The 70,396-nt window shown below is 38.1% G+C and overlaps 5 protein-coding genes across 7 annotated transcripts; 4 read left to right on the top strand and 1 right to left on the bottom strand.

Moving 5' to 3' along the window:
- Positions 1-192: 192 nt before the first annotated feature.
- LOC144633607 (SPRY domain-containing SOCS box protein 3-like) lies at positions 193-6,167 on the top strand. 3 transcript variants are annotated; one of them, XM_078492450.1, is made up of 4 exons: positions 407-547; positions 2,577-2,694; positions 3,479-3,669; positions 4,830-6,167. In XM_078492450.1, the coding sequence occupies exons 2-4, from the start codon at positions 2,643-2,645 to the stop codon at positions 5,316-5,318; spliced, it is 732 nt and encodes a 243-aa protein (XP_078348576.1). In that variant the 5' UTR covers positions 407-547; positions 2,577-2,642; the 3' UTR covers positions 5,319-6,167. The 3 variants fall into 3 exon arrangements, with proteins under 3 accessions (XP_078348575.1, XP_078348576.1, XP_078348577.1); XM_078492449.1 differs by lacking the exon at positions 2,577-2,694 and having other exon boundaries at positions 193-547; XM_078492451.1 differs by lacking the exon at positions 407-547 and having other exon boundaries at positions 562-2,694.
- A 985-nt stretch (positions 6,168-7,152) lies between these two features.
- On the top strand, positions 7,153-21,880 carry LOC144632523 (cytohesin-1-like). Its single transcript, XM_078491189.1, has 15 exons — positions 7,153-7,348; positions 9,153-9,226; positions 9,934-9,998; positions 10,686-10,755; positions 11,993-12,111; positions 12,210-12,290; positions 15,409-15,521; positions 17,083-17,156; positions 17,295-17,369; positions 18,107-18,218; positions 18,711-18,787; positions 19,521-19,592; positions 19,776-19,860; positions 20,380-20,449; positions 21,441-21,880. The coding sequence occupies exons 1-15, from the start codon at positions 7,297-7,299 to the stop codon at positions 21,517-21,519; spliced, it is 1,218 nt and encodes a 405-aa protein (XP_078347315.1). The 5' UTR covers positions 7,153-7,296; the 3' UTR covers positions 21,520-21,880.
- Positions 21,881-24,922: 3,042 nt separating this feature from the next.
- Positions 24,923-27,703, bottom strand: LOC144633635 (actin-3). The gene is made up of 3 exons (XM_078492475.1): positions 27,363-27,703; positions 27,144-27,254; positions 24,923-25,979 (listed from the first exon to the last, which is right to left on the bottom strand). The coding sequence occupies exons 1-3, from the start codon at positions 27,615-27,617 to the stop codon at positions 25,215-25,217; spliced, it is 1,131 nt and encodes a 376-aa protein (XP_078348601.1). The 5' UTR covers positions 27,618-27,703; the 3' UTR covers positions 24,923-25,214.
- Positions 27,704-30,763: 3,060 nt separating this feature from the next.
- LOC144634026 (actin, cytoplasmic-like) lies at positions 30,764-32,799 on the top strand. Its single transcript, XM_078492964.1, has 3 exons — positions 30,764-31,100; positions 31,181-31,291; positions 31,814-32,799. The coding sequence occupies exons 1-3, from the start codon at positions 30,846-30,848 to the stop codon at positions 32,576-32,578; spliced, it is 1,131 nt and encodes a 376-aa protein (XP_078349090.1). The 5' UTR covers positions 30,764-30,845; the 3' UTR covers positions 32,579-32,799.
- A 1,049-nt stretch (positions 32,800-33,848) lies between these two features.
- Positions 33,849-57,372, top strand: LOC144632522 (26S proteasome non-ATPase regulatory subunit 12-like). Its single transcript, XM_078491188.1, has 12 exons — positions 33,849-33,970; positions 34,132-34,191; positions 34,780-34,908; positions 37,565-37,672; positions 42,825-42,900; positions 43,143-43,171; positions 43,706-43,855; positions 48,279-48,413; positions 48,990-49,102; positions 50,038-50,206; positions 51,337-51,414; positions 56,647-57,372. The coding sequence occupies exons 1-12, from the start codon at positions 33,869-33,871 to the stop codon at positions 56,860-56,862; spliced, it is 1,365 nt and encodes a 454-aa protein (XP_078347314.1). The 5' UTR covers positions 33,849-33,868; the 3' UTR covers positions 56,863-57,372.
- The last annotated feature ends 13,024 nt before the right edge of the window (positions 57,373-70,396 follow it).

Here is a 70,396-nt window from a genome sequence, read left to right as displayed (position 1 = left end):
CCCGCTCCCTCAATTTGCCCCACACCCCTGGAATTCTCACTTCGAAATATACATTTTTCTGCCTATAGTTTGAAATTTTTCTTCAAAAACAAACTCAAACGGCTGCTACGATCTTGGCGTTTTAAAACTTTAAAATTTTTATAACTTTTTTTGGCAGGTCGAAGGCGAATCGTGCTTACGCGAGCCCGCGTGTTTAGCGGGGCGGGCAGCAGGCGACGCCTTAAGAGTATCATTTTTCGACGAAAACAAACAAAATCGATAACCGCCTCACGGGAAAGTCAGTTGAGTGAAGTACACCGCGAGAAAATTGTTCGAAAGGAGAAGATTTTAACCCAAAGCTAATTGGGAGTTTCGTTGTAAATCATGGCATTAGTCCACACAAGTTTTCATGCAAACCCTCTGGAGAGCTCGAGACTATCACAGCGCGAACTTCTCGAGCGCATCTTCGGCCACCATGAAGCTGAAGACGAGCATGTTCATCATATGGACTACGAAGAAAGCTCGAGCGACTCTGGCTCGGACTATGAAATGGAAGAATATCATGAAGGTACGATTTTCTGTGTTTTTTGCTTTCAAAAATTCACATTGAAGGGGAAATTGAAGGGTGTTTTAGTTGGTAAATCTAGCGAAAAGGTTTTGTATTGGAAAGTGTAAACAGCGCGCAAAGCGCGGCTAGGCTGACGTGGGCCTTTTTTTCATCAAAACTTTTTTGTTTTTAGGGTTTATTTTCAAGGGTATCTTTCTTTTCTTTTTTCAATTTTTTTTTTTGGCACTTCAGTTTGATATTGCGACTCTGAAAACTCAAGGAAATGCTGAAAGACGAACTTTGTACCAAAGCGAAAAAACTCGTTAGCGAAATTTGCATATCTTAGGTGCCAAAAACAGCTGCTGTTTTCTTCGTAGTTTGAATAAAAAGCAATTTATGTTTTGAGTGCAGAATGCGCCGACAGCTTTTTCAATTACTATGTGCAATTCTGCTCGGAACAGGTCGATGCAATTAAAAATTTAAGTTGGATAACAGAATCTGTTATCCAGACCCTAAAAATTAATTTGTGACTTTCTCAGTTTTTTTTGCAGCGTTGACCTTCTGAATGGATTGTTATCAAGAACAAAATATTTGACATTTTAGGTGCAATACTTCATCACCTGAACAACTTTTATTTTAGTTGAATCTTTTAAACAGAAAAAAATTCAGTTTGATTTCGACGTTGTGTCGGTCACGAAACGTTGCATGCTTTAGTTCACGAAATATTGAATTCCTTTACGTCAGACTTATATCTGTTTCCGGCACTTATTATAATATGCTGACAGATCTACCACAAAATTTTACCCGAATATAACTTCTTTTCGTCCTTTCAAATTTTAGTCGCATAAATAAAATTTATTATACAGGTGAATGCTAATGTATAATTACATGTAACAATAATAATAATAACCAGAAAAATCCCTATTTTAAATTTTTACTGCATGATTTGTGTACAGTAGAGTTTTCGTAAAAATATTATAAAAGTAAACATTAACTGAGAAAGAAGTTACCCGTATAAGCTATGTGATACGGTTGCTTAAAAAAACGATTCAGAGAGATGAAAGAGTTCTTTCTCTCTTCCCACTGGTAATTATTTATTCACATAACAAAATTACTTGGGTATAAATTTTTAAATGGATTATTGTCAACACAGGTAGCATGTTTTTATTTGCACAGCCTAAAAGAGAATAAATTTTTAAAATTATCCTTACTGCTAATTGATTATTTTAGTTTGGTAATCCAACCCTCCAAGTTAATTTTTTTCCTTAGTGGCAATTTGGCCACCGACTGCTCAAGTTTGGTCGCCAGTGAAAAATTTTAGTCGCTAAATTAAGCTCACGCTTTCAATCCTTCTTCTCAATTTTAGTCGCCATGCTGGCGACTTCGGTTCCAATGTAGTCACCAGTTCCAAAATTGTAGTCGCCATGGCGACTAAAATGGTCTTAACTTGGAGGGTTGTAATCAATGTCATTGTCTTCTTTCTTGTAACCAGGACACTTTTTTGGGCTTCCATTCTCAGGCAGAAAAAAAATTGGGGATTACCAGAAATAATTTTATGTCTATTCTTTTCAGTTTTCAGTCTTTTATGATGGAAGAAGGCTTACGTTGACTTACAATTTCTTGTTAATAATTGATGATGTTGTCGCAAAATTACCGGTATATATTAGCAATTGGCTATTGCACAATACAAAACCAGCTCATAGCAAGTTTTAATAAAACTGCTTTAGGCAGAAGAGAGGGACCTTCCTTTAAGTGTGATATTATACCTGCAATTATGAATCTTAAATATTAATTGCAGGGGTTTCAAATAGAGTTCATGTTGCTGGAATTTACCCACCAGGTTTAAGTCTGTGATAATCCTGGTAATCCGAGATATTTAAATTGGAGGGAAAAAAAGAAAAATCCTTTTCCAGCTGAAGACTATAGAAAAAAACACCTGGTGACACATTTGCCAGCAGATTAATTTGAAACCCCTGAATTGTAAGAATACATGTATGCTGAATAGTAAAGAGAAGGCGTAGTAGTCAAGTCCATATTTATTGCTTTTTAGCTGCAGGTTGAGGGATGGTACAGTTAAAAGCGCTTGTTGGTCTACTAATGGTTGCCTTCCTTCTCCATGTCAAGGCTTTATGTCTTGATGAAAAAGGAAGTGTTTTTGAGGTTTAAAGGTAAAGTGATATCCCTATACTGACTTGGTTGTAATGTCAGTGTTGTGATTGTGCTTGTCGTTGGTGTATGTGGTTGTTGTTGTTGATGTTGTTATTGTGTTGTTGTCGTGTTTCACAAATTTGATTTCTGTTCCCATAAATACCATGTTCATTGCCTTAGCATATGGGCTGCATTGTTTGCCAAATGAAGTTTGAAATGGCATTTTGGGATGTTCACTTGAAGTACATCTATTTACGTGTTGCGTATGTGTTACGTACATGTTATTTGCGCAATGACAGTCCTTTTGTAGTGACATAATTTGCAGCCTGTATAGAGGCATACATATATGAGTTAGGAAATGATTTGCAATAATCATGTATCTCATTAGAGTGGTTGCCTTCCTTCCCCAGTTGAGACTTAGGAGTCTCAAAAAAAAGGAAGAATAGGACTTTAGAGCTGTGTTGTGACTGTGATATCTGTTTTATTGTATGTGACATGTTATTTATCATACTTGTGCTTGTGTTTTAATGTGAATTATTCATGCATGGTAGGTAGATAGTTTTAATTACTTCTGGCAATAACGACATCAGTGTTGAGGATATTATGTGCATATTAAATTGAAGTATTAAAATTTGCATCACGTAGTGTGAATTATATTACCTAACAATGTGACTCGGAATTGATGCTAAGGTAAACGACCATCATTTCAGAGTGAAACAGCCAATGTTCTGAAGACTACCACCAACCCATCAGATAAAGTGTGATAATTTTTACTTAACCTTTGTCTTGACTTGCATTCAACAGACTATGACTGGAAGTGGGATCCCATGACACTTTCGTCATCAGTATGCCTCACACGGGGCAATAAAGAAGTGTTGTTCCACCCTGATTACAGCTGTGGAACTGCAGCAGCTAAAGGCTCAAAGCCCCTTTGTCAGGGGGGAGAGTACTACTGGGAGATCAAGATGACCAGTGCTGTCTATGGTACAGACATGGTAGGTCATGTTCTCTGCCACTATTCTGGAACAATTTGACAGATTGAGACAGATAAACAATGGACATAAAACATGACAAAGTTGGAAGTGCCAGCTGATGACTTGATTACATTGTACAGACATTGAATACTCTGCACCTGTACTGTACCAACACTGAATACATTGTACTAATACTGAATACAGAACTTATATTACACAGAAGACATTGTTATTGGTGACAACTACATATTGTGTCAGGAAACAATGCATTTACTGGCTGCGTTGCAGTTAGGACAACAGACTCACTATAACCCATGACAGACTTAATTATAAACTTGACATATGCAACAACTTACATCTTCAGTTGCTTTGGAAAATCCAATGGATATGCACTCATCAAACAAAGGCTTACTTTGTACAGAGCTGACTCACAATTGTGACAGACATCATTCAACTTGACAAACATGGTTATAAATCATATAGCACCTGCTAAATGGACTATCAAACAATTACAGCTTTCAAACGGTGGCATAACTAACAGAACAGACCTCTACAACAGACAAGAACTGTTGACATACTGTATCCTTTATTAAATATAGTTTTAAATAAATTCTGTAGTACTTTTTAAATTCTGCTCATGAATAAGCTTATACACAATGAAGCATGCAGTGAAGCCAGATTAGTAATTAAAATGTTTTTGTTGTCTTGGCTATGTAGATCCACAGCTAAATTTAAATTTAAAATAGTGTAAAAGTGTTGAAGCACAGTTCATCATAAGAGAACAGACATACAGGGATGTTGCTAAGGGTCAGCTGCTGGCTAATTTAAGCGGCTGAAATAGAAGTTAAGTCCAGCTGAAATTTCACATGAAAACAAAGTCCTGGGAAACTTTTAGAGCTGCCAAGGCCAGAAAAGCCAGCTGGACTTGTCAATGAGCCAGCTTAGTGTTTTCTTAGCTACATTCCTGGACACATAACAAAGTTGGACACCTTTTAGTACATTGATTATTAACTGGGAGTTGATATAGGAAATAAGTAAATTTTGAAAAGTTGACATTTTGAGTGTTAGCCCTTTGTCAAAGCAAAGTAGAAATAAGAAAATCGACCTTGTTTTGTTTAGCTGATTGCCAATTAGTTGCACATAGTGATGTAAGACTCAATTTGTGTTTCTTTTTAAACCAGATGCTGGGTGTATGCACCAATGACTTGGACACAAGTCAATACAAAACCTCCTTCTGCAGCCTCATTGGCAAGGATAGTAACAGCTGGGGGCTATCTTACATTGGAAATTTTCATCATAAAGGAAAAACCCAGAAATACACTTCAAGGTTCGACCATGGTTCAGTAATTGGAGTGCATTTGGATGCGTGGCACGGAAAACTTTCATTCTTCAAAGACAATGAGCCACTAGGCGTGGCTGCTAAAGGACTAACTGGGAAATCACTTTATCCCATTGTTTCTTCGACTGCAGCGAGAACAAAGATGAAGTTACAACGCAGTTCGTCTACATCGTTTTCGCTTCAGTATCTTTGTTGTGCAGCAATTGGTAAAAGTTTACCAAATATCGAAGCACTACGGTCACTACCCATCCCACCAGGAGTCAAACGACATCTTTGTAATGAACTTGATTGGATCTTCAAGGTCCACTTACCCTCACAAGGGAAAAACTGATATGTAATGTCAGCTGATTTGAATTTTTTTAATTTATATCAAGAATGTTTAAGTGTACATAGCAATGGATTCAGTAACTTTTCTTCTGTCTGCAAGACTGGCTTAAAAAATACATGTAGGATGATGAAGATCATTCTATTCGTGGCTAGCTAAATAATTTGCTCAATTTATTTTCAATAAGAATAGAATTATTGCGCTTCTCTGTATCAGCGCACACAAGGAGCTAATAAAGTACTCAAAGCTAATTTGTTCATTTCAGTGTTGCTCTTACTTCAGTCTAGGTTTGAGGAACATTGTAAGCTTTCTGTCTTATCGGAACATTTTATCCAACCCCTGACCAAGTTAAAGAAATGACAAGTTCAAGGGAAATGGATAACTAATGAATCACCCAAGTGCTTGGCAAAGCTTAAAATTCGCTTTAAGTTAATGTAAACAGCATGCTTAGGATTCTGTGCATTTGTATGGTTTTATTACTTGGGAAGATAATGTTAAGATTTTTATTTGAAATTTATTTACAAAAGATTATGAAAAGAGAATATTTGTGACTGGAGATAAGACAGATAAATAATAGGATAATATTTATTATTATAACTATTTTGAATTCTGCTTGTAAATATGTTCATTTGATATTTTAAAGTATTGTTATTTGGAAACAGGAGGGATGAGATCGTTTATGCCAGGACAAATTTAATTACAACATTGTATATTAGTATTTGCTGAAAATAGGAAGAAAAAATACTGATCTGATTAATATTCCTTGAAGAAGCATATTTTTGTTGACCAGTCAAGGAGGTCTTGATCACTCTAGATGAAAAGAAATAAAATATTGTTGAGTTCTTAAAAGTTTAAGTGCCTTTTGTGACTTGAGTACTTTGTTTATTCAAGGGCTAATTTTCAAGAGAAAGAAAACCACTGTTTTGACCCCCATTGCCAACCAGATGAGTACCTTCTTTCAATGTAAACTATCTCACTGCAGGTCTGCAATATGCACAGAGGACTGCAGCAATGCACATACATTGTGTCCTTTGCACGCATTGCAGACCTTAATTCTATCTATTAATTTTTACTCAGGCATGCAACAAATTTATTATTTTTTAGTTATCTTTTTTTTGAGCGTTGAAGCTATTGCCTTTTGAAGTCATTCAGTTCTGGCTCCAGTTGTTCAAAGGATGGATAACACTATCCACCAGATAAATCGCCATCCAGCATATAGGTGTTAGCACAACATACTAGGCTATCCACTGGATAGTGATTTATCTGATGGATAGCATTATCCACCCTTTGAACAACAGGACCCTGAAGATTGATTTCCAGCTGTTTTGTTTACCTGCATTCCATCCTGAGTCCAAATTAAAACTAGTTGGAAATTTTCTTCACTGGTTACGTATACCATAGTACAATGTAGGATTGAGAATTTCCAGAAATTTGAATGGTTCATCAAGAGAACATTGCTAGATTGGCAATTTTCTGAATGTAGGTAGCAAAGTGTACTTGAGAATGTTTTAGTATCGTAATGCACCTATCAAATTTAAAGCCGGGCGGGGGGAGGAGACGGCATAGCCCGATAGGATGGGCTCCTGTCTGCCCATAGTGGGGACTTAAGACCGTTTTAATGGACTTTCTTACAACATTTTCTTGAAGTCTAGAGAGACTTTTGAACATCCCCAAATAGAGGATAGAGTAGGGGTTAATTTAGTCCCCATTGGAAGTTGCAGCATTTAAAATTTTTAGAGTGAAAAAAAAAATGAGGGAAAAAACAGCCCGCTGCATAATATAACGCCCAAAATAGGCGTTGACTCTCCAGGGGTCTGGGTACTAGTCGGCGGGCGGTGATGTCAAACGAGATAAACAAGATGGCGCATGTTGTAAGTCGGTGAAACTCGGAAGTGCTTCGAATTTATTGCAAATTCGTTCATCCACAGCGTCTAGAGAGAACATTTAAACTTTGCAAAGCGTGGTATCCGAGGAGAAGTATAACATGTCGACTCCAATAGTTCAAGATAGGAACGATTCAACCAAGGGAATGAATGGTAAGATAGCAAGCTTTTGACTGAATTTTGCAAGAAGTAGCAGTGTGGAAATTTAGTCTTGCAGTTAGCTTTAGATTCCATTAGAATTAAGACTGTGTACTTTTAGCTCAGCTTGAACATTATATCACAGTGTTAAGTGGATAAACGGCAGTATGTAGAAGCTGTGAATAGGGAAATATTTGATTTAAAAACTCCCGGTAAAAATATGTTTCGCGCGAAATCGACCATTTCTGTCAAATATGCGTTACTGTACTAACCGTAAGCTGAGCATGTTTGCCACATTTTATACGTATGGAACGTTCAATTTATAGACGAATTATTTTAATGGAAAAGCGCAGTACTTATTTTCGAAATCCTATAGTCAAAGTATTCTCTTTCTGACAGACATCGAGAATGCCTGTCTGTGGGCTCTACATCCTTCCGTCAACTGCGGGTCGTTTTATGATTGTTTTTTGTTTGCTTAGTCGCATACTTAGACGTTTAAACATTCCTCGACTCAAACGTATTTTTTTCTGGTCTAAGGTTTCACTCCACGTGTTTGGTGCTCATAAGTTACATGTACAAGTTAAAAATGAACTGCATGTGAAATGAAAAACATTATAAATTTCTTGGAAACAAAGGTTTTTGAACATATGAACACCTAGAAGTGTCCCTTAAGCGTGCGGAAAAATAACTGACCGCTGAGCGTAAAGGGAAAAAAAATAAATGACCCCATTTTTCACACGGTCATTTAGTTTTTCACTTCATGCACGACTATCGACAGTCATTAAAAAAATAGGGACTGCTCGTAGTCTACTATAAACCATTATTAATTTATAAAACGGCTTATGTCAGCAGCCTTTTTTGATAGTAAAACAACAAAAATTGTTAAATTATGCAGCATTTGAACCATGCCATTTAAGGAATATCTGAAAGAAAATGAAAGGCTTTATTTATAGTTTGCATATGCAAGAGCATTACATCAGAGAAGATTTAGTTGCGTAGTAGCTCATAAAAAGAGGTCAATGTCATCTTGTAAGTGAATTTACATACAGTTCTGCATGGTGTAACAGGAACCAATTTGAATGAAGTTACTGGTGATTGTACTGCAGAAGTTTTAGTCTCATAAGTGGGGTACTCAAGGAACTGTCAGAAAGTGTGAAGGATACTTTTTTGTATAAAAAAAATTGCCAATAATTTTTGGGGTAGGTCTTATTATTTTTTCCCAATTTCTTTGATCTTGAATATGAATATTAGGATTACAAAAATTGATGTTTGTTGTTTTTTTTAATTTTTTTGTCATATGGATATCTAGACAAGCATGATCTAGGTGGGATGTGATTAGATAGGCAACTTATCACAGCTTCAGATGATATTTAAAAATGTGATTATATTTTCTGCAATACCAAGAGACAGCTAAACTTGAGAGTAAACAGTAATCATCTGAATGATGTTTGATAGTCAATTATTTCTAATAATAATTTTTAATTAACAATTGGGATCATTTGGAAGGAAATATCAAGTAAAGGGATCTATGGAAAAAAAGTACTAATAAAAGTGATTTTTAATATGTATAATGTTCTTGGTTATCTTATTTCCATACAATGTTACTTTTAATGCCTGTTAATGCAAAGAAGTTTATAAATGTACAGTTGAACCTCGTTAACGTAGTTGTATCACATCAAGGGGCAGAGCTGAGTGTCCATATTATAGAGGTGGTGAATTCTGGTTTCTCCTGGACCATGGAGTTGTCTGTACGGAGAGGTTCAACTGTATTTATATATAATTATTAAATATGCTATTTAAATTAAAAAATTGAATTTAGGTTTAACTCCAAAAGAGCAGTCTCTTCTTATGGGGATCAGGAAAAGAAAATCAGAGTTGCTGATTGAAATTCAGGTACAGAACTGTTGCATTTCCTTTTTGATTCCAAGCTTATAATAAAAATTAAAATAGAAAATTATAGTTATTACTGATTTTTCTAGTAATTTCTTGTAATATACCCTTAATATACCCTCTCTCTGAAACCTGAGCCCACAAAACAACAGTAGTGTTGAATGTCACAATATTAAAATATTAATTTAAGTTCTCTTTTTATAACAAAAATGTTTATTTAATGTCAAGCAAAAAGGTGGTTTTTGACTGCTTTTAACAACAGTGAAAACATGGTTTGTGATCATATATCAGCCATAACATGAATTGCACAATTTAGAAAATTTTTACCAGTGATATCAACAGAGGATCAGTACACTTTTAAAGAGTTATTTTCAGAAAGCTTATAGCTGCTGTAGAGAAATTCTTTCCCCCAAAAAAATTATTCCTTAACTGTCAATGAGCTGGTTAAAGAGATTTCCATTGAAGTACCAGTCCACAAGTTGGTTTAATTGATATTTTGCAATGTTTATGTTGTTTGGTTGGTTTTCTTCTTTACATTCTTTAATATATTTTACATTATATATATAAAGTTAGAGTCAATCAGGACAAATCTGGTAATTTTGTTCTATTAATTAATTATTTTTGATAGAAACTACATTGACCCTTTTTTACGTTTTGAAATTTAAACCATCTCTTGTTATTTTTTTCTTTTTTGCTACTAATTATTATAGCGACTCAAGGCCGAGATAGCAGACGTAACAGCAGAAATGGACGCTGTTGAACAACGTGACAATGGGTAATTGAAAATTTATAAAGTTTTCAAGGTTTTCAAGTGTAAAAATAGCGTGTAACTTAATACGTACAATCATGAGAACATTTACAAATCATATAGCAAATCTCCCAGGCCATAAGTGACCACCTAAAATATCAAGCCAATTTGTTTTCACTTACTAGAAGCAGTTCCACAGGAGAGGTGCTAAAAGTATCTTGTCCAAGAACACACCCTGACCAGCACTTGAACTCAAGCCACTTTATTCAAAGTCCAGTGCTCTTACCATTAGCCTACCATTCCGACCAGTGACCCACAGGTGTATAAGTGGGTCTAGACAAGTAGTACTATGAGGACAACCTCAGTGGCATATGCAGACCTACAGTACAAATAAGTGAGGCCCCCTATCATCCAGGCCCAGTAATAATGGGGGGGGAGGGGAGGGGGCACTCTCAAAAATAGATTTCTTGGCCCTATGGACTTCTATTTAGCCTAAAAATAAGGTGGTGGCCCGCCATATGCCCTAGATCTGCCACTAAAACTGACAGAAAACTTGGAGAACCTACAGTTGTATTAAGGACTAATTAATAGAAACCAGAGATAAATGCCAGTACTGATAGGCTGCCAAGTCTCTCCAAACTGCTGTGGATTAAACAAGTTGGAATCTTTGTTTATCAAGAGCTGATAATCTTTTATTAATTGTTCTTTAAACAGTTCTAAAGATGATCCCAGGGCTAAGCAATTATCTACTGGAAAAAAGAAGTTTAACATGGATCCTGACAAGGTGTGGACAGTTTCGTTTTTCGTTGTGTTAATTATATGTACCTGTGCTTAGCATTGGCTGTATTTGCTTCACTTTTTGATTGGTCGATTGCCGGTGTCTTTCATGAGTGGTTTTGGTTTTGGTTCAAATAAAAACCAACATCATCTTGAATGTCACATTAAAATGTGTACTTGAGGAACAATTAGTTCTCCTGACCATGTCTAATACTTATTGAGCACAGTTCTAATAAGCCTTTTATATAAGACATAAAAGTATTTCATAATACCTGTAGTTTATATCACAGTGTAAATGGTTTGTTTTAACAATGCTTTTGCAAACGTGTAAACTTTAAAACTTTACAGTTTACCATTTGCAAAAGCATTCTAAACACTCAGATAAAAATTTACATATAGTGAGACAATATTTTCTTGTGTGAGGTCAAAATTACCAGAGAAATCAGATTGAGACTACTCTGAGGTATTTTAATTTCTTCCACAAATTAAAAATTCATTAAAAGCTGCTACAGCTGGTGGCAGGATTGTTTATTATCTTGGTAATATTGTGTCAAAAATGTGCTGATAAGTTATTTTGCATGGGAAAATTTCAATATTAATATCAATATTATATAGAGTTTGGGTGAAAAGGAAGAACAACTTTATCTTAGGTAACATTTCTATTACACCAAAATTGATTTCTAGAGGTAGGGTTTTTTTTTTTTTTTGTTTTTACCCATTCTGCTATTTGTGATAATTAAGTAATATGACATTTTAATTTTTTGTTCGAACTAGAATGACACAGTCTTCCAAAACTAATCACTCTTTCATGGGTTTTGTAACATTTTTTTAGAATTGAATTTGATTTTGAGATCATGAGTTTAAGTGCGATTTTGGCTAGTTGTGATAATACTATTCTACATTATTGAATGGTTTCACATAGCAACAAAGCATTTGAGCGAGGGTCTTCGTTTTGTAGTTTCACCCGGCCTATTCTACAAAACGAAGACCCCGTCGGTTTCGCGTCTTTTGGCATCTGAAAAAGTCCTCACTGACTACCTCATTGACTGTTTCTTGCTGTTGGTTTGTTTGCCCACGCATTGATGTTATTACTTTCAAAGGAATTGGAGAATTCTCATCCCTGTTATCTTGTTGACTTTCAGTCTTGTTTAATTTGACATAAAAAGATCTAAAATCGAATTTGTGAGCCAAATACTTAAAAAAGTGCAATGATTTTTAATGTCTTTTTGTCATCATGTTAACAGGGAATGGATTACTTGATAGCTAACAACTTGCTGAATAACACTCCAGAGGACATTGCAGACTTTCTCTTCAAAGAAGAAGGGCTAAATAAAACAATGATTGGAAATTATCTTGGAGAACAGTGAGTTGTGCATTGGACATCTTTGGGCCATTTTGGGGTAAAATGCTGATAATTGTTATTGTAAGGGAATTAAAACTTTTGGTGATATTATTCCACAGTAAAGAATTCAATCTGGAAGTGTTCCGAATCTTTGTCGAGCATCATGATTTCAAGGGAAGATTATTAGTAGATGGCCTCAGGTAAGTTCGGCTAACTATGTACTAAAAGTTAATAATTATATATGTTTGTAAGCTAGTAGCTTAATTTAAGGTCATTGCCCTGTATTGTATTGTGCATCGTTACTGTGCAAAATTTTACGATAGTTAGCACGCGCACATACATGTAAACAAAATAGCAGCTTTTTTCTATGTGGGTAGGTGGGTAGCTTATGCGAGGGGAGGCGCCCAGATCGAGCGGTCTGGGTACGAGACCTGGCCTGGCACTGTGTTCTTAGGCAAGACACTTTACTCTCATAGTGCCTCTCTCCACCCAGGTGTATAAAATGGGTACCGTCAAATTTACTGCTGGGGGTAACCCTGCAATGGACTAGCATCCCATCTGGGGGGGGGGGGGGCAGGGTAGAAATACTCCTAGCTGCTTAATGCTACAGAAACCGGGATAAGCTCCGACCTGATTAACCACTTGGCTTAACAGCAGGCTTTATCTTAGGCCACGAAAGAAATAAATCCTCGCTTTCTTGTAAATGAGTATGCTGACCTATCAAATTTTTCTCATAATTTGAAAAAAAAATTATCACAGGAAAAGTAAACTTTGCCGGTATTTCTGCTCCTAAACGAATATTGTGACTGCACTTTTTTATTTTAAAGTTGAAGTCCCCTTAAAGTAATCAACCAGTTGGCAAAGTTTGGTTGAAAATCTACATTCAGTTCTATTTTGGGCAACTTAGTGGTATTGCCTACTCTCCCTAAATGAGATACTAGTCCGTGACTGATTTGCTGACATTTAAATGTTTATTTGAGAGAAGCAATGTGCTAGAAAAGTGTCTTACACAGTCATGTACATCCACCACAGTGGGGACTGATGAAAGGGGTGGGGTGTCTACAAAGCGAAGACCGAAGACCGAAGACCCAAAAACGAAGACTTGATTAATTTAAGGCCTTTCAAAGTTCAGACAGTTAAAACTTGGATAAAGTGCTTTTTCCGACGCTATCACACGCAAAAACAGCGGGGTCTTCGTTTTGTAGAATAGGCTGGGTGAAACTACAAAACGAAGACCCCCGCTCAAAACGCTTTTTCAGATGCCAAAAGACGCGAAACCGACGGGGTCTTCGTTTTGTAGAATAGGCCGGGTGAAACTACAAAACGAAGACCCTCGCTCAAATGCTTTTTCAGACGCCAAAAGACGCAAAACCGATGGGGTCTTCGTTTTGTAGAATAGGCCGGGTGAAACTACAAAACGAAGACCCTCGCTCAAAAGCTTTTTCCAGACGCCAAAAGAAGCGAAAACCAGTATTTACCCAGAGTTGTGTGACGGAAGTGACATGAAGTGAAGGTGAAACAACAGACGTGTCAATAACAACGAAGACCCTCGCTCAAAAGCTTTTTCCAGACGCCAAAAGAAGCGAAAACCAGTATTTACCCAGAGTTGTGTGACGGAAGTGACATGAAGTGAAGGTGAAACAACAGACGTGTCAATAACATCGAGGCTCAGAAAACATTAGCGTGTTCTGAGAGAAATATACGGAATATTGGCACCGGCTGTTTTAGAAAGTGTTTAAGGAAAATCGTCCGACATTCTGTTTGTTTATTCGCTATTATGGCCGCAATAATATAATTCCGCTAGTTTGTCGTTTCTATTTCTCTTGTTTAGGAACGGTTTGTTCCAATTGCCGAGATATCCAAAAGTTGATAACGAAACTGAGGTGTATTAATCTGGCCGAAATAGTCGATCAGTCAAAATAGAAAGGCATCCCAAGGTGATTGCATTACTAATTATAGAATCGATGACCAGATGTCACGCAACGAGAGCCAGGAACAAAGCAAACTTCCTGCCAGCCCTTGGCCCTTTTGTTGTATCGAGCATGCTTTCTTGCAATCTTTAGATATGTCGAAGGCCATAAAATAAATGCAAATGCTGGGCTTGCACGGTTTGATATCGGCGCGAAGAGCGAGGGTCTTCGTTTTGTAGTTTCACCCGGCCTATTCTACAAAACGAAGACCCCGTCAGTTTCGCGTATTTTGGCGTCTGAAAAAGCTTTTGAGCAGGGGTCTTCGTTTTGTAGTTTCACCCGGCCTATTCTACAAAACGAAGACCCCGTTGGTTTCGCGTCTTTTGGCGTCTGAAAAAGCGTTTTGAGCGGGGGTCTTCGTTTTGTAGTTTCACCCGGCCTATTCTACAAAACGAAGACCCCGTCGGTTTCGCGTCTTTTGGCATCTGAAAAAGCGTTTTGAGCGGGGGTCTTCGTTTTGTAGTTTCACCCAGCCTATTCTACAAAACGAAGACCCCGCTGTTTTTGCGTGTGATAGCGTCGGTAAAAGCACTTTATCCAAGTTTTAACTGTCTGAACTTTGAAAGGCCTTAAATTAATTAAGTCTTCGTTTTTGGGTCTTCGGTCTTCGGTCTTCGGTCTTCATTTTGTAGACACCCGAAAGGGGTGAGGATGCTTGTCGGGAATTTTGAAAAAAAGCCCTAAAAGAGACCAATCTAGGTGTGGCTCGAGCTTATTTGGACCCCTAAAAGATACCAAAATTCTGAAAAATAAGATTAATTAATATTTGTATATTTTTTCGTGTGCAACCCTAAACAAGACGCTGATGGATTAAAATATTGACATTGGCCCAGAACACCCTAAGCCATACCCAAAATCCGAAATTTATTCCCCAAAGCAAGACAACAACCAATATCACGCCCCCCATCCACATACCGGTAATTATGCTACGTGTTATCAAGTAATCCAGCCCTCTTTACTCTTTATGCTTGATACAAGTAAATGATTCCAAACTTCTTTTAAATGTTTTGTAACAAGCTCTGGGAGTGAGGTAATGATAACCCCAGGTAGTTCACCCAAGTTGTAAATTCTACAGAAAAGTTAAAACTTGCAGGAAAAGTGCAAAGCTGACCTTGAAGTTCTAAGTTATTAGTTTTGTAAAATAATAATTGCAGAGACTGTTTAACAGGGACGGCGGAGCAATATTTCAAGTGGGGGGGCTGACTAGAGACTTGAAGTGGGGGGGCTTAAAAGACTTTTCTCTTAGTAAGTCTTTATTTTTTCGGAAATTCTGGGGGGACTAAAGCCCCCCCCCAGCCCCCCCGGCTCCGCCGTGCCTGTTTAACCATGCTTTTTCACATTCTTGTAGAGAATTCTTGTGGAGTTTTCGTCTTCCTGGTGAGGCTCAAAAGATTGACAGAATGATGGAAGCATTTGCCAAGAGATATTGTGAACAGAACCCTGGAGTGTTTACATCAACTGGTGAGTTAAGCCGCGACTCACTTGGTGATTTTATTTGCCAATCGCGGCGATTGGGGAAAGCCAAGTGTGCCTGGTGCAGCGATTGCAATTTTTGCGGATCACCACATCTGGCAAATAAAATCGCCAATATCTGACACGGTGATCAGCGAAAATTGCAATCGCTGCACCGGGCACACTTGGCGATTTTTGACGATCGCTGCAATCGCTGGCAATCAAATTCACTGCAATCAGCAAATAAAATTGCCCAGTGTGTTGCTGGTTTTTGCTGCAAGGAGAGATACAAGAAAGGTCTTTTATCTCCTCTAAAAATTGGTTTTGTCAAGTTGGTACTTGAAAAATGCCCTTTTCCATTTCTTTGCATGTAGACATATAAAGGTAGTAGCCCTGCCCTTTGTCTTCCAAGACAGACAGTTTTTCCTTCTGGAAAGATAAGTACAGTCAAACCTCTCCACACAGACCCCAGGGGGGCTACTCTGGCTTGTAAATGACGGGGATGATCGAATGGAGGCAAAACTCAGGACCCAAGAAAATCCCTAAGTCTTCCGACATAACCCAAAAAAATCCCTGGACCAAAAATAACCCCCAAAAAAATCCCTTGTCAAATTTCCCCCTAAATTTCCAGGAGGGGCAATAATATAACACAAAGAAAATCATTAAAAGTTGAACACTCATGCTTGTTTATTCATCATACCATAAATACGCCAAGGCAGTGCCAAGGCACTTTAGTTTGTTTTTAATACCCCAAAAATCCCCTATTTAAATCAAGTCACCCAAAAAAATACTTTCCTAATTTTCCAACCCAAAAAATCCCGGAATAAAAAATTTCAAACCCAAAAAATCCCGGAATAAAAAATTTCAAACCCAAAAAAAACCTTCGATCATCCCCGTCATTTCCAAGCCGGAGTACCCCCCTGGGACACAGACACCTTTATAAAATGAACAGTGCACTTGGACCCTACCTCCATGACAAAGTCACCTAGTAAGTTATTATACAGATACCTATCTCTGCCTCTTTGGTGGCCATATTAGATAGGTTTGACTGTGAATTTCACGTACAGTACTTACCCCCTTATAAGAATCTGCAATTTAAGAACCTGTTAGCCTAAAAATATCAATTTAGACCCCATTTACATAAGAACCTATTTAGCCTAAAATTTGAAACAGGTTCTTATAGAAAGGTTCTTATAGAAATTAACCTAAAAAAATCTTCATATATATGTATATATTCCATTAGATATATATCATTAAATCAACTTTTAGCCTGATACTGAGAATTATATTATCTACTAAAATGGGTCATGGCCACATACTGTACTGTCTAAAGGCCAGGCCTGTTTTGGCATTAAATTAATATACATGCCACCTTTCTACCATTCACAGGTGTATAATATATTCCTCATTAAATAAGAATCTATTTAAGAACCTGCGTAGCCTAAAATTGCACTAAGCACCATTTACATAAGAACCCGTTTAGGCTAAATTTGAAAAAATGGGTTCTTATAAGCGGGTAAGTACTGTACTTGATTCATTAATTAAGTTTTGTTTGGTTCTCACTCCACAGATACCTGCTATGTTTTAAGTTTCTCACTCATCTTGTTAAACACTAGTCTTCACAACCCAAGTGTCAAAGACAAAGTAAGTACTAGTTAAAACAGTTTTTTTTTTGAAAGTCAAGATTTTTTTTTCCATTATTATATTGACAGATTGGAAGTGTCTTATAATCTTGTCCTTATTGATGTATTATTGTTTCTTTTTTCCCTTCTCTTTTTGTAGCCTACATTAGAGAGATTTATTCAAATGAACAGAGGGATAAACTGTGGAGAAGATCTACCAACTGACATTCTTGTGGTTGGTTTCTTTAATAAATAATATTATTTGTACTTGATATAATATTAATAATGAACTTCTAAACAACACCCTTCTTTTGTCAGTGATTCTCATCTTGTAGTTTATTTTGGACAGTCATCAAAATTCTGTCCACGCTTCATTCTGTAGTACTGTTGTACTGTTGAGCTTCAAACCCAATGGGAAGTCAAACAGTAGGGCAAAAGAAGTTAACCACTCTTAAAAAAAGTGACAAGGCATAAGAGGATTTGTTTCCTTTGAACATAAGAGTGTAGTTGTTAATTAGTTTCTTTTAAAGAGTTTGATATTTTTACTCGTATTTTCCGAGGACCATAAGAGAGTGGAATGCACTCCCTGCGGCGATTGTTGAGTCCAACTCTCTTGCGTGTTTCCAGTCTGGACTGCGCGAGCATTTTTATTAATTTAGTTGTTTACCCATAGAATGTTAGAATTTTTAGATTTTTAGAATTTTTAGATTTTTAGAAATTTTTTTTTTTTTTTTTAATTTAGAATTTTTCAGATATTATATATGTACATATTGTATTTTACTTATTTTTAGACGTTGGTGTGATATCCGTATGGACTTTTTACCGATATATTAAAATGTAGATGTACTGAGTGGGAGGGGAGAAGTAGCTGTTGCCGTTAGAATTGTGCAGTACACACTGTGTGGCTACAAGCAGAATCACAAGTGTCTGTTTTTTGGGGCTAATTTAATCATACGTATTGTTGATATTTAGAGTTTATATGAAAGCATCAAAAATGAACAATTCAAGATCCCGGAAGATGATGGAAATGACATAACTCATACATTTTTCAACCCGGACAGAGAAGGCTGGCTTATAAAGGAAGGTAATGGACTTTTTTGTAACTCTTTTTTCCACTATATAGAGTGTTGAAACTTCTGATGTGCAGTTCCAGAAAATCTCCATACCCACCCTGCGGAAAGTCATTGGTAATTCTGAGTGGGTGGGTGGTCTCAAAAGCCAAATATTTTTAACTGGAATTTCCAGAGGGGTGGGGGGATTCAAACCAATAAACCTTCCGTGGGAAGGGTGTTGTAAATGAGAGAAGATGATTGCCTGAGAAAATACTAGGCTTTAATCACCAAATCTCTGTCTATACAAACATGGCGGCCAACTGCAACCACGAGGCGACCACAAGGATCGCAGGCTCATACAAGAAAGTTGAACATACTACATGTACGACACAATGAATTATAACGTAACGCAAAACTCGCAGTGTTCAAGTCCAGAGGGCCTTTAAGAGGGCCTCTTGCAATGTCATTTATGGATATTTTCTCAAAGAACACAATTAACATTAATGTGTGTTTTTATTTTCAAGGTGGCTTGCACAAAAGTTGGAGAAAACGATACTTTATCTTAAAAGATAACTGCCTCTATTACTTCAAGAATGTAGGGGTATGTATGCTTTTTGTTTGCATAATTTCATTGAGCTTGTCAAAGAGTGAAGGGGGGAGTTGATAAAACAATTTTTTTCTGGGAGGAGACATAACAATAATTAAAAGTAAATTGCCATATTTAGAGAGGAAGCCACATCAGCTCTAGCTGGTTTTCGTGCAGTTCCTCTATCCAGACATTCTCGTCCCCATAGCCCTTTCGTTTCTCTTAGCCGGCTGGGCCTTGGCACGAGGAAACAAAGGGCTCTGGGGACGCAGGATTTCCAGTCCTAGATTCTAAGACTTCCGGTCTTCATGTATGCAGTCACGACGTTTCAAAAGAATGTATGAGAGAGTCGTTACGTTTTCGACTTCCGTTTAGGAATTCTTTGTTCCAAACAGCCAATAAAAAAAATTCGAATTAATTCAAAAATCCTATGTCCCCAGAGCCCTCCGTTTTCTCGTGCCAAGCCGGCTAAGAGAAATGAAAGGGCTATGGGGACGAGAATGCTATCCAGATCGAATTTGGAAATGTTGGTTTTTCATGAGGGAGAAAAACTGGAGAAAACCCCAGAGCAAGGCAAAAACCAACAGCAAATTCAACCTACATATAGCACCAGGCCAGAATTTCGATCAGTCTTGGATTTTTTTTTTCATTTTGTGACATTTAGAAATACCAAAAATTTCTAAATTTGGTTGTTGAACCAGTACTTTCTTAGCAGATCTTTTCTTAATGAATTATCACTGCTTTACAGGATAGGGAGCCCCGTGGTATTATTCCTTTGGAAAATCTTCAAGTGAGAGAAGTTCAGGATGCCAGAAGAAAGGTGAGTTTTTCATGACAATTTCTCCTGCTTAAATTGGACTAAAATAAAGGATTAAGAAATATTTGACAGTAAAATTTGAAAGCAATCTGAAATCATATTTTGTAATTGATTTACCTTAAATTAAGAACGTGTAAAATATGTAACTGGTAGGATTTTAACTCACCATGCCATATTTCTTTCCAGTACTGCTTTGAAATATATTCAGCGGATAATTCATCTGGACTAATAAAAGCTTGTAAGACAGACTCAGAAGGAAAAGTTGTAGAAGGTTTGTATGGGTAAAATGAAACAAGACATGTCTATGAGTTATTTAACCACTTGAGGGGTACAGGTGCTAGACACCTAGTTGTAGTAAATCCTTTTTTTTATTATTATCTAAAATTATCCTTCTAATTCACACATTTTCACGTTCTGTTGTTACTACTTGTCTTAATAAGCATTTTTTTTCTACTTATTATTCAACTCACTGTGCTTTGTAAACCATTCAACTGAAGATGACAGATGCTCTGTCGAAACATGTCTTTGAAACTTAAAAAAAATTGTCGTTTTTCTTAAAATCTTTACGTGTCTGCTGTTCTCAAGACCTTTTGAAATCCTTTCTTATTTTTAAGTGTCACCCTCTCAAAAGTTTGTTTATTTGATTGATTGATTGACTGATTGATCAATTGATTGATTGATAGATAGCATAAAAGGTATATGATCACATTCAAGAGCTGCAATCTTACATGTAAGTTGCAACTGTGTCTTGCTCTATGATTAAATTTATAATTCAATGATGATTTTTTAGGGCACCATGACGTGTATCGTATCTGTGCAGTCTCAGAGGAAGAAAGAGAAATCTGGATTGGTTGTATAAAGTGAGTTGAACCTCGTATTCTTGCCACTGTTCATCTCATGCATGTGTATGCAGTCCGCCCATTAGTCATTCTCCCCAAAAGATGCATACCATTTTAATTAATTAGCACTGCTCATGGTAAGAGAGTGTTGGCTAACATTAGCCTGTGGACAGGCTCCTTAGTGGGATATATATATAGGGCAAAAAAACCATGGACTTCTTCTGGGTTACTTGATACTGTGTTCAAAAGTAAACTGGCAACTTGTAAATCATGTGGGGGAAGCTGTGGCCTAATGGTTAGCATGTTGGATGATTATTTCTCAGGTCGCTCAGGCTTTTTATGGGTATAAAGTATACTGTGTTATTCCAAATTTTGGTTGTTTTCATGATTTTAAAGGGAAATTTTGGGTATACTGGGTACATGCTTTTAAGGTATACGTATTTTCTCGATTAAACGCCGGGCCCCGAATAAACGCTGGGTCTCCAAGGTAGAGTGGTCAGTAAGCCTTTTAGGCATTTATTTGAGGTGTAATATGCTTTAGGTATGATGGCAAGATACATTCATGTCACAAATAATGACTAAAACCCTTTTTAATGAATATTTTGCTCAAATATACTGCACCATTCAAATAAACGCCGGATCCACAGAACCAAGTTTGAAATAAACACCGGGGGCGTTTAATTGAGAAAATACGGTACTGGTATACCACTTATCCCCCTGGCCGACCCTTATTTCTAGATTGGGCAGTCGGGATTCAAGCATTGGGTGGGGTTATTGCGTTATGTTCTGGGTCAAGACACTTAGTTTCACAGTGTCTCACGCCACCCAGAAGTATTAATGGGTACAAGCAAACTGTTAAAAGAACTTGACAAAATGCTGGGGGGAGAGGGGGACAGTTGCTTCATGCTACAACAACCATGCAGAAAATGCTCAAGAATTGTGGGCCAGTTTGACCCAATTATGACTTAACCTTTTTGCAAACCTTGCTGAGAAAAAATCTTCTCTTTTTCAGGGCCAGTATGATATTTGATCCGTTTTATGATATGCTTCAAGCTAGGAAAAAGAAAGTCACCCAGGCAGCATTTAATTAGTAATAATTATGACTTTACAGGATTGCTTTTTTAACCAATTTTGTATAACTATTTGACCCTCTGCCGTATGGCGGCCTTTTCAACATCATTATCGTAGCGTGATTCAAAACGTAGGTATTTTGTGTTTTAGGCTTTTTATGAAGATACAGATATTTACTACAACTTCAATTTACAGTTGTTTATTTTTACACAAGAACTGTTCAGTTAACATAATAAGTAGATTTGCAGTTGTTGTCAAGTTGTGAAGTGGTCAGTTATACCCTGCTGGTAAGATTACATTTTCATAAAATATTGTCTTCAATCCTTCAACCTGAGAGAGTGCCCAAGCTCAATTTTTAATTTTACTAAAAAATTTGCAACCAAAGTACCCTGTCTCTCTGCTGGGGCCACATTTAACTGACTCCCAGGTCTGACTCTAGGAGTGAAAGGGTTAAAAGTTAGTTCATGGCTATGAATCTATTAAGCAGTTTCAAAGAATACCAGAAAAAGACAGGAGGTTTCTTCGGAATCGATTCACATCCTAATGAAGGCTCTTAAATTTTTATTTCTTTATGACGACTGCTTTGTTACTTTCAAAAACCTTTTTTAAAGTCATCGATTTACTTATGATTTATAATTATCATATAGTTTGTACAGTATCTTTAAAATTTGTATAACTGCATACTTTTTTCTATAATTCTAAAGTTAAGTTATTGTTGTACTCTTTTGTACCTTTTAAACAAAAATTTGTCATACATTTAGCAAGAAAGTAGTTTGAAATTCACACTGCGCACCAAATACAGTGATGTGAATTCTCTATAGGTACAAAATAGGGAAACCCCATTGTTCAAATATTAACCATTGCAGCCCTGATATCAACATGAAAATTCTCCATTCTGACCTCCATACATTTCATATTGTACTAGCTGGAAGAATTTGTTCAAATCTCAATTTCATTTTCTTTTATTGGTTATTTCCTTTGTTTTCATTACATTCGTGACTGAGTGGGTTTATATTTAAGGAGAATTTCGATGTTGATTTCTGTTAAGGCTGGAATGGTTGTGATGGGGAAAGGATAGCTGTCACATTTATTTTATTTTAGAAATTCTGGTTGTTTAAACTATAGAAAAACATACAAAAAATAATATGCTGTAATATTTGATTTCGTGCCCTGCTTCCAATAAGCGCCCCTTTGTAATTAGTGCTTCCTTTCAACGTGTTTTTGCTAATAAGCGCCCCTATTCCAATTAGCGTCCCCCCCCCCCCCCCGCTCTTACTCGTTTTCTTAAATTACAGATCAATAGGAGATTGAGATTATTCGTGGTCCATCTTCCTTGAACATCATTTCCGTATTTACAGAAAAACTTTTTTTAATGTGTCTCCACTGTTATTCCCACACAAGGGTACAATTCCTGCAAACGAAAAATCTCGGTTTCATTTTACAAACTTGACTGTTAATGTCAAAAAAGAAATAAGTGCCGCATTTCTAATAAGCACCCTGTCTCCAATAAGTGCCCCGCCTTCAACTCTCAAAATAGAATAACCATCCAGGAAGCTTAATCGAATTGTTTCAGTTAGGTCCTGGGGAAGCATGAATGGTCAATCATTCAAGATGAGAAAACATTGCAGCTACATAATTTTGACTAAATACCTTTACTTACACAAGTTGTTTCAGCAAGCTGCTAGTCTCTTTCTCAGTTTTTATATTCTTTAGCGATTTGCACAATTTATAAATATTTTGCTTGTGCCTGTAATCAGAGGAAAAGAGGGTGACTGCAAGTTAGAGTGATTTATTTAACCCGTGAAACAACATTTGATAATTAGTGCTAAACAAAAGCTAACACCGAAATTCGTTTCTTTTTTAGTAGAAACTATTTCACGTTTAAAGTAAAATCACTCTACAATTAAAAATTCCCCTGCTGTCAATAGAAGCCATTATATGAATATTACATTAATTAGATCTTATTTGATATTTTAGTTAGAAGCTCCAACTAGAGACAATATGCAAGAGTCGCCTGTAATAGCGGGACTTGTGTTTGTAGATTAGGATTCTTTTATAGTTTGACAGTCACAAATCTCAAACATGTACATATGAGAATAGGTATACAGAAATCATAGGTTATTATTGGGTATTGTATAAACAGGCTCATAGCAAATAGAGACTTTGAAGTTGAAGTGATTAAACTTTTTTTTCTGATTGCCTGAGAGTCGTCTAAACTTTCATTACGGTTTTAGGTTAAGAGTAGTGGTTGTTACTAATTATTGATTGTTACTCTCGTTGACAAAAACATTGAAAGTTGTTAGGGGGTGGGGGTTATATAATCCCATTTCCCAGCCCAAGTTTTGCCAAATCCCATTTCCCAGGTTTACCTCGGCGTAAGAGCCTGTGATATTTTTCTTTGTTTTGGACGTATTGTTTTCCTGCTCTATATTGTTTTGACGCCCTTTGTCGTTTTGTTCGTTCTTTGTTTTACGTCACCGGTGAGTTTCACAGGTTCTTACACCGAGGATGAGCACATTTCCCGGCCTATTGTTTCCCCGATTTTCCAAATCCCATTCCCAGTTCTACTGTTTATTAGTTTGTGATTCCCAGTCTCAGTAACCCGAATCCCATTTTCCCAGTGAAAGGTTCCTCTTGTTAGTTTCGCAAGGTTTACCTGTAAACTACAGCCGCCATTATTTTCCTTACTGTGGATTCCGACTAGTTGGGAAAATCTCGTACGAGCTCATACTGACCGATGCTTTATAGGTCTTTATATTACCAAAAAGGCTGCAAAAGATTCCATGCAAGTGTAGAAGATATATTCCCTATTTCACAATAACTGGGAGAATTCTCGCGTGCTCACTGGTCGAGTGTGGACCATGAAATGGATTGGAAATGCATTTAAAAAAAATGACGTTACTTGTGCTTAGCACTCGTTAAAATAAAATAATATGAAGGGCGTGGCCTGGCATCTACATGTGATGAGGATTCTTTTGCTTACTTTTCTTTTTAATCGTAGTGTGGTTAATTTTTTTTTTTGTTGATAGTTCATAATTTCCTACGTAATTTTGCGGTAGCTAAATATTTCTTTCTCGTGCAATGTTGGGTTGACGCAATGCAATCCGCAAATTTGTTCCTAGTCTATTGACGAAATCACCTCCGGTTGGACCATAAGGTGTCAAAAAGTGAAAATGGAATGTCTCCGGCAAATATTTCGACTACAGACAAAGATTCTTTGTAGATGGGCTACTGCTAACGTTTGTTGGATGGATTAAAAGTCATTGCTCAAGTAATGTCAGTCGAGTCATTCGGACTACTTCTTTAACAATGTTTGTTATTAGCTTTTTAGTTTATTGTAAAAGAAACACGAAAAACATGCAATTTCCATTCCCCCAGCACTTTGCCTTATCGCATACGGCCATCATCTCGCAGAGCATACAATTGGAAAGAGAAATATCTTTTATTGAAACGTCTCTAAACCCCAAGAATACATAACGAAAGAATGATTTCTTTGAACCTTCAGGTCTTGTCTCTCAAAGAAATAAGCCGAGAGTGCATATCAACGTGTAACAAACATTGAAAACTATAACTTAGATTTACTCTCCGTAATAGTAGTAGGTTTGCAAACCAGTCTAATACGGTATCTTGATTTTCTTTTATAAAGTATTTCTGAAATGTACAGGTCAAGGTAAGGATAAAAGACTGAACTACTGCTATTGAAAGCTTAAGTTCTTTAGAAACACTTGCGGTGCACAATGGCGGGACCAGATTCATCATATTCCTGTTTGGAGATCCACATCTGTTGGAAGGTGGACAGGGAAGCCAGGATGGAGCCTCCAATCCATACAGAGTACTTGCGCTCTGGAGGAGCGATGATCTTGATCTTCATGGTGGAGGGTGCCAAGGCTGTGATTTCCTTCTGCATTCGGTCAGCAATACCAGGGTACATGGTTGAACCGCCTGACAGGACAGTGTTGGCATAGAGATCCTTACGGATGTCAACGTCGCACTTCATGATGGAGTTATAGGTTGTCTCATGAATACCAGAAGCTTCCATGCCAAGGAAAGAAGGTTGGAACATGGCCTCAGGGCACCTGAACCTTTCATTCCCAATGGTAATGACTTGACCATCAGGCAGCTCGTAGCTCTTCTCAAGGCTTGAGCTAGAGGCGGCAGTCTGCAGCTCTTGATCAAAGTCCAGTGCCACATAGCACAGCTTTTCTTTGATGTCTCGGACAATTTCACGCTCAGCAGTTGTGGTGAAGGAGTAGCCACGTTCAGTCAGGATCTTCATGAGGTAGTCTGTAAGATCTCTGCCTGCTAAATCCAGACGCAGGATAGCGTGGGGCAGGGCGTAACCTTCGTAGATTGGCACAGTGTGGCTCACACCATCACCACTGTCCAGAACAATACCAGTGGTACGACCAGAGGCATACAGGGACAGCACAGCCTGGATGGCTACGTACATGGCTGGACAGTTGAACGTTTCAAACATGATCTGCGTACAAAAGAGCAATCGTTTAGTAAAACTTGCTCCGTTCACACTACACTTTTCGTTTTTGCACGCCTCAGATAAAATCTGTTAGAGCATCTATAAGACCTTAAGCACGGCTCCGCAGAATTTGTTGGTGTAAGCAACAAAAATTAATTCCATGCTATTAATTTTTTTTACCCTTCTCGTGTTTTAGAAAGCCGTTTTTTAACCTTGCTCGACGTATAAAAGAGAAGGGAATGGTGTTTTAACGCAACGGGCGTCTCAGGGCTGCCATCCATTTAAGTAAACAGAACTTTTCTAAATCTTCCCCTACTTTTCACTGACTATAAAACAATTTCAGTGATGACTAAGATATATGACGGACAATTAAAAAGTAGCCAATTTAATTTAAGCTTATGTTAATTTTCAGTTTGATTTCTTTTGCAGAAAACACTTCTTGTTGATCTCTAGACAATTGTTATCATACAACACTCGTTTAATATCAAAACCTTCATCAACCTGAAAAAGAATCCCCGACCGTTTTCACTAAACTTTCTCAAAGCCTTTTCAACATTTTTAATTATAATTGAAATTGTTCTTTGGCAAGTGCAGACTTTGGAAAGAAATTTAGAGTTTTCTTGACGAGATAAATTATTTCCTGACTTTTCAGACTTTTCCCTGGTCTAAAAAATGCTTTCCTCGACCTGGGGCAAACGCGTGTTTGTGACGGCAGCAGCTGAGTAAATCCCACAGAAAGCAGTCACCAAAACAATTTCCTACCTTTTCCGTTCATTTTACAATTTTTATTCAGTCTACAACAAAGTGCAGGTGAAATTTTCAGTTACCGCGGAGTATTCAGTTCTCCAAGAAATGAACCAGATTTAATACCGGTTGCCGCCATGTTGGAAATCAACAAACCAACAAACTTCAAAGGGCTTTCGTTAACACATTTTGCCCTTCAAACCTTTGCGTTTGCACGAACAAACTTTTACATGAACCCTTTCCAAGTGAATCTGACTAAAATAAAATATTTCAGATAAAATTTAGTTCAAAGAAACGCCCGTGAAACCTGCGAAACACTCTTAAGCCAAAGCTATTGGTGTATAGTTAACTTACTTCTTTCCAAGACAGTAAACGGCGCCAAAATATTTAGAAAGATGTTATAAAAGTCAGCTTATTTTAATTTACCTGCGTCATTTTCTCTCTGTTTGCCTTGGGATTCAAAGGAGCTTCTGTGAGGAGGACAGGGTGTTCTTCTGGAGCAACTCGGAGTTCATTATAGAAGGTGTGGTGCCAGATCTGCGGAGAAAAATTTCGTGAATGAATGAAAAGCCTCGTGTATAAACTTGCAGGGATTCGAGAGGTGCAAGCGTTAAAATTTGTGCTTTCTGAAAATTTATAGCTTACCTTTTCCATGTCATCCCAGTTTGTGACAATACCGTGTTCGATGGGATATTTAAGTGTCAAGATACCTCGCTTGCTTTGGGCTTCGTCGCCGACGTATGAGTCTTTCTGGCCCATACCAACCATGACACCTTGGTGGCGAGGACGGCCTACAATCGATGGAAAAACGGCTCGAGGAGCATCGTCTCCAGCAAAACCTGCTTTGCACATACCGGAACCATTGTCTACAACTAAAGCAGCAATATCGTCATCAGCCATTTTTGATTTTTGGACGGTGAAAAACTGCTTTAATCTCTTCTGCCCTCCTACCGAAAATTAACCAACACGCTACGTAACAGAGAGCAAATGGGCAAGTTAGCGAGAAGTCGACTTACATAGGCCACTTTATTACCTAATATGGTCATTTGCGTAGCCTTATATGGTAACGAAATTTACATAGCTTTGATTGATGGCTCAGGCTTGGCAACTTTGATGGTTTACTTTAGAGACGAGTTAGGGCCTGGGAATGAGACGTTCTCGTCCCGTTATGTAGTAGGCTTTAGTAGCTTAGAAAAAGTAAAAGTAGGGAAAAAAAAAACAAGATGCGGGTAAAATTAATGGTCTCGTTTATACTTAACTAAGATTAAACGCCGGGCCCCAAATAAACGCCGGGTCTCCAAGTGGTAAGTTAGCCTTTCAGGCATTTACTCGAGGTGCAATATGCTTAAGGCTGGTATGATGGCAAGATACATTATAAATTGCACAAATAATGATTAAACCCCTTGCTTAATAAAAACTGTCCTCGAATAAACTGCACCACTCCAACTGAAACGTCGGTTCCACGATCGAGGCCAAGTAAGTTTGAAATCATCTCCGGGGGTGTTTAATAATGGGGAAAATGCGGTATACTTGAAACGTTTTGTCTAGTCGAATTTGAAAGCTGACGTTTCGAGCGTAATAAGTCCCTCTTCAGAGAGCCCACTGAGAGTACCGTAGCCTAGTATTTGTGCAGAAATTAAAATTAAAAATGGGCATTCATCACTGGAAAGAAAGCTGTTGCGATTTCACGTTTTCGAAGTTTTTCAGTGAGTATCTAACTCGGATTATATGGTCTCGGGTACCCAACGCAACTTCATCTAGCGTTTATATGAGAAAAAGTTGACATTGTTGGCCGAGCCAAAGTTGGTTACTTATAAAATCAAATAAATAAATATGTTTATAGTGGTCATGCACTTAGCTTTATATCTAAATGAGATAGCTAGTTTACAGGCATGCCACTGAAACAGAGGAAACAAATAATTTTAAAATGAACATAACAAGGTTAAAAATCCCAACTGGCAGGAGGCAAACCAGTTGGCTATAAACAACGCGTGGTACATGGTCGAGGATTTGAACTCGGGACAACCGAGAAACAAATCCAGCTAGTGTTAGGGGCAGGTCTTGAACCGGGGACCTCTGGTTACAACACCAGCGCCCTAAACCACTTGGCCACGCTTGCCTCGGCCACGCTTGCCTCCCGACACGGGAATCAAACGTGACAACCAATTCGATCACAAGTTTTGTAAAATTAGTAAACAATCACAGGTCAAGTGATGGATTTTGAAGCCATTCTGGCGCCGTTTAGCGAAGATAACGATTTCGAATAACTTCACTAAACGGCACCAGAATGGCTTCAAAATCGGCACAAGCGACAAGAAAACGACACATTTGAGGTAGGAAAACTTTATTTTAAATTAGATATATAGTTATTTATACAATTTTTTTTACGATCAGTGACTTTCCCATACAATTCTCTATATACACAAGCTGTCCAATACACCACGTATTTTGAGCTTGGGGAGCCTGTGATCCATTGAGAATTTGTGCCTGCATATTCGGAGGAGCGGGATTCGTGCGCGTGGTTCCTGCGTGTTTCTCGCTTCCGCGTACGTACACGTGCTTATTAATCCCCCCATCCCCACCAAAAAAAAAGATGGTAATACGCATGTTTTTAAATAAGAAAAAAAAATATATTGTGCAGATGCTCGGAAATTCGCAAACGCGCAGACGCGCCATAGTTGTGGAGAATGATTTTAGCTTTACATTTGGCACACGAAATAATTTAAATACATCTGAAAAATTTCACTGATACTCCATCTGCTCACAGATTTATATTGAGGGAGGACCCAGGCGAGGACCAGAGGATAAACAAACAAACCGTTTCCTGTTGAAAACTGAAACACAGCCGGCCTCTGTCCCCTGTCATAGAAGTACTTTAGGTCTTTATTTCCAGTTGCGTGACGAAACGGAAATAAATTAATATTTTATAACTATCTCATGAGTTAAATAAATCAGTTGTTTTGATATCTCACAAAATAAAAATCAAACGACCTGACCAACTGAAAAGCTGTCGATCTAGCTGTGTCAGCTGTGAAAAGCACAGTCCAACCACCTGTGGAGAGATTTTTTCTAGTTAACAATATTTATTTCCCTCTTCAGTCGGATATTTTTGACCAAAACAATTTTCGATAAGTAAAAAACAAAATCCATAAAAGGTAAACCGCTGAAAGAAGTACGTAGTATTCATTCCAGAGGTGGATTAGAAAAACAAAAACTGGGATGCCACGGAAATTTCGCAGCCACGATAATCTGATGTGTAAGTTGATTCCCCAATGAAAGGAAAAGGAAAATAGCAAAAACAGGAAACTGGAAAATTTTCTAGCGCGTTGGAATCGCCTAAGAGCCTCCTAAGGCACAATCCCTACAATTTTTAGTCGAAATTGTTTGTAAAATTTTGAGTTTTGGGATTGTTTCTAGAGATCAACAATAAATCCGAATTTAGGACAAGTTGTTTCCTGAAGAAAAAATAATTAATGTTTATGATCTCGCGCGTTGACAAAAACACCAGTAAATTAGTTTTGAACCCCAGATTTCAGAGATAATTCTTTTTCCCTTGTAGTATTGAGTCATGTCTTCGCCTTGAAGAAATCGCCAAAAATATAATATTAATTTCTATCTATAAGGACTCAACATCCGCCCGCGAAAGTCGCCGGTTCATCGAATATTTCAGTTTGGAGGGTATTGACCTTTGTTGAAAGGTATATTGTTGTTTTTATATTGGCACCTGGGGTGGGTGGGTGTGTTTATTACTGGATAATAAAATTCTACAGAGTATGATTTTGATCTCAAAATATATTCAATTGAAAATAATGAAACGAAATCGCCCCTTGCAATGATTAAATTGACTAGAAAGGAAAATTATTCACGTTTTCCAAGGAAAAAATTTCCATGTTCCGCAGTGGGCTTGTGACGTCATATCGTCGGTTTCGCTGTTGGATCCGATCCCCATTGGGTGACTTGAAATGCACAAAACTATGACCAAATTTGGTAACAACTTGTGTACTATTGTTGTGTAACAGGGTACAAAAACCGGCGCGGAACCGGTGATCGTCCTATTTGCTTTGGAAGCGCACACAGCTTGTAGTTGTGATATTTCAGTGTCTTGGAAGACCAACCTTTGAAACTAAAATGGCCGATGAAGATGTTGCCGCTTTGGTAGTTGACAATGGATCCGGTATGTGCAAGGCCGGTTTTGCTGGAGACGATGCTCCTCGAGCCGTTTTCCCTTCGATCGTTGGCCGTCCTCGTCACCAAGGTGTCATGGTTGGTATGGGCCAGAAAGACTCGTACGTCGGCGACGAAGCCCAAAGCAAGCGAGGTATCTTGACACTGAAATATCCCATTGAACATGGAATCGTCACAAACTGGGATGACATGGAGAAGGTAAATATACCGTTGCATTTGACCAGCTATTTGTTTCGCGCGATCCGAGTTCTAAAACAGTGTTGTGGATTGTTTTGCAGATCTGGCATCACACCTTCTACAACGAACTTCGAGTTGCTCCTGAAGAACATCCCGTTCTCCTCACAGAAGCGCCTTTGAATCCCAAAGCAAACAGAGAAAAGATGACTCAGGTATTGACCTTTCTGAAATTCGCTTGCTTTTGTCGGAAACTATGCCAGAAAGAGTTGCACCCCGCCCCCTGTTTTGTTTTGAGTTTTGATCGCGTCGAAAAGCACTCCGCCTGCAAAAAACCCAGTTATCTGTAATGTGCGCAGTCAACCGGTTAATTTGTCTTTGATTGTCTTTTGATATGTTTCAAATCGCGTATTTTAAATATTAAGGGAAATTCTATTTAGACATGTACCGGATTTTGGGTGGCGTCTGCATTAACCAATTTGCCCGGAAATGTTCTCAGTTGCTTGATCGCTTGTTTGTTCGGCCCGGAAATGATTCAAAGTAGCCTCTAACAAAAATTCTCGTTGAAATCGCTAAAACATTCTAAAAGTTGCACATCAAATTAGTTTAGCTTTAGTCGTAACATGCGCAAATTTAATCACCAGAATTTCCAATTTTATATTAGAGCAATTAATAATTAATTTTTTTGTTTGTGTCTGATTGTAAGTTAATTCTGTTCTTGGTTAACTTTCTTGCAGATCATGTTTGAAACCTTCAACTCACCAGCTATGTATGTAGCCATCCAAGCTGTGCTGTCCCTGTACGCCTCTGGTCGTACCACTGGCATTGTTTTTGACAGTGGTGACGGTGTGAGTCACACTGTACCTATCTATGAGGGTTATGCTCTGCCTCATGCCATCCTGCGTCTCGACTTGGCTGGTAGGGATCTGACTGACTACCTCATGAAGATCCTCACAGAGAGAGGCTACTCTTTCACCACCACTGCTGAGCGTGAAATTGTCCGTGATATCAAGGAGAAGTTGTGCTACATTGCCCTGGACTTTGAACAGGAGATGCAAACCGCAGCATCAAGCTCCAGCCTTGAAAAAAGCTATGAGCTTCCTGACGGCCAGGTGATCACCATTGGAAATGAGCGATTCCGCTGCCCAGAGGCCCTGTTCCAGCCTGCCTTCCTTGGAATGGAATCTGCTGGTATCCATGAGACGACATACAACTCTATCATGAAGTGCGACGTTGACATCCGTAAGGATCTCTATGCCAACACCGTCCTCTCTGGTGGTTCAACCATGTACCCTGGTATTGCTGACCGAATGCAGAAAGAAATTGCTGCCCTTGCCCCACCAACCATGAAGATCAAGATCATCGCTCCTCCAGAGCGCAAGTACTCTGTATGGATTGGAGGCTCCATCCTGGCTTCCCTGTCCACCTTCCAACAGATGTGGATCTCCAAACAGGAATATGACGAATCTGGCCCTGCCATTGTACATCGCAAGTGCTTCTAAATTCAGTTGGAACTTAGAAAATTGAACAATGAACAGTTGTGTTAAAATTTGCCTGACTGGAAGGGCAGTCCCTCTTCATAGTGTCAAAAAGGGTCTGAAATAACACTGACTTGCGAGACTGTGTAAATTTTTGTAAAGAGTAATAATGATCATGTGAAAAGTTTAGACGTAGACGTTTTATTAGAGTTTTCAAGGTGTAATTAAAACTCTTTATATTTTAACAGTTGTGTTGCTTTTCTATAATTGGTGTGTTTGGGGGTGTAACAATAAAATGTGGCTGAGTAGTGATCGAAATTTACACATAATTTGGCAAAACATTTTTCTGACAGGTCTTAATCAACAACTTCAGAAAAATTGAATAAGATTAATTTTTCCCCAACCAACATTGAACATGATTCAAACATTTAATATCAGGCAGATCAATCCTTGCGTTTTAATTTAGTTCAAGAAGGGACAACAGGAAGTCTTGTTTACCAGTCCTGAATTGTTCGACAATCTAATTTTTTTCGTCATTGTAAGAAAGATCCTTTGTTGTTGTTATGTGACAGGGTCTGATGTGCTCACGTCATGCAATTCTATATCTGTACTAATACAACATGAAATACGGTTGATCAAAATAAGAAAATTATTTCCCGAAAACTACAAAAAAGAAAATCAGGCCCTTTCTCGTCTGCGCCTCTCTCGTGTTTCATTCGGGCTGGGAAATGGGGAGAGGTGAAAAGTAAGCGCGCAGAGCCTTGATAGAATGGAAACGAAAGCGCGCGGGGGACCCTTTCCGTCGTCCCCCGCGCTCCCTTTATTTTTTTATTTTTGGTATTTTTCGCTTTCCTCCCCCCTTTTTTTCCGCTTTCCCCACTAAAGGAGCCTCTGAGGAGAGAGTGTCTACGCGCTGTTGAACATCACAATATGTATCGTAGCGTCCAATACAGACGTCCTTTTGGCTCGTCACGCAATCTTCTCCCTAACGAATGCTGTATATATCTGCAGGCTATTTCATAACCTGCGATCAGGCGTTCTTTTTTCTAAGGAGGGTATGATTTCAGGTTAGCTATTTCATTTCTTCATGTGCTGTATGAAGTGCATAACCCATCAAATATCTTATGAACAATTGACCGAGTATTTCTAGGGATTTAGCGGCACAATAAACATCTTGGGATGTTGCAATGAATGGAAAAATTGGCTCCTCGCGCGCGCGCTTCACTGACGCTATGGAAACCTGGGCCGAGTGCTGACTAATTCTACCCATGATTCCTTTGGGGTTTCTGACAGCAAGGCGACCAAATTTTCAAAATGGCGACCTCTACGGATATGAAAGGAAATGTTGTTAAAATGGAAGTTGACTACAGTGATACTGTAGATAAAAGAATACCAGAATGTGAGAAACTAGCCACGGTAAGTATCTACCGTTTTCACGAAATTTTTTGCACTGGGAATATTCTTAAAAACAGTTTTGTTCTGCACGTGTTGGACTCGCTTTTTGTCATAATTTTTGACGAAAATTTTTTTCTTCGAAAATATGATTTACTGTCAATGGTGTTGTCTCTATTTATTAGGATGGGAAACTCAGTGAAGCACTGGAGATTCTTTTAGCTTTAGAGAAACAAACTAGAACGGTAAGAAAAAATACAAACTTTACTTAATACAAATGCTACACATCATTGGCCGTTTGTTCTGTCAGATGTGAAATATCAAAAACTATTTTAGACTTTTTTTTCTCAATGAGACAGTAAACAAAGAAAATATATATTTTTTTTACCTTCAGTAACTGATTTAGTACAAGTGCTATGGAACCAAGCATTCAGTCATTAGAAACAATTAAAAGTAAAACATAGCAAGGTTAAAAGTCCCCACTGATTGATTCCAGGATTTTTTGGGTAGGAAAATTTGGCAAGTATTTTTTTAACTTAAGTAGGGCTTTTTTGGGTATTAAAAACAATCTGAAAGATTCGTGGTAGTGCCTTGGCTGCGTAGTTCTGGGAATAAAGTACAAACAAATGTGTTTTGCTGTTGATTTTTGAGGGGTTAATTTTAAATCTAGGAATATTTTTCGGTTATGTTGAAATCCCTAAGGAAGTTTTTGGGTCTAGTAACCCCCCAGATCCAGGACTTAAACCCAGGACCTCCAGTGTTCAAGTCAGGCACTCTAACCACTTTGCCAAGCTACCTACTTACATCATTAATTTTATTAATTTGGTCTTAAGGCTGCTGACATGCATTCTACAAGCCGTGTTCTGGTATGTATTGTCCAACTCTGTTTCAAGAACAAAGACTGGAATGCACTCAATGAACATATAGTGATCTTAACCAAGAGGAGAAGCCAGCTCAAACAGGTAAAATCCAAAGTTACTCTTCTAGGAGTTTCTCTAAGAGCTAGTAACCATGTAGTTGTATAATTTTCAAAGATGATTAGTCAGGTAACTTTACATTTTTTCCCCTGGGAAGATGTGGTGGTGGTGTATTTTAAAGTGCTTATTGGGTTATTCCAGAAAAAATACACCCCCCCCCCCCCCCGACGGATGGCAAAACTTTTTGATCCCCCCTTCTGCCCGGATTTCCCAGATCGCTAGTCCCCCTCCCCCTTCTGCCCAGAGTTCCAAGCTCAAGGACCCCCCCTTCCCACCCGGATTTCCATTTTTTTAAACACCTTAACTGGACACAACAGGCAATTAGCCATGTTCGAAACGACCAGGGGACTGGGTAAAAATATTCAATATCGATTGAATTGAAAAATTGGGCCTGTCATCTGAAAGAGCATCCAAAAATTAGTAACTTTGAAAGTTATTGGTGTAAATGCAAAGGCATGGTACTCTTTTAAAAATCGTTAAAATAAGCTGTCCCTCCAATCCATACTAAGCTTTCTTATTTTAACGATTTCTAAAAGTGAACCATACCTATGCGTTTAAACCAATAACAATCAAATTTTGTAAATAAACTAATTTCTGGATGCTCTTTCAGGTGACAGGGTTCATTTTTCAATTTAATCGATATTGAATATTCGTACCCAGTACCCTGCTCGTTTCGAACATGGCTAATAGAAACGACGTAACATTTCTTCCAAAAGATCCCTGTTTATTATAATTTTGAAAACTTGGCTAATGTTGCGAATTTTGCGGGTCAAATTTCAATATTTCAAATCAGATTATTGAAACGATCGCGCGTGTGTTTGAGTGATTTCCAGTACACTCCCCTCGAAAATGCCACTTGCTTTTTTTCATCAAACAACAAATGTACAAGATAAGAAATATGTAAGTCTTAAAAATTATGTAAATGTAAGAAAAAACACAGTGAAAAAAGTCCTTAATGTGCTAATAAAGAAAAACTATAATTTCAGTTGTTGGTGACAAGGCTGCCTAAATTGGCGCGTGTTTACAATATCGAGTTCTCGCTGTTAGGATTATTAGCTAGTGTGACATTTACTTTAGGCTTAGCAATAAAGCCTTTTGAACTACAATAATTTTAAATTTTGTTACCTAATTATATGGGTCTGTAGGTCAACTGGAGCTCTTGCTTTTCTTTCAAGAATTTAAGTTTTCATGCGTAATGTCCACGTTCTGGCTTTCATAAACTTGTTAACATATCGATCGTAAGACATCAACTTCAACTTCAACTTGGAAGTTGCCAAATAATACACAAATTGTGTATTGTGTATACACATGTTGTGTATACACATGTTAGCCAGCAAAAGGAGTTCTCGGGTTTGTTAAAATAAACAGAAAAGTACAACCTGCAGCCGGACCGATCGTCTTTTCTTCGCATTTTTTGAGGATGTTGCAAAGCACAGCCTCGGGTGGCCTGGGTACCGTAAAAATGTTCTAGGCGTTGCATGCTCGGTCGAAAGTGTTTTTTCCTATCGTAAAGTTGTTATCCATTTATCGCGATGTTTCTTCATGATTAAAAGGACCTATGAAAGTAAACTTGAAGCATATGAGGTAAGAACACCATAAAGTGGAAGACTACAATATTTTCAGATGCAAACTTCTTCTTTTAAGTGGTAAAACATATTGATCGAGTTAAAGTTAAAAGCGACCCCCAAGGAAGAATTTTTAGGTTCAGACCCCCCCTCCCGCCCGGATTTCCCGAGCCATTAACCCCCCCAACCCCCCCACCCCCGCACGAGAATTTTCAGTTTTCCATCCGTTGGGGAGGTGTGTATTTTTTCTGGAATAACCCATTGTAAATATCCACCACTAGTCACCTCCACTTCAGTGAATGATTGTTAACAATTTGAAAAAAAAAAAGAGGTTGAAGTATCCTTTCACTGGCAGTTTTACATTTAAATAATTTGTAAATAACCTGTTTTGGGGGAAGGAGTCATTGGATGGCAAGTGCTTTGCAAGTGTCCCTAAAAGACTTTTGACCAGCATTGCTGCTTAAAGGAGAAGTTCACTCCAGAATGGCGATTTGTTTTCTTTACGCCAATAAAATGTTCATACAAAGATATGTTATTCACCAAAATTCCAGCCTCCAACGTGCGCTATAACCCTGGAGCTGGTAATGTACGCGTGACGTCAAAGAGCTCAGCCTGAAGTTTGGCGGGAAAATTTAAATACTCGAAACTCCTTGTTTCTTCGTTGTGGCTTTTGTTTGTGAAAATGCCTGTTTGTGCAGCTCCATTTGCTCAAACAAAGCTCCAAGAAATACAAAAAACAAGGAGTTTCGAATATTAAAATTTTCCCACCAAACTTCAGGCTGAGCTCTTTGACGTTACGCATACATTACCAGCTCCAAGATGGCGGCGCGGCGTCCAGTTGTCGAGTTTTGAGGAAGATTTCGTAGGGTTATAGCGCATGTTGGAGGCTGAAATTTTGGTGAATAACATATCTTTGTGTAAACTTTTTATTGACGTAAAGAAAATAAATGGCCATTCTGGAGTGGACTTCTCCTTTAACGTATTTGTTTTTTTCCCCTAAAATATCTCATGAACACAAGCAAAAGCCATCATTATTTTGTGTAATTGTGATAACTTTATTGTTTTGTTTACTTCAGGCTGTAACAAAAATGATCCAGGAGGCTTTCACATATGTAGAGCAGACTCCTGATCTGGAAAGCAAATTGAAACTGATTGACACGCTTAGAACAGTCACAGCTGGAAAGGTTAAGTTAATGATAATATAATAACAATAATTAAAGGGGTGCAAATAGAGCGGTTTTCACTTGAGTGTCGAAAGTAAATTGCGTTTGCTTTGGTTTTGAATTACTACGCTCAGTGATTGGCTTTAAAATCTCGCGCCACTTTCTCAGCCAATCAGAACTAAAACCAAAACCAATCACGACTCGCTCGCGCACGTTTTTCCGCGCTTCGTGCCAGCTACATGTATTTGCTTCGAGTTTTGATTGGCTCACTGAATTGTCCGTGTCTTCTGTGATTGGCCGAAGTAATTACATTGGTTTTGGTTTTACGACACTCAATTGAAAACTGCTCTAACAGTCGGTCATTGGACAGTGGTCGACCAAAATTTGCCCATGTCCGATAAAATCCCAAGTGTGGTCAGACGTAATGTCCAGACAATTTTTGGATCATAAATCATTTTACGGCAACGATGAAAAAAATCTGTCCGACCACATTTTTTTTTTGTCTGACCAAGATGGTGTCTTAGTAGGACATTCAATGTATGTCCTTTCAAGTGAAAAAAAATATTTGCAGCCCTGTAATTCATTAATATTTATAGTGTGCTTCTTAACATAAATCAAAGTCTCTTCGAGATATCGACGTTTTTGCATGAAGTATGAGTCGAAGGTTTATCCTGTGCATTGTTCTTCGAACTTATCATTACAGTTTCTTTGTAGTTTAATTTAACAATTTCCTATCTTCGCGGAGGAAATGCAGCCATATAATTTTGTCAAAAATGGCTCGTTCGCACCGGGTATTTATACACATATTCCTTAACATTACACAAATAAACAGTGCAAATTTCAGCAAGATCTGACAATTCTATACTTTAAAACTGCAAGGACCTTTCGAGGCAGTGAAATGAAACAGCAAAATATGCGTTCGACGCTTTGTTTTTGCGACGCTATATTTGAATTGTTTTTGGTAGACCGCCGTTCAATGTGTTCAAGGCCATATCGTTACGATTGCTCCATGAAAAAGCACGAAAAAAAATACGGATATTTCCGACTACTGTCGGAGAAAACATTGCGTAAACAAATCGTTACACTCAAGCTGCGTTTTGTCTAGGACGTCTAGGCTCGGCAAGGGTCGGATATCAAGCGCAGGATTGAACAAAAGCCACATATACAGTGAATGCTTTCGAATTATATTTGAAGATGAAATACGAAAGAATTTTGCTGTCTTTGACTGAAATTCCACTCGAACTGCGTAGATACGATCGCATATTGTAAAGCCGATTCATGCAACATTGCTCTCAACGCGATGTAAGTGCTAGTGATTATTTATTCGTGTTTTAGTTACGCAATCCATTGTTTGTGCGACGCTTTTTATAGATCGCCTTTCAGACACACGTGCGTTGAGATAAGAAAGCTGACATGTCACTTTTAAAATTGTTATATAACGTTTGTAAATGTGACAAGTCACGTTTTTTTCACGAGATCGCAAGTGATCACCCACAGCGGAAAGTAATCCCTTGAGAAATTAAAACAGTCCCTTGATAAATTAAAAAAGTCCCTTGAGAGTTTACAAATGTGTGGTTCCAAATTTTGTCTACTAACCCCTATTCTACCATTTTTGCTAAACAAGCAAAAACGTCGAAAAAATGATCAAAAGCGCATTACAATATTAAGAAAGCATACAATTGTTATGCTGCCAACCTTGTGCAACTCAAATAGGTTAATGTTACTTTTAGAATATTTCAGAGTGGTCAGTTGCTTATAAGGTTGCTTTTTTAACCAGGTTTTTGACATTAGGAGCATTTGGCTTTGAATACAAGAGGATCAAACATGCATTTTACACTTTCTGTCTGTATCTTCAAAAAAAAGGAAGTGTATAGGCTTAAAACTTTGTATGAAGCAAGCCCCTGTTCATATATGCGAATAAAAGTCAGCTCCTTAATCATAGGGTTTGAGATTTTGCTGTGACTTTCCAGGTGCAAAAACTTTTTGGAACATGGAGAAACAAGCCCCTAGACATTGGCTGCAGTCACATCTGGGCTACTAACTATAGTTAAGACGGGTTTAACTATAGCTGGCTATTTCGATAATGTGACCGCTTCTTTGCTCACCTTAACTATCGTTATTTGAAAATTTACGCCTCGCTGATCCAAAACAATACAGACTAACTATAGTTATACCCAAGCTGGGTTCATGTGTTAGTCTTAAGTTTACAAACGAAAAACCAATCAGAATGCGACAATTCTTTTCGCACGTGCGAGAGGAACATAAATATGCAAAACAAAGCATGAAGGGAAGGGAAAAAAGAAAAACAACATGCCAAGAAATTACATATCACCATTGTTAGCAAAAAAAAGCTTGAATTTTTCGGCATCTAGCATCCAGATTTTTATTTTCTTCAATGCAGAGATGCCTTTCAAAATAGAAAAAATAGAGGAACAATTAGACACAGATACTGTATTTATTTGAATAAACGCGGTCGCGATTCCAGTGCAGCGTTTATTCGAGGGCGGCGTTTATATGAGGGCGGCGTTTATTTAAACTTTGATTTATTTCTTGCAAACAACAGCATGGTAACTGAACATTTGAACTTTGAAAACAGGAACATGTTGTAGTACTTGTCTCAAAAGCCATTTTCAATATCTTAAAACATTGTTACCATCAAGGAAAATAATTATTTTAGGCTTGCTCAAACTTGATATTTCACTGCATTTGCTTTTTGAGTCTATAATACGAATAAACGGGGCATCGTGATGGGGCGTTTATTCGAGGGCGGCGTTTATTAAATTTTCTGCTCTAAAATGCGGCGTTTATTCGAGGGCGGTTTTTATTTGAGGGCAGCGTTTAATTAAACAACAAGGGCTGTCATTTGTAAATTTGAATATCCAAAAGCTAATCAGAACTAACTATAGTTAACTGCATTGGTGTGACCGCAAAGACAACCAAAAGCACTAAATACAGTTAGGTATGATGTCACATAACTTGAGACTAACTAAAGTTAAACTTTAGTTACGTTGTAGATGTGACTGCAGCCATTGTTTTATGTTCCAAGAATTAATAAGCAACGAGTAATTTGTTAGATTGTAATCTTGTTACGTTGGGAACAATGAAGATATTTCAGGGAGACAAGGTGGACTTTGATTCCTCTCACACCCAACGTATATTCTCCCTGGTTAGCCCACATGCTTTCATGGATGAACAGCCAAAGCCCGTAAACATGGACTCACTTACGTGATGTGTATGTTGTGGTTTAATTTTTTCTTTGGTTTAAAATTTTTCAAACCAGTTTGATTTTGATTTTTCATTGTCTTATGTTCATTAACATAATCTCAAACAAAGGGAAATCAAAATCAAACTGGTTTGAAAAATTTTAAACCAAAGAAAAAATTAAACCACAACATGTATACCCGGCACGTTTTATGACGTCCGAATAGGCGTAGAGATTTTCGTAGAGCTCTACGCTTCTACTTAGTACAGTTCTCACAGATAAGACAGTAGCTCTTGAAAATGCGTATAGCCGTAGATTAGTACAGGCGTTTTCATTCTAAACTTTTCGTTATCAATGCTTTACGTTTTCTTTCTAAACTCTTCACTTCAAAGCTCTACGTTTTCATTTTAAACTCTACGGTTCTACAGCTCTACGTTTTCTTTCTAAACTCTACACTTCTACGGCTCTACGTTTTCATTCTACACTGTACACTTCTACGGCTCAACGTTTTTATTCTAAACTGTGCACTTCTACGGTTCTACGTTTTCATTCTAAACTCCACGCTTCTACGGCTCTACGTCTTCATTCTAAACTCTACGCTTCTACGGCTCTACGTTTTCATTCTAAACTCTACGCTTCTACAGCCTAACGTTTTCATTCTTAAACTCTACGGCTCTACGGCTCTACGTTTTCATTCTAAACTCTACGCTTCTACAGCCCAACGTTTTCATTCTAAACTCTACGGTTCTACGGCTCAACGTAACGTTCTCATTTTAAACTGCACACTTCTACGGATTTACGTTATCATTCTAAACTATACGCTTCTACGGCTCTACGTTTTCATTCTTAACTCGAGGCTTCTACCACTGCTCCATTTTCATTTTAAACTATGCGGTTTTGCAACTTTAAGTTTTCATTGTAAACGCCACGCGTCTACAGCTCTATAATTGCAAGCTTAACGGTACCCTTCTACAGGTCTTCTTTTTTATTCTAAACTCTACGCTTCTACGGCCCTATGTTCTTATTCTGTACTATTCCAACCTGTATGCTTCTATGGGTCTACATTTTCATTTTAACTCGACACGTCTACGGGTCTACATTTTAATTCTTAACTAGAGCTACGCTTCTATAACTCTACGCAGAAGCGTACAGTTTAGAATAAGAACGTAGTCTCGTAGAAGCGTACAGTTTAGAATAAAAACGACTTGAACTGCAGAAGCATACCGTTTACAATAAAAAAGTATACTCGTAGAAGCATATACTTAAGATTAAAAACGTAGAGCCTAAGAAGCGTTCAATTAAAAAGTAAAATGTAGGACCGTAGAAGCGTGCAGTTTAGAATGAGAATGTAGAGCCGTATAACGTTGTATAATAATAAGCGTACCGTTTAGAAAACGTATAGCCGTAGAAGCGTATAGTTTAAAATGAACATGTGCGCAGGTTTGTTGAAGTGTCCTTTACGCTGTGTACCGTTTATACTCTACGCTTCTACAGCTCTATGCTTTCAAGAGTCGTAGAAGCGTAGAGTTTAGAATGAACATTGACGTACAGAAGTAGGCTTGTAGAAGTATACTATACGCTGTGTACTTAACTCTACCCTTCTACGGCTCTACGTTTTCAGTTCATTCTAAACTCTACGATTCTACGGCTCTACGTTTTCATTCTAAACTCTACGCTTCTACGGCTCTACATTTTCATTCTAAACGCTACGCTTGTACGGCTCTACATTCTCATTTTAAACTCTACGGCTTCTACGGCTCTACGTTTTATTTTAAACTCGCATAATTTCCAGAGCTACCCAATAATGGATTAGGAATCATGGAATGTGTAGAAACGTACAGTTCTACAGAAAGTTCTACGCCTATTTGGACCTCATAAAACGGGCGCCACTTGACAACATGTACCTGGATAACAAAATAATGGATAAATGCCTGATGATTGTCTTTGAACAAGTGTTTTTTTTTTCTATAGATATATGTTGAAATTGAAAGAGCTCGCTTGACAAGAATGCTAGCTAAAATAAAGGAAGACCAAGGAGATATTGCAGGTATTAAACTGTATTTATTGTCATACAAGTCTCAGAAAAAATAGTTTGTGTTGAACAAGATGCTCTTCAGGGCTTCCAGGGCTTCTAGCAGTCTAAAGTGTGGCTATCTTTATCATTTCAAATTTGGTGGAGTAAATGGTACTTCACCTTTTTGGTGATAGTACTTATTATATTACATAGTACTTTATATACATACAGTACAGTAAGTGAATTACACATTTTCAATGTTTTTGTTATTATAGAGGCAGCCAACATTCTTCAAGAACTTCAGGTATGATAATAAAAATCCTTATATTTAAAGAGGCTATGTTACAACACTGTAAATTATTTTTTGTATTGTTCAAAATTGCCTGCAAATAATTATATGGAAAACATAAACTATATTTTCTAAGGAAGAAAGACGCCAAAAGAGGTAAAATCCAAAAACAACAACAACAATATCAAGGATGCCATGATTGGGTGAGATTTAGATGGGTTACAAAAGACAAACAGGGAAGAGTTTATGAATATGATACTAAATTTTTGACAAAAGAAAAAACAATAAGCTTGCTCATACATACTGATGAGCATACGGGTATACAGAGTATACGCACATACGCATATACGCAGACGCATATACGCAGATACGCATACGCGCGTATGTGCAAAAGCATACGCGTTCTTCGCGTATGTTTTGGGACGCTTATTTGCGAACGGTGCTGTACCCATGACATCTGTAGCTCCCTTATTAGTGTAATGAGGAAAACCAAGGAAAGGAGAATTAAACAGCAAATCTCATTCCATTGGCTCTTTTATGATCGTCCAGGTTGAAACATATGGTTCAATGGAGAGACGTGAAAAAGTGGAATTCATCTTGGAACAAATGAGGCTGTGTCTGGCTAAGAAGGATTACATTAGAACACAGATCATCAGCAAGAAGATCAGTCCAAAGTTTTTTGAAAACAATCAAGAGCAGGTTTGTCATGCAAATCTTGTTTCACTTTATGCTTAATACTGTATGACAGAGCACTTCAAGAAAAGCTGTGTACAGCTAACAACATTGGAGTGTTGTTGTGTTTATCTGTGAACAGGCAAAGTTATCTGTTGTTTTCTTGACCGTGTACAGAGGTGTTTCGTTAGAAGATAAACTTGCCACAACACACTAGTCAAAATCAAAATGTTGAAGGTCTTGTAAGGTCTTGTAAAGAAGTTAACTTGGAATGAGATATTCCTAACGCCAGTTGAGCCACACGATAAACTGAATGCAAACAATATCCCAAGCAAAAAACCAAGATCAATTTTGTTTTCACTCCCATTAACTGATATGGGCGGAAAAGAAGCAGTATACTTGCAAAGAACCAAAAGTACTTAGAGAATTCAAAAATGACATTAGAATTTGTTCGCGTCCACTGAACCTGAATTGGAATTGATTTCGTTGATTTCAGTTTGCAGAGGAGTTTAGTTTTACAACAAAGATACGAGAGCAACAGATCTAGAGGGGTGTAGAGAGAAAAATTGGGAAGAGAAGCTTGAGCTAAGCATGGCTTGGATAGAAAGGTCTTGTCTATCCAACCTTCTTCTGCTTGCTCCACTCGCCAAGATTTTTTTCACTCATACCCTACTAAAGAGCCCGTTCACAGGCTATGTTGTGTTGTGACTTACCTCATGTGAGTAACTGAAACTACAAGTCAGGGTAAACAACCTAAGAGGCTACATCGGTCACAACAAAGCTTTGGTAGCTGTTTACTTTTACAAGTCCCCTCATCCTTCCAATGTGGTGTTGACACCAGTAGTGAAAAGATGGCCTGGTATTGTGCCTTGTTTGCTTGTATCTGATGTGCCACCTGACAAAGTATTGTTTAAGGTGGTAGACTGGAGTTTAAAGGTCAAATGAACAGAAATTTCGATTTTTGGTATTTTTTGCCCATGTGTTTATTAAGAGCCAAATAAACACATCCCGAAGTTTCAAAGCAATCGGTTATTACATCGCAGAGATATTGCAAATTGAAAAATGCTTTTTTTAGGCTGTCATTATCGTAGAGTGCTCGGAAAAATTGTCGGAAATAAAAACTTGTGATGTCATAATTGGTGTTTTTGAAGACGACCGCAGACCGATTCCGCAGACGGCACCTTAAAATCTAAATAAATGTGTTTAGTGACATTTCGAGCAGTTATTTCGTTCTGTTCAGCCGTTTTTCAGTGGATTGATTATTGGTTGTTGTTTAGAGAGGCTCATTAGTGCAGAATGCACTATTGTGATGGTTTGGTGGGGGCTGTCGTCCGCTAAACCCCTCAAGCGCTAACGCACTATGGTGTAAACTTTTAATCACCAATTAATTAATTAATATCAATTAATTAATTATTTCTGTGAAGGGGGTAGCCGGTGGGGAGCACCTGACTGTACCCCCCAGGTAAAACCTGGAGCATACTGTATCTACGTTACTTTCATATGAAGATCTCAAAGGTATATATTTGTTTCAGAAAACTCTTTGCTCTCCTTGTGGTACTGTACTCTTTCTAGGGCAACGTACTTTGCGCCTGACGCATGCGCAGTTTACAATGTAGTCTACATTTTTTTCTGGAACTCTCATGAGCACCGCTTGTATTGCGTGTTTGCTGTAGGATTCCTGCAGACTCCGTGGCACAAAGTGAAAACCGCAAATTTTGAGACTTTCGCACAGGGATTTTCGGCTTGAAACTCTTGATAAACAGGAAACAACTATCCTAGCTGTACTGCATTTTAAAAAACCTCTCTAAAGAGATGTTTTTTGATTAGATTTGTTCCTTACTTTTGAGAAACGTCTTTCGTGCAGTTTAAACCGTAAATTAATTAAATTAAAGTGAAATTATTGGCTTTATTATTGAAAGGAAGACAAATGCTATCGATGTTCGCCGTGAAACAAAACAAAAACGATAAAAAAGTATCATGTTACGGCATTTTCAAGGAAAACAAAACTATCTTACAAACAAATGAACAAAGGTGTTGTGTTAAGTTTGCAAAGATTAGCTTAAGAAAAACCCGAGAAGAAATACAAGTGGTGTTTCAACGTCTAATTAAAAGTAAACTAACTACTTTCAGTTGTCGACTCCAATGCATTCTGCACTGTCCTTTGAGTCTCTGAGTTTTTTTAATAGAATAGCTAAAACACAAAAATAGCTTTAAGTTTTGTTTGCTGTCGTTTTGCATGTCATGTAAGACATAGGTAGAATGCACGCTGGTATGAAAACAAATCAGGAATCTCTATTGTTCTTTCTCATAAGCATTTAACATTAATGAGCAGAATTATCTGCACGCGCGTTAACTATGCACGTGAGTTTTGAATTTTGGTACAATTCAAAGCCGTTCTGCATGCGCGATAACTATGCACGTGCGTTTTGAATTTTGGTACACTTCAAAGCCGTTCTCTGCCGAACAACAACTGAACGCGAAATGACGAAATTCTGCGTATTTTGGACAACAGCCACGACGGCTAATTTTTGGTTTTTCTATTTGGGGTTGAACGCTTTCTTTAAATATTCAGCGACAGCTAGTTCTTAAAGCAATAAATAAGCAGAATGCGTCCGGAAAGCTGCGAGATTCTCAAGTAAAATATAAATTCATTTTGCACCAGACGTTGTCGTTGACGTTGGCGTCAGTGCGGTCTGCGGAATCAGTCTGCGGTCGTCTTCAAAAACACCAATTATGACGTCACAAACTCGTCCCACTCCTTCCATTTCAGTGCGCAGTCATTCAAAAACGTTTTCGTGAAGCCTTCGGAAATCTTCGTATTTTTTACTGTAATTCACGCTTTAAGGCTCGGAAAGCGAAAATTTTTCTTAATTGCCAACGAGACAGCCGAGCCAAGAGGCGAGGCTGTCGAGGCGGCAGAATCATAGAGCCGTGTGCGTATGAGTGTATAGGCAGAGAAAATCTTAAGTTCTGCGTAAGGGACTCTTTTTTTGACCATATTTGGGTGTAAGTAAACCCCATATTTGGATTGTATTGTTCTTCCCAACTGGTTCCCAGTCTCTCACTCCTTTCTAGAGAGCAAATGACCAAAATGGCGTCCGTGCGGCTCGCTGTTAAAATTTTCAATGTGGTCATTCATCCCTTTAATTTACCGATAAATACACCTTTAGGGAACTATAAATCGAAAGAGAATATCCTGCAGAATATTCGACCGCCGAAAAAACGAACATCAAGGTCTTTAAAGCGATGATATAATCTTTCGACTTTAGAGTCCTTTGATTTACGATCGAAGAGAGACATGAAAATCAAAAGCGGACTGTTGACTTCAAATAGAGTTTTCTTGACTTATGAGAATGCCAAAGTCGGGTAAATGCTTCCTTTTAGTGTTGATTTTGTTTATAGTAATTGTTTGACCGATGATTTATTCCAAATCAAATACTTGTCTCCAAATAATCCTTGACCGTTCAAGTTTTGTTTTCTGTTCAAATTTTTCAAGTTTTGCGTAACTGAACAATAGAACATGACACTTCGCATGCGAGACTGAAATCTGACCCGTGCATTACTGTCTCTGATTACTGAAAATTATTTTTAAAAAAGCATCTTAGCAGTTTTGATTTTGGGATTTGATTTATAAGAAGTTCTTGAAATGCAACTATCCCTTTTGTGAACGGAAACATTTTAACCATCACGTGTTGTATTTACAAAACAGTGATTAAACCTCATTTATTGCCTACATTTTGTGACATTTTAACGTTGAAAAGAATTTAAGATTTGTCAAGAGTTATCAATCTGTCAATCCCGTAGCCTGCGAAGCAGACATCTGTGTACGTTTTTTAGTGTGTTTAAAAGAGTGCGCGATCGCGAGAATACGCTGTCATTTATGAACACCAGTAGCACTTTTTTAGCATATTACCTAAAATACAATTTACCATATTTTGGTCATTTCAAATATAGTTCTATAAAAAACCATTCAATATCTGTTCTTATGAACAAACATGAGTATTTCGCTCGTTGGCACTTACCGAAAGGTACAACTAGTTTTACTCAATAATGGATAGTTTTACCGTTTGGTTGGTTAAAATGGCATTCTGAAATTTCTGTTCATTTGACCTTTAACAGTTGATCTTATTCAATTCCCCACATGCTGCACCCTCTTCTTCCCCACTTTTCATTCAGTCAAGCATCCTCCATCATTCCAGCAGAGCTTTGGGTAGCTTCTCTGACCTTTTGGTCCTCCTTAATTCTTTAGTTGACCTTCTGCAGAGAAGGTGAAAACAATGGGGTAATTGGATTCTTTACAGAGTAAAACCCTGCTTCTACTATTAATTACGTCTTTGGATGAAACGCTAGTCATGTGTTGTGTGATCATTCAATTGAAAGCTATTGAGTAGTTCTTTCCTGCAATGTTACTTTTGTGTGAAGATTGGATCTCTTTTTTAATATGTTCCAGGACTTAAAGTTGAAATTTTACCAGCTAATGATCGAGGTGGCAAGGCATGAAGGCAGTTATTTGGATATTTGTAAATACTACAGGGCAATGTTTGACACACCGTCAGTCATGGAGGACAAAAACAAAAAGCATGAGGTAAGCACTGCTAAGTTTTTAACTCTCAATGCTTTCCAAGAAGAAAAACAAATTTAAGTCTGCATTCAAGCCTTGCACGTTTCTCCTGTTTCAGTGCATGAAGCGACTGAGAGTAGTTCCACAAGTTCTCCTCAGTGGTTTTCTAGTCTATTACAGGGTTACCCCCAGCAATAACTTTAGCCATTCCCATTTATACACTTTTATGTACTGTTTTGTCCTAAAAGACAACATAATGAACCTGGCCACAGTCTCCTTCACAGCTGTTTTTTGGGATGTCACACAACACTGTCAAATGACGGCTGTGTAGGAGGCAAACCCGGCCAGGGCTCAACTACAGACTGCACGATCAGGAGTCCAGCGTGATTCCCCTGGACTGCCTTTCTCAAGAGTATACATGTAGCACTACATGAGAGAGAGAGAGAGGACTGAAGTAGCTAGCCATTAGGCCAGCACACCTCCCACAATTTTCAAGAATGGTGAACATTAATAAAACTTTTCTTTAAGCCTTCACGATTCACAGTTTAAAAAGTTCAACATTTTGTTACTTAACCTTGTTGTTGTTGTTCTCGTTTATAGGTGTTAAGAAATGCTGTGCTGTTTCTCATTCTTGCCCCATATGATAATGAGCAGTCAGATCTTATTCACCGTGTCAGTGAAGAGAAGACTTTGGATGAAATCCCTCTCTATAGGTATAGTATATTGATTGATGTCCTTACAGGCGTGTCTTCACTAGTTATGTACTGTACAAGCATAGCATTTATATGCCTGCAGCAGCCTGCAGTTATAGGCTCTCTCAATTGAAGTTGTGTGAAGTGTGAGTAGTAATGCTGCGAGAGACCAGGTGCCGCACACATACATTGTACGCCGGTGAAAGAGAACTTGCACATGTATATCTATTGAGTTTTCATTTCTGCCTCTTTAGTGGTGACAACTCGGTGTCAACTGTCACATACTAAATATCAGATAACCAACCAAAAGAAACAGAGAAAAATGTAAACAAACTTGTGGAGATTTCAGAACAAAGAGCTCTTCATAAATGGTGCTGCAACTCCTAAAAAAAATTCTTAATTGCAAATAGATGGAGTGATTGTTACTGTGTCTGAGAGTGATCATTCAGTGTAAAGTTTGGTACCGAGACATCTGGTCGTATATCCACAGACAATTTATTTTAAGTTTCGAATTGGAATGGTAGCCGTGGTGATTTGTTGGTGTTGATTTGATCTTAAATTTGTGATTCCACTTACTGGGAAGATAAGGGGCAAGAAATGAATGTAACAGAATAGCCCCCAGGCCCCCAGCCCCCCAAACCCCCCCCCCCCCCCCCCCCAAAAAAAACCGATTTTTTTTTTTTTCAAAAAAAAAAAAAAAACCCCCCCCCCCCCAACCCCCAACCAAAAAAAAAAACCCAGGCAAAAAATAAATACTACAATGCAATCCCAATTTCTCAAACTTCTGAGGGAAATGAAAATTGGTTTGTAAAAATTACTTTCTTTGACTTTGATAAGCAAATCCATGGGATCAATTTTCAATTTTTCAAGTTATCAGGAGGTTTAAGAAATAAAGGATATGGAAATCCGAATTCTACTGTATGATTATGTAATTTGGTGTATGATTCATCTGTCAGAGATCTCCTGAAGTGCTTCACAACAGCTGAACTAATGCGATGGTCCCATATCAAGGAATTGTACGAATCTGAACTAAGAACGGGTTCTTCTGCCACTGGGGTGTTTGAACAAGGAACAGATGAAGGCAAGAAGCGGTGGGAAGACTTGCGTAAAAGAGTCGTGGAGCATGTGAGTTTGATTATAAGTTTGTTCTCATTTTGATTTTGAAAATGACAACTTTAAAGTAATTTTTACCTGTCTGTTCAGGGAACTTCTGCTCCTTTGTGTGGTGAGCAGGGTTTGTACGGGTACTGGTTCAAAACCTGAAAGTCCTGGAATTTTATTGTGGCACTTTCCAGGACTGGAAAGTCCTGGAAAAAGACAACAGGTCCTGGAAAGTTCTGTAAATCTGTTAAACTCAGGTAACAACAGAATTCTCAGAACTAACAATGTAAGAAAAGTTTGGCAGACAGTAAGGAGAAATAATATTGAGATCTTGGGAGTAAAAGAGTTAATATGAATTTTGGAGTCCTGGAAAAATCAATCTGAGTCCTGGAAAAGTCCTGGAAAATTGTTTGTGAAAATTGCTGTTAACAGAGGAGAGAAAGTTGGAAGAAATAGAAAATACTTCTGTCAAACCATGCCCACTGCTTGGGTTTACATCAACTTTAAAACTTTCCAAAATATTCTCTCCTGTTAGTAATGCACCATTTTCTATTTCTTCTAATGATGATAAGAATTTGAAATTTGCTTCTTATATCCATCACTGGTCCAACAAGCTTTCCTACTTTTAAGAAAAAGATGATTGACTTTTTAATGAAATAATACTGAATTGGCCAAGCCGCACATTCACAGCTTGAATTATAAAATATATTGATAACTGAGATGGCCTCCCCTATAAGCCTACAATCACTGACAAAAGTCGTTAGCCCACCCACCCCCTCCCCCCCGTTTCAATGTTGGATAGTACAATGTGCCTAAACTACCTGTGCAGTGTGTTTCAGTTTGTGAGCAAAAGTAAGCAGCAATTGCAGGCATTATTTTTTTTGCATGCTACGCAACATTGCAAAGGGGGAGAGAGGAAATTACTGAACTTTTTTATGTTACATGTAAGAAAAACAGCAACTGCGCCAACATTTTGACACTGATTGTAGTGGTTTCCTGGAGGTCCCCTCGCACAACCTAAACTGTTCAAATTGTATTTAATAATTCTTCTTATGTAGCAAGTAAAAAATGATGATGATGATGATTATGACGATGATGATGATGATGATGATGATGATGATGATGACTGTATTGTGTGGTTATATATTTAACAGAACATCAGAGTCATGGCTAAGTACTACACTCGATTAACGCTGAGAAGAATGGGTCAGCTCTTGGACCTTACTGTAGATGTAAGTCATCTGTGTTTATACATTCAGTCGAGTCCTGAATTCTTGAATCTCCAAGGAGATTCAAGGAGAAATCCGGGGTAAAATTTGGGGTTTAGTACTGCTTAGGTTTATCCACCCATTTACTTTTTTAAGTTACTATTTGTGAAAAGGTGTTTCTAAACAGCACTAAAAGATAAGAAGTCCATTTTATTTCTTTATTTGCTGCCTAACTGGTATATGGCTTGAGGCAGAAGCATATAACCCCGAAGCGTATAGCTCGCGGCCACAGCTGGGGATTTTTAAATCGCGCGGGGAGCCAATCAGATTTTACTTCCTAATATGGATCAATTCATCGCACGCGCGACCATCGCGCGAGTGTCAGGGAAAACCTCAAAATGTCCGCCATTCGCTGTCGTGGAATAAACAAACCTGTAATGTAAGAAAAAACTTTACTTTTGTGAGGTAAATTTGACCACAACAGTTATACATATTAAGAAAAAAGCATAGGCTAACTTCGCAAAGAAAAAATCCGGTTGAATTAACAGGAACTGAGAGTGAAAACGCGAACGAGGGAAAGATCCACTCGGCAGCATTCCTGTTCAAAAATATCGATGTATTGCTCCTCGACCACAGACAACGGAATCACCCAGGCCAATACAACGAACTCTGTAAATAAAAAAGAGAATCCGAAAGTCCAGGAACACCAAGAAGTACGATGCTTCAAACATCCTAACGGACAAGAACGTGGAGCTAGTGACGAGTTTTATTTTAATAATATATTTCGATAGAAAGCCCCCCACATCTTCATCCAAATTCATGGAGTTCAGCGATAAACACTGCCCTATATCCCTGCACGATTTATCCTGCAAGGATCCCGACAAATTTTAATCAGCGATGCATTTGGAAAATGCTACCTCTTTAATGCTAGGTTTCATTCTCACTCATTTTCCAGGCCTAGAAGCTCCAGCGATCAATTGCAAGTCAGCATTGAAGAGAACGTGGGGTTTTCTGTTTGGAAAAACTTACAGCCGAGCACTGCCTTTTAATTTTAAGTTGATTGCAATATTACAAATATGATAGCGGCGGTGGAGGTCTTGTGCTAACTTAAGAGCCTTTTAAAGCCTGAACTGAACCAGCATGAACTGGTAGCAATATAAATATTGGCATAATTCGCATTATAAGCAAAAAGGCCCTTATAATAGCCTTACATGTATCTCTTAAATCATAATTGCTTTTTTTTTTAAACTATATGAGAGAAGGATTAAATTAAATTTCTTATCATCATGCATGCCAATGTTTTTTTCTCATTCTTGCAGACATGAATCAGATTTACTTTATAATATTTATTATTTATTTGCCAAATGCTTCCTTATTCCTGGTCTCTTTGCTCAAATGGCAGTGCTTTTATGCCAAGTTTTAACCTGCAGCTAAATGTGGCCATGAACAATGATTAGTATCAAGTACTACCTGCCAGCTTCCCCAAAGGCAAAAATTAAGATGAATCTATGGATGGAGGAGGGACAACTTCCTAAAAATAAATAAGTCATTTATTTACAATTTAAGCTTTCTTTGAATTGACAATGCTACATGTATAGACAATTAACAATATTATATGTCATCTGTATAAAGTTTTTTTTTCTGGTCACAGACTGTTTCATGTATTTTGAGTGCTCATGCATTTAGTGAAAGTTTTACTGTAAAACAGAAGTATCACAGATTGTTTTTCAAATATATATCATATTTTCTAGTGACTAATAATGTTGTCAGGTAAGATGGGAACAAAAATATCATAAAGTGCAATTTCATTCCATACCTCTGATACATTTGTTTAATTTATTTATACATTAATTAAGACTGACATGTAAAAGGGAAAAAGCAAATCTACCAATGGTGCTGCTGGTACAATCCAGGATAAAAAAAAAAACATCTCAAATGTTTTCCTCAGGACTTTTTAGTACCAGCTGTTATTAAATATTGGGGAGATTTGGTTACAAATGATGGTTGATTATTTTCTCAAATCTCATGAATGTAATAATATACAATGCATGTGCTTTGGCTGCAAGAGAGCCAAAAGTGTGACCACTTAATTGATATTCTTTTGTGCTAAGTCAACTGGACTAATTACTTAACAAAAGAATGTGGATAAAACGTAACTGCATTTTTAATTTGTGCTTTATGTCATAAGCAATTAGTTGAAGGTTTCATTCACCTGTGATCTCCCCTTACCAGATAAACACTTCTTGTCTCCTGTGAACAAAGCATTGGCTAGTTTTTTATTGAGATTAATAAACCACACTTAATAAGCAGTATTAACACTGCAGTACTGTTTTATACTTTTCCAGTCAACACGCAGACTTAAAAAACAGAATAATCCTGGAGTGTACTGAGTCTATTTAGCATTGTCTAATTAAATGATTTTAAATTAAATAAATCTTAAAATTTTTTTAACACAGTTAAATGCTGAAAAAATGTGAGAAAAGTTTGTACCCTTTTTCAAAAAAAATTTCCAGACTTTTCAAAACTCAAATGAGTTTTCAACTCAATTCACATTACCCCTTCACTTCAAATCTTTTTATCCTTATACTTCTGTCATATTTTTTTAAATGTTATTCTTTCAATTTAAGTTCAATTTCCCAGGAATGGTAGTTTTTTTTTTTCAGGGTTCCCAGTCTGGAAGTGCACAAAAAAATCTAGATTTCCCAGGACCTGTACAAACCGTTGCAAAAGAAGTATGGTTTGTTGGAAAAGAGAGCTTCTTGATGCTAGTATAATAACTCATCACATGATCTTCCACAACCTTATATCTAGCTCTATTTGTCAAATTATGAACAGCTGTTATGGTCTACATGTAGCTGTTATCAAAACTGTAAAGCTCTTCAAATCCCCCCTTTTATTTGACATCCCCAGTTTACAATTAAAACCACTCCTGTTTCCAAGATTAAACATTATGAGCATTAAAAAAGAAAAGTTTTTCATTTTTATTATTTTATTTATCCACCTTCTCTTTTATTTATTCTGCAAAAATGTGTGGTAATATTATCAGCAGCTACATTATTTAAAACACTAGATAGTCTGTTAATCACTTTGTTTAGATAAAACACTTTTTGGCTCGAAATAGCACAATATTGTCAGATGCAGGGCTGAGGGGGCATAACAGAGTTACATTCATTCTGACATTACATTTTTGGGAAGTTTTGAATGATTATCATTAAAACTGAGCTACTGGCATTTATATTTCGCTACAAGGAGATAATAATTAATGCCAGTTCTTTGAAACCTGCAAAATTCAAGGAGAGTCAGTAGATATGAAAGTTGAAATGAATTCATTTTTAAATATTGCTTCATTCTCATATTGGGAATTAACTTTAAAAAATTATACATGGAAGATATTGGACAATATTGGAATGGCAAAAGAGTAGAAGGAGATATTTTTTTTTATTTCTTCAAATGAAACAAAGCTTCTGTGGTGAGCCATTAATTATTAACAAAATTTTTAAAAATGAGTTTGAATTAAAAAAATAAAAGAGAAAGGCCAGGTCAGGAGCTTGAAGAAATTATTTTCACACTATAAACTACAGGTATTTTCAATTTCTGTCCTTATGTTTATTTAAAAAAACTAGAGACGCTTTCTACAGATTTAAATGCTTCGAACTCCATGCAAGCATGAATTGCTAAAAATTGCTATTTGTGCACTTAAACCTCTAGCCTATCGATCTGTGCACAGGATTCTTCTGAAACTTTGCTTCGCTTTCGAAAGCGATTGCACATTTTGTATCTATAGCCTCATTTATTTTAATACGAATGACGACAAAAACCTAGTGACGTAGTCTAAGAAGAGAAGCATCGTCCTCTTCAACGTACATGTTGATGTACATGAACTAACACTGAAAAACTCTTCATACAGGCAACAAATTAAACATGGACGACTTCGAACGGTGAAGCAAGAAGTGACCTACATCTGACACTGCTGCACAGACTCACAACACCTTACCTGTAACCTTGAATACCTGACTGAGTTTAATTCCCTTCACTTTCTCGAAAAAAAATTGTTGTACGCTTCAAATCTTCAATGAATGAATTAACGGAAACTATGCATGGCCATGCATGTGGTTACCGCGACTCGAGTTGACAAATTTCCAATTCGCAGTTAATGCTCCAAATTAAACCTCAAACGCATCCCTGACCTCCCTGAAGACCATTTCAAAACATTTTCTTCTGCCTTAGACTTTCCAGTCGGCTTAACCACCAGAGTCACCTAAATCGTTGCTTTTGAGACCATCTTCTTTGACTTCTTTGTGGGTTTCCCCGTAGCGGCCGCCATTTTTTTGGAGCTGCACACGATTCCATATAAGGGCAAAAAAATCCGCGTTCCTGATTGGTCATCTGGGAGCTCTAATAATCCCCAGCTTTGTCCCAAGGTCATAAAGGGAAGTTAGACGCTTCGGGGTTATATGCTTCTGCTTGAGGAAATAAGGTCCCCTCTTTGTTAGGCCCCCCGACAAAAGGTCTTGAAAAGAAATAAGCCTATCTGGCATCAGGGCTAAAGCTTTTGGCTTAAAGGGACCGTGTCACGGATTTTAGCCAAACGTAGGCATAGGAAATAACCATCAAATTTGTTTAAATGTATAAAATAACCTCTTAAAACAGTGAAGGAGTATTTAAATAACGCACCAAATGCAAAAGAAGGTACGGATGGCCAAAATTGTCGAAGATTGAAACGGATTGCGATGCGGGCTTTTGAAATATGGTCCGGCGGAACAGTTTTCAAAGTTAATCTTGTCTGCTTGTAACTTTAATTTATGACGCCCGGAAGACACATTTGGCTGCAATGAAGCTATGATTTTGTCATTTAGTATCAAAGAATTAATTTCTTTGCAAACATTTAGTTTCATAGCGAATATTTGGCAAAATTTAATAACATAAGATTAACTTAGCCGTGACATAGTCCCTTTAACTATGGTATACAGGACCCCTTTTCTAGCTGTACCAATTGAGGTGACTTGTCAGCTGGTCAGTCGATTGCAACCTGGAAGGTGTATTATTCAGGTCCTACTTCCCTCGTTCTATAAACGTTAAGTCCACTGATGAGCCGCCGAGCCACTAAATGATATACCTTCCTTGTTCTCAAAGCGCTAATTACACACAGAGATGTACCTTTTGTTTCTCTTTTACGATATGTCTTGGACAAGAGTCGCCGCTGTCTGTTGTAGTTTTTGTCAAAACTAAGTTAACATTTTTCTTGTTCTATTTCAGGAGACCGAATTGTTCCTCTCTGAGCTGGTAGTATCCAAAACAGTGTTTGCAAGAATTGACCGTCCAGCGGGCATTGTAACCTTCAGTTCACACAAAGAATCGAACGAGATTCTAAACGAGTGGTCACACAACCTTAACACCCTAATGCAACTTCTTAATCGCACAACACATCTCATCACCAAAGAGGAAATGGTTCACAAACTTGTACAAATGTAACTTATCCTGCATCGCACTGATGCCAACAAGACATAATAACCCTTGTGCAGCTGTGAATCACGTACAACCTAAGTTTGATTAAAACTTTTGTATTATGGAATATGATTGGACGAATACCAGAAGTTAACAAGATGGACCAATTTAAAGCGACTGGTATTTAAGAGTGAAATTTCATGGTTGAATGTTTGAGCAGTGTAGAAGATTTGCATGGAAAAAGTTACTGTAGAACAAGACCTTGCTTGCAAGACAATATGCAAATTCTCCTCTTTAACTATCAGGGACCTCTAACTTCGCTATCTTGTTAATTTTATCACGTTCTGTCCATTTCTGATATTTGTTAAGAGGAGGCATGGTAATTTTCGAGACTCCAGAATTGGCGATTTTTGTGATCAGTGAATCGTGAAAATTAGTTCTGTGAATTGTGGTTGAAGTATAATTCTGAGAACCGTGAAAACAAATTTTTATTCGCGAAATGGAAAATTTAGTTTCGTGACTTCGTTACAAGACCCAGCCTTGCCCATTTAATGTTCACTTCTGTTAAGTTATCATCCACAGTATAAAAGAATACAGTAAAAACCCGCGTGTAAAACCACTTTTTTCAGAGTTGGCAAAACAGGTTCTTGTATTGTGGGGTACTTATTGGCAGTTTAGGCTAGTAGGTTCTTATCAGGTTCTTAATTTCTACTGAGTAGACATTGTTGTTGATATCAGAAAATAGTATAATATCTGGTCTGTTCTTCATTATAAATGTTTATTAAATGTACCCATGTTGCAAAATCAACAACATTAATTGATCATGAAAGTACTGTGTACTTGGTTTTTGGTAAAAAATATAAAAAATATTACCACTATAAGAACCTGTTGGAATTTTTTGGCTTAACAGGTTCTTATATTTTGGGGTATTAAAAAAGCAAATTTCTGCCAGAAGGTTCTTAAATCCCTAGGTTCTTACACGCGGGTTTTTACTGTATTGAAAAATAGGTATGATCCCCAGCTGCATAGGTGGTGTTTTATACGTCTATCCCTGAAAAGTGTCAGTCAGTCTTTATAAAAGTCTCAAAATTGATGTACAAACAACAGTTGTTTGAATAAAAAAGAAGTCTCACCTACTGCATTGTGTTCTGTGCAATTTATTTTGGACTGGGGCTGAGAAATGCAGTGGTCTACTGGGAAGTGCATTGGATTCCCGACTATTAGAACCCTTTTGTAAGCAAAAAGTCCCAATTTCACTCTGGACTACCCCCTCCCACCTTTGAACAGAGCTGGATCCATTTGTGGATAATATTTTTCTGTAGGTATCACGAGCTGATTCATAATATTAAAAGCTACTGCAACAACCAGAAAATGCATGAGAAAAGCCTCAAGTACCCATGGCCAGGACAGGAAAACCAAAAAGCTGGGGGTGGGGTATCTGCGGCACCAAATGGCATGGTTTTTTAATTGTTTTGGACTGAAATAGATTTCTTTTGTCCACTGGAGGGGGACGGGGAGCGGCAATCTGGGCGGAACTCTACGGCAGGCGGGAAAAGATGACGGAAAGCGAGATTCCCCATCACGAGGTAATATTTTTCAAAAGAAATAACACAAGAGACTATAGTGTAAGTTACATAAAGCGGCACGTTAAGCAGCTAGTTTCATTTTCCTATTCCCAGATTAAAAAAAAATTGCCAAAGTTTTCGGTGTTCTTCAGCCTTTCTGATTTTTAATAGTGCGCTCTTTTTTACATTGTATAACAATGCGTAATAATTACAAACTCTAGCCATAAATTGTGTAAATTCGTGAAAGATTTTATATCTGATATCTTTTTCAACCAAACAAAATAAACAAGTACAAGTAGTATTGTTATGCTAATTTTACTTCCCAACACGCACGTGTTACTGTCGTAAAATCTGAATATTCCTGCATAATAATTTCAGTCAACGTAGTTTACTGTTCAAGCCAGGAACTTAACGCCACGAGGAGGTTTACCTTTCCTTCAGCTTGATAAAACATATGGACGACAAAAAATGGAATCAAAAGTGGCAATGCTACAAGATGCCTTTATCTTTAAGTTGGCAATCCCTGGATTTTCTGCGGGTAAACAACGGACAAGAATGTGACGTGCTAAACTCGTACATGACAAGCAAGAAGTTTATGTGAACTTCAGAAGCAAGTGGTATCAATCAAAAGGTAACCTTTTTCTATCTTTTTACCGAGCTAGAATTAAAACATGAGTTAATACATTGTAGTTACGCCAATCATGATACACTTGCAAAATTTCAATCTCTTCTTGGCTTGTGACGTCATCGCCGCCATGTTTTACGTTCCAAGTACGGCAAGGCTGAACGAAAGGGGTCTAGTTCTAAATCAGGATCCAGTTGTTTAAAAAATGCAAAACACTACCTGCCAGATATGTCTCCATCAGGAGCCATCATTACAAATAATTCGCTTCTTTTACCATCCAGGAAAAGTAACAACCTCGTTCCCAGGGTCTCTCTCTCTCCCTGCCCCCAAGGGCGAGAGAAGAGAGAGACCCTGGGAACGAGGTTGGAAAAGTAAAATTAAAGTCTGCGTCCGGCCAATTTGACCCATTTTGTTGGAGTACAACCCAGTGACCCCAGCCAGGGCTAATACCCAGACCGCTCGATCCGGCTATTCAATGAATGGCATAAAACCTGTTTTATAGTAGGTAGCATTGTCAACCCTTTGAACAGCTAGACCCAGATCTCTAGCGCTGGCAGCTTGTTAACTAGTCATGCAAAAGAAGCCAGCACTCCAAACGGTCAAACATAGTGCGGTAGGTGCGCAACTCGGCAGAATGGTGGTGGGAAATATCTTAAACATTCCAAAACTGATTTGCTTCGAAAAAACGAAAAGGATGGTACTAAAAAATGTTTTAAAGGAATGTTTGTAAATGTTACTAGCCGTATCGCTTTGTATTTTTTTATCGCATTTACAATGACAGTACGGAAACTCAGGGCGATAATCAGGGCTCGATAAAGCCGTTGTTAGATATAGACACGAGCAGTCCTATTTTTTCGCGTCCGTCGGCTTGAAGCGATTTTCGCTTCAGCTCGACGCTCTGGACTGCTCGTAGTCTAGAAAATAAACGGAGACTGAACTCCAAAGAGCGGCTGAAATCAAGTCTACGATATGATAAATCAGGAAGTTAACAGAAAAGCGGGAAGACCCTGGGAACGAGACTGATAACGAATGTGCAGAGCCATAGTACTGCGTTTAGGACGTGCTCGTTATCGTTGCCATGGCAATGTTCCAAGCACATGCAGCCTTATTCGTCAAATTTGACCAAAAAGGTCATAATGATTCAGGTTTTTCACGTTAACAAACTCGTAATGTTTTATCAAGGAAACTTTGGAAACTTATTGGAAATCATATTTTAAAAATATAAATAAAATAATTTTCCAGGTCAGTTGAGTGTTTGTTGTATAGGACTTGACTAGTTCCTGTCGGCTTTCGGAGAATCGAATCAGCTCTCGTCGTGCTTGAGTTTGGATTGAATTAGCCGGGAAGCATAATGCTGATAGTTGGCCACACTAAAATCGCGGATATAAACTACGATTGGGATCCATTTGTTAAAGAAGTTATGGAAATATGGTCAGAGACTTTCTTTGAGGAAAAATTATGTCTAAGATCACTTTTTGTCCATGCCTCCTTGGCAAAACTCGCTAATAAGAATAAACAATGCACCAGTACTATGTAAAGAGTGGCTTTCAAAAGGTGTAACACAAATAAAGCATTTAATGGATGATTCTCATAACTTAATTTCGCTTGTCAATTTTCAAAGTAAATACGAACTTCAAGTTAAACCACTAACTTTTTTTGGAATAACCTCCGCAGTAAAACTTTTACAGAGACAAATCCCAGGAACACATTTAAAATACGAAAGTCTCTTCAATAAATTTCTAGAAAACCCAAAACCGTCAAGACTTGTATACCAGAAACTTATATCGGACAAAGGGGAACAACCAATATCATGCCAAGAGTAGTGGCATAAAGATATTGGTTCTACAACCAATAAAAATGTTGATTGGAGGAAAGTGTATCAGACACCCGCCGTGTGCACACGGAGCTCTAAACTAATAGATTTTAATTTCAGATTTTTACACAGACGGCTATCGACTAATAGCTATCAGCAAAAAATCGGCATTAGAGAGGATGGAAAATGCACCTTTTGCCATAATGAAGAGGAAGATCTCATGCACCTTTTCTGGCAATGCGAAAAAACAAAAACGTTTTCGCAGAATCTTTCCGTATGGCTGCAGTCGTGTCAGACACTTTCACCTGACAATCATCTATGTATGGAAACCGCTTTAGGTCTTATTCCTGACGGCTCTAATTTTAAACTCCAAATAAATTTTTGTTGCCTCATGGCTAAACACTACATTTGGACATGTCGATCGAAAGAACGCTACCCAACGCAAAACAATTTCTTGTTTTATCTAAAACATATACATCAATTAGAAAATAATATACCAGGTAACACAAAAAAATGGAAGCCTTTTCTATCCTCGCTGGATCAAGTCTCCTGAGCCCTTGACCGTGTAACCTTAAATGTTAGTGAAAGTTGTGGTAGTACCGTGAGTTGGCATGCGTTGTATTGTAATGTAATTAAATAAAAGAATTGTATAATAGTATTGTTAGTAAAGTTTTAGCGTACTTAGTGCAACTTTTGTAACGTAAGTTTTTTTCTTTATAGTTCTTTTTTTTCTTCTTTTTAGCATTGTAAGTAGTTTTTTTTTTTGTTTTCTATTCGTAAGCTTTGTAAGTATCTTTAAAAAAAAAAAGATGTTGCAGTTAGTTGAAAAAAAAAACTTGAAATCGTTATGTGCAATGTTGCAGGAGTAGAAATCAATTTTGCTATTGGAATGTTGCGTGCAATGTGGCGCGCAACACACACAATGCGTACAACATTACACCACGTGTCCCAGTCCATGGACTGAACGCCATCTTGTATCCCGATCTGAAAGGAGTACATGTCGTGGTACAATTTTACTCTTGGTATTATCTGGTATCTTCCTTTGGTTTCGTATTCATTATCATATATTTCCATACCCCAGAAAAAAAGAAAAAAGACCAAGGGCAAAATTGAACCACAAAATATATGATCACTAGTCTCGTCTTTTCTGTGATATAAAGATGACGAAATTTATGATTACACTTTCCACTTTATCCACTGCCAGTGATAGCTTTTCTCCATATGTTCTCTACAGTTTGCACTCATAATTTTTTTCCCTTTTTCCCTTCTAAGGAAAAAGAGCTGCACTTTTCAGTGATAATTTAAACTGCAGCTGTACGTCGTCCTGGATGTTGCAACCTACAGCCGCGTAACGTCAAACAGATAAGTATTGATTTAATCATAAAACGAATTGAAACCCAAACAATCCACTGATCTAAAAAATCAAAAACACATCATGTAATCTTGACTTTCAACCAAATATTCTTCCTAAAGTTTTCCAATCTGTGAAACGGACTGTTCCTTCATCAGATTAAAAGGAGACTAAAAGCTTGTTTCTGAACCTGGACTGTCTGCATGCACTGAATGGGTCTTGAACTATGCACAAGAGATGGGTGTAAGAGCTGACCTGATAAGGGGTTGGTTCCACCCAACAAAATCTCTTCCTGAGTTTCTTGATCTGTAAAGTAAAGACTGGTCTTACACCAAATTTAAAAGAGATAAAGAACTTGTTTTAGAACCTAGATTGTCTTCATGCATTGAATGGGTCTTGAACTTTGTACAAGGAATGGGTATAAGAACTGACCTGATAATGGGTTGGTTTCACCCAACAAAATCTCTTCCCGAGTTTCTTGATCCATGAAGCAAAGACTGGTCCTACACCAAATTTAAACAATACGAAAGCTTGTTTCGGAACCTGGACTGTCTGCATGCACTGAATGGGTCTTGAACTCTGTAAAAGAGATGGGTGTAAGAGCTGACCTGATAAGGGGTTGGTTCCACTCAACAAAATCTCTTCCTGAGTTTCTTGATCTGTAAAGCAAAAACTGGTCCTACACCAAATTTATACGGGGCGAAAACCTTGTTTCGGAACCTGGACTGTCTGCATGCGCTGAATGGGTCTTGAACTTTGTGCAAGAGATGGGTGTAAGAACTGACCTGATAAGGGGTTGGTTCCACTCAACAAAATCTCTTCCTGAGTTTCTTGATCTGTGAAGCAAAGACTGTCCTCTAACAAATTAAAACGAGCTTAAGCACTTGTTTCGGAACCTGGACTGTCTGCATGCGCTGAATGGGTCTTGAACTTTGTGCAAGAGATGGGTGTAAGAACTGACCTGATAAGGGGTTGGTTCCACTCAACAAAATCTCTTCCTGAGTTTCTTGATCTGTGAAGCAAAGACTGTCCTCTAACAAATTAAAACGAGCTTAAGAGTGTGCCCGTGAGAGAACAGGGCAGAACCATGCAACAGGTGATACAGCTCATATCACCGATTTCGCCCAAACTTAGCATAAATGTTGGGTATGGTGAGCTATTTACTGTGGCAAAACATCAACTCAAAATATTTTATTCCCTTCAAGTTATGGCACCTTTTGCAAAAATGGCCATTTTTCACTAATTTATGCATATTTAATTAGCTGACTTTGATTGACCAGTTCCACAAGAAAAAAAGACTTCTGAAAATAAAATTCACTGCACTATATTCTGTGGTTATTAGGCTTTAGGTACAATAATTCACTTCAACCGTCTGATTTGATTTCTTCTCCTCAAACGGTCTTTTGGAAGGTACACATTTCGTACTGTTGGAAATAGCCTTTAACTAGTGCCCAATATCTCCCATGAGCAACAACTTATATACATTATTCTTACATGGGTAATGAGTCCATCATTAAACTTTACAAAAATGCAAAAAATGTCTGGGGACTACAATATTCTATTAGTATTGAGGAACTAAAACAGTGACTTAACGATTTCTTGCTATTTATAATTCACGAAACAAGCATTTATTTGCCTCAATTTGGCATAAAATCGGTACGAAATAGCTAATCAAGCATTAATCTATAAAAAATAAAATATTGGCGAAGAAAAGGCAGTTAGGGCATTTTTCGGAGCGTTTTCAGAGCCATATAATTCGGCAATGTTGTGATATAGCAAATGTAAAAACAGAGGAAAGATTTTCTTTACAAGCTCGCTCATTCAAATTTAGGCACATCAGAGTAAAAAAAAGAAAGTAAATAATAATGCCACTTATCGACACAAATGCTTTCTTTTGAAGAATTTGTTCTTCCTCGCTGCACTTCATTCTTTGATCGATCTCAATCGACATGTACTGTTGCTTTGAGGCGCGCTGAACTTAGTCAATCCATCGTGGTTCATCCTTCGTGAAAGGTGTAAGCAGGTTGTCAATAAAGTCATTCAAAGAGCTGTTCAAAGTTTACGGAAGGACACTTGTCTCAGCCAGTTTGCATGAAATAAATTTAACTGGAAAATAAAAGCCGCCATGTTGAATTTCTACCTTTGAGCCTGCCGTCTCAGTCAGCGGTACGGCTGTTCACTGGGCATCACGCGTCCATCACGCGTGACCACACCACACCGCGATCATTTGCTTTTCCTCCCCGAGTGTTCGTTGGATGCGTTTGTGATGAAAATGAGAATATTTTCAAATTGTCGTAGGGAAAAAATTTCCTCCGCTACAGCTTGACGTGTTTACCGCAATGTGATGCTGAACGAACTCTAGGGTGCTTACCATTTGTTGGAGAGAACCGGTTGGAATGACCACTGAAAAATGGAAAGGCTTCTTTCCAAAATTAGCAAACTAACCGAAATAGATGTCGCTTACCATTTGTAGCTCATTTCCTGTTATTTCTTTCCGTTGATGGGAGACCTGATGCATGGGAAACTAGAATGGGAAACCTTACAAATGGTAAGAAAATTCTGACGTTCCGTCAATCTCCGAAGAGATTTCATGATACTGTTCCATTTGACTTTCACCGAGACAGAGTTCTTGATTTTTCTGTTCAACGGTCGGCTAGCCTGCGTGGCAGTAACCTGCGATCAGGCGTTCTTTTTCCGCAGCAGTAGTAGGGAGGGAGGGTATGATTTCAGGTTAGCGTGGCAGGCGTCGTTAGTTTCTAGCGCGCCATGGGAGAAACGCGAAAGGCGCGAGAGCGCCACGCGAGGAAAAATCGAGAAGACGGCGTTTCCTCGATTTTTACCTCGCGTGGCCTTCTCGCGATCGCGCACTCTTTTACGCGCGCTAAAAACTACACAGACGCCTGCTACGCAGGCTAACGGTCGGCATGCACGGCAACCAAATCAAAATAATTGTTTATGTTCCAAAATACGCTAAATGGCGGTATAAAACTGCTCCGACGTCTCGGCAATACTGCCTTTTTGGGGGTGGTACCCTGAAGAAGGCAGTATTGCCGAAACGTCGGAGCAGTTTTAACCCCATTTAGCTCATTTTGGAACATAAACAATTATTTTTAGCATAAAAGACGCTACACAGTTAAATAGATCAAAATTTCAACGTCTCCCAGTTACTTTCCAGACATTTGTATTTTTTTATTGCTTGTTCAAATTCCCCTCCCCTGGCGGGAATAGTGATTAATACCGCGCATAACGATTACATTTTTTGACCATTCCCCTACCCCGGGGCATAAATGGGAAAAAATGAATAACTCAGCAAAATTGGAGAATAACGTTTACCACGGGATAAATCACTATACGGTGGATAGCGAGGTAGGTTTTGTAATCGTTTCTTGCGCAAGTGCTTTAGTTGGGGGAGCGTCTGTGCTGAACTGAACAAAAATTCACGTACGAAATGCCTTTAGGGACGCAGTCTATATGGCGCAGCAAATATATACATTTATTACACGACTAAGGCGGTCCGAGGGCCAATAACTAAATCAGCCAATCAGATTACTTTATTTCCGGTCCCGCGAGGGCCGATATTTTCCAAGAATCGGACCGGGTTTTGTCCCAGATGATCCCGCACTAATTCCCGCGCGATTTAGCGCAAGATTTTTTGCAAGATTTTTTTTTGTAAAAATTTTTCGGAGTTTTTATTGCTTTGAAAATGAAATGACCTTCAACACAGAAATAATTTTAACTCCTTTGGCGCGCGTAAAAGTTTTGCCGCATATTGTTTTCCACGACATCTACCGGGTAGCAAATTCTTAATACACAAAGTTTCCAGTCGTGAAATAAATCTCTTATTAACCACGCGCGAGGGCCGTACTGGGCGAATATTGGCCCGAGGTCTTAACAGTACGGATCGAGCGCAGCGAGGTCCGTACAAAAAAGACCGAGGGCCAATATTCGCCCAGTACGGTCCCGAGCAAGCTTGGAGAAGGCTACCTGTGCTGGTTGAAACATTAGCTAATAAGTTTTGCCGTCTTGCGTAGTCCTAGTCTTACAATAAATTTGTTTAGTTTTAATGCGGGGTTTAAGCTCTCTACAACAGTCTGCATTCGCGTCTTTGTAACTCACATAGACTTAAATGGAGTCGGTGATGAAGAAAATTATCATTTGAAGCCGCAATCGTCACTTGCAATGTGGGCATTCAGGAGGAAAAATTTGTCCCCATAAAAGCCCTTTTCTAAAAAAATTAATAAAACTGCAGTATGACGTTTATCGGTAAATGGACAGATGGAGAACTTTGTGGGATCCCGAAAAAGAGAGTGGGTACAAATTAGTATCCTAGCTGCCAAAGTGTAATATAATATAGACGATTTGAACAGAAGGAATAGATGTACACAGGCCAGGCTGACAACCTGACCGCCATTTTTCGAATGTCCATATTCACCCCCTCCCCCACCTCCCAAAAAACAGAAACAACAAAAAAAACAATAAAATACTATTTTAACCTGATATAAATGGAAAAACTTGCTCTGATTATTTATGTTTCCAATTTAGAACTCAATTTAAGCATAAAACCGATTGCATCGTAACATTCAGTTATTTCTCTTCAACTATTTATCAAAAAATTATGAGAAGTTGAAAAAAATTCTCATTTTAAAGAAACGCAACTACTTATAAGGCTAAGATCAAGCCCCGGTTGTTCAGAGGGTAGATAACACCATTCGCTACTTATTCCGACGAAAACAAACATTTGCGAAGGAAAAGCAAATGAACGCGTGTGTATAGCTGTGTATAGCTGTGTTGGGCTATGTATAGGCGTGTATAGCTGTGTAGGGCTAGGCTATGTATCCCCTCTATGAACATCCCTATAATAGGATTTAGTCAAACAACTATATTATGACTACACTACGTACTTGCCCAAGTGTACGGCTTTACCGCTGACTGAAACGGCAGGCTCAAAGGTACAAATACAACATGGCGGCTGTTTATTTTCCAGTTAAATTTATTTCATTCAAACTGACTGAGACAAGTGCCCTTCCGTGAACTTTAAACAGCTCTTTGAATGACTTTATTGACAACCTGTTTACACCTTTCACGAAGGATGAACCACGATGTATTGGCTAAGTTCATCGCGCCTCAAAGCAACAGTACATGTCAATTGAGATCGGTCGAAGGATCGAAGTGCAGCGAGGAAGAACAAATTCTTCAAAAGAAAGCATCTGTGTGTCGATAAGTGGCATGTATGTAGTATTACTTTCTTGTTTCTTTACTCTGATGTGCCTAAATGTTGAATTGAGCGAGCTTGTAAAGAAAATCTTTCGCTGCTGTTTTTACATTTGCTATATCACAACATTGCCGAATTATATGGCTCTGAAAACGCTCCGAAAAATCCCTGACTGCCAATCTTCGCCAATATTTTGATTGTTATCTATAATTTATGCTTGATTGCACGTGCATGAGGCAAATATCTTCTGTGTTCGGTGAATTTTGATGAATAGCAAGAAATCGTAAGTCACTGTGTAGTTCCTCAATATTGGTCCCAGAATATTTTTGAGTTATGTGGATTTCAACCTGATGTTATTTGCGGTGGCTCAGCGAGTTGGTCGCCTTCTTTGCGGACGCGTCACAAAACAGCAGACAAACGGCCTGATATGCTCGCGTACCAAAAAGGTACTATTAACATTCACAAAACCCGGTGAATATTCGCTATTGGCCATGCTTGCCAGACACGTAGTGCAATTTTGACCTGCTTGTATTGATACTTTTTTGGTCTTCAAACTTTTATCAAGTCGTCTTCTCGCATATTTTTACTCTTTTTTGGAGTTATTTAATTATTTAGCGATTAAACTCACTTTTTTCTTGTGGTTTGGCAACTGAGCGGCGCGCTTAAGTAGTTTGGCGGGAAGTTTTTCTCATTTTATGACCGGAAAAATTAAATATTTCTTTTTATTGGTAAAACTCTTTTTTCTCGTACGGAACACTATTTAATCAATGACCGTGTTGGTGGCATTCGGTCAGTGACTTGATATCGTAGGATATCAGGACAGTAATCACGCTTCTGATTGGCTACTTGCGGATTTGGGTACGGTAATGGGAGATATTGGGCACTAGTTAAAGGCTATTTCCAACAGTACGAAATGTGTACCTTCCAAAAGACCGTTTGAGGAGAAGAAATCAAATCAGACGGTTGAAGTGAATTATTGTACTTAAAGCCTAATAACCACAGAATATAATGCAGTGAAATTTATTTTCAGAAGTCTTTTTTCTTGTGGAACTGGTCAATCAAAGTCAGCTAATTAAATATGCATAAATTAGTGAAAAATGGCCATTTTTGCAAAAGGTGCCATAACTTGAAGGGAATAAAATATTTTGAGCTGATGTTTTGTCACAGTAAATAGCTCACCATACCCAACATTTATGCTAAGTTTGGGCGAAATCGGTGATATGAGCTGTATCATTTGTTGCCTGGTCCTCTTATGGATACACTCTTAAGCACTTGTTTCGGAACTTGGACTGTCTGCATGCGCTGAATGGGTCTTGAACTTTGTGCAAGAGATGGGTGTAAGAACTAACCTGATAAGGGGTTGGTTCCACTCAACAAAATCTCTTCCTGAGTTTCTTGATCTGTGAAGCAAAGACTGTCCTCTAACAAATTAAAACGAGCTTAAGCACTTGTTTCGGAACCTGGACTGTCTGCATGCGCTGAATGGGTCTTGAACTTTGTGCAAGAGATGGGTGTAAGAACTGACCTGATAAGGGGTTGGTTCCACTCAACAAAATCTCTTCCTGAGTTTCTTGATCTGTGAAGCAAAGACTGTCCTCTATCAAATTAAAACGAGCTTAAGCACTTGTTTCGGAACCTGGACTGTCTGCATGCGCTGAATGGGTCTTGAACTCTGTACAAGAGATGGGTGTAAGAGCTGACCTGATAAGGGGTTGGTTCCACTCAACAAAATCTCTTCCTGAGTTGCCTGATCTGTGAAGCAAAGACTGGTCCTCCAGCAAATTAAAACTTGTTTCGGAACCTGGACTGTCTGCATGCGTTGAACGGGTCTAGAACTTTGTACAAGAGATGGGTGTAAGAGCTGACCTGATAAGGGGTTGGCTCCACCCAACAAAATCTCTTCCTGAGTTTCTTGATCTGTAAAGCAAAGACTGGTCCCACACAAAATTTAAGTAGTAGATAAAATATGAGCGGGAGATCTGTATGGGCGGTTGCAATGGCGAGCCGATAGGCTCGTGAAATGAAAACAATAAATTGAATGCAAAGTATTGTTATGCGAATCAGTATAGATCTGTATCAAAAGTTAATGAATACTAATTAGCTGAGCAGGAGTTTGTATCAAAAGTTAATTCTATTGTTTGATTTGTATTGGGGTTTACAGTTGTGTACATGTGATCTGAATACTGCGCTGGGTATGGTTTGCACCCTCATGAATAATTAATGAATTTTACAAACGAAGTTAAAAACTTGTTTCGGAACCTGGACTGTCTGCATGCGCTGAATGGGTCTTGAACTTTGTAGAAGAGATGGGTGTAAGAGCTGACCTGATAAGGGGTTGGTTCCACCCAACAAAATCTCTTCCTAAGATTCTTGATCTGTGAAGTAAAGACCGGTCCCACACTGAATTTAAACGAGATAAAGAACTTGTTTTGGAACCTGGACTGTCTGCATGCGTGGAATGAGTCTTGAACTTTGTACAAGAGATGGGTGTAAGAACTCACCTGATAAGGGGCTGGTTCCACCGAGCAAAATCTCTTCCTGAGTTTCGTGTTCTGTGAAGCAAAGACTGTTCTTTCACCAAATTTAAACGAGATTAAAAACTTGTTTCGGAACTTGGACTGTCTGCATGCGCTGAATGGGTCTTGAACTTTGTACAAGAGATGGGTGTAAGAGCTGACCCGATAAGGGGTTGGTTCTACCCAACAAAATCTCTTCCTGAGTTTCTTGATCAGTGAAGCAAAGACTGGTCCTACACCAAATTTAAAAGAGGTAAAGAACTTGTTTTGGAACCTGGACTGTCTGCATGCGTTAAATGTGTCGAACTTTGTACAAGAGATGGGTGTAAGAACTGACCTGATAAGTGGTAGGTTCTGCTCAACAAGATCTCTTTCTGAGTTTCTTGATCTTGTCCCACAATAAAATTTACCAAGATGAGAAATTTGTTTAGGCAGGTCTGGCTTGTCAATTGCACCAACTTTGTATTCTGTTTTTGTGA

The sequence above is a fragment of the Oculina patagonica genome, chromosome 12 (assembly GCF_052425735.1).
Source record: "Oculina patagonica isolate OP01 chromosome 12, crgOcupat, whole genome shotgun sequence".
Lineage (NCBI taxonomy): Eukaryota > Metazoa > Cnidaria > Anthozoa > Scleractinia > Oculinidae > Oculina > Oculina patagonica.
Note: the sequence above shows the minus strand (reverse complement) of the source record. Positions and strands in the feature narration are given on the sequence as shown.

What these genes read in the sequence shown, in the direction of transcription:
- LOC144633607 (XM_078492449.1), top strand. Translation starts at nt 364, where the DNA reads ATGGCATTAGTCCACACAAGTTTTCATGCAAACCCTCTGGAGAGCTCG. An exon ending in AATGGAAGAATATCATGAAG is followed by an intron (nt 548 to 3,478) that starts GTACGATTTTCT and finishes TGCATTCAACAG; the next exon opens with ACTATGACTGGAAGTGGGAT. An exon ending in CTGTCTATGGTACAGACATG is followed by an intron (nt 3,670 to 4,829) that starts GTAGGTCATGTT and finishes TTTTTAAACCAG; the next exon opens with ATGCTGGGTGTATGCACCAA.
- LOC144632523 (XM_078491189.1), top strand. Translation starts at nt 7,297, where the DNA reads ATGTCGACTCCAATAGTTCAAGATAGGAACGATTCAACCAAGGGAATG. An exon ending in AGTTGCTGATTGAAATTCAG is followed by an intron (nt 9,227 to 9,933) that starts GTACAGAACTGT and finishes TAATTATTATAG; the next exon opens with CGACTCAAGGCCGAGATAGC. An exon ending in GGAAATTATCTTGGAGAACA is followed by an intron (nt 12,112 to 12,209) that starts GTGAGTTGTGCA and finishes ATTATTCCACAG; the next exon opens with TAAAGAATTCAATCTGGAAG.
- LOC144633635 (XM_078492475.1), bottom strand. Translation starts at nt 27,617, where the DNA reads ATGGCTGATGACGATATTGCTGCTTTAGTTGTAGACAATGGTTCCGGT. An exon ending in ACTGGGATGACATGGAAAAG is followed by an intron (nt 27,255 to 27,362) that starts GTAAGCTATAAA and finishes TTTTCTCCGCAG; the next exon opens with ATCTGGCACCACACCTTCTA. An exon ending in ACAGAGAGAAAATGACGCAG is followed by an intron (nt 25,980 to 27,143) that starts GTAAATTAAAAT and finishes TTTTGTACGCAG; the next exon opens with ATCATGTTTGAAACGTTCAA.
- LOC144634026 (XM_078492964.1), top strand. Translation starts at nt 30,846, where the DNA reads ATGGCCGATGAAGATGTTGCCGCTTTGGTAGTTGACAATGGATCCGGT. An exon ending in ACTGGGATGACATGGAGAAG is followed by an intron (nt 31,101 to 31,180) that starts GTAAATATACCG and finishes ATTGTTTTGCAG; the next exon opens with ATCTGGCATCACACCTTCTA. An exon ending in ACAGAGAAAAGATGACTCAG is followed by an intron (nt 31,292 to 31,813) that starts GTATTGACCTTT and finishes ACTTTCTTGCAG; the next exon opens with ATCATGTTTGAAACCTTCAA.
- LOC144632522 (XM_078491188.1), top strand. Translation starts at nt 33,869, where the DNA reads ATGGCGACCTCTACGGATATGAAAGGAAATGTTGTTAAAATGGAAGTT. An exon ending in GTAAAAGAGTCGTGGAGCAT is followed by an intron (nt 50,207 to 51,336) that starts GTGAGTTTGATT and finishes TATATTTAACAG; the next exon opens with AACATCAGAGTCATGGCTAA. An exon ending in TCTTGGACCTTACTGTAGAT is followed by an intron (nt 51,415 to 56,646) that starts GTAAGTCATCTG and finishes GTTCTATTTCAG; the next exon opens with GAGACCGAATTGTTCCTCTC.